Genomic DNA, 72,089 nt, shown 5'->3' with positions numbered 1-72,089 from the left:
TCCTGCAAGGTTCCTGAGTATATTTTCATTTTAATGGGTTCTTAAGCATCTCTGGCGAAGCTTCCTAAAAAATGAGTGAGAGCTCATGCAAGGGACAATGACATTCTTTAATATTTACCACACTAAAAATAGCTTTTAAAAACAATACACGGCATTCAGAATGTTCTCCTTGTTCCAAAATGGTTGTTTTTAACAGCATTTGATGGATTCAGAGAGCTCTTGGTAAGTACTGTTAAGATATTTTCTCTATATATTCCTTCAGTACTAAAGAGCAAATTGCTTAATATGTAATCTTGAGTAAATGTTTCCCCAGTTACATTCACTCCCTCTCTCTGATATGCTTTATTCCTGCCTGAATGTTTCTCTCTTTTTAATATTTTCACCAGGCTGGATTTATGAAAGCAAAGAATAGAAATCATCTTCTTCTGAAGCCAGCTGCACTAGTGAACTTAGTGAATATCTGACCAAGTCCTGAATGGTGACCATATAAAGGGTCATGAGAAACACGACATGTTTCTCATGAGAAACAAAATGAGACAAAGCCACCTTCATTTCCAAAAAACTTAGGAAGTACCAACTCTGCACAAAAGGGCAGAAGAAGAAAATTAGGGAGAGTGAACCCACAGTTTGTTTCATTTTCCATTCTAAAATCACTCCAGCTATAAAGAATGACAGTACAAATGATCCAACAACTGTTTGCTAATGCATTATAGATAGTCATACACAATATGGCAGCTTTATCCTTGTATATTTACCCACCATGAATACAAAATATACTAAGAGTGACAGGTAATGTAGCCAAAGCTTCTACTCTCTGTAAGCATCTGTGTACCATGAATTATAAATGAGAGTCTTGTGTCCAAAGGTAGCAAGTAATGTAGATAATGCCATCTGAGTAAATGAATAAATGTGAAACAGATGCTTTTTGCATTCAGGGCACACAGGTACAGCCAGAAAGCCACCAGTACAGATTATGGATGCTGGTGAGACAGCTGTTGTCTGCATCCAGTGCCAGGTGCATTCCTACCTGGGCTGCATGGAGACAGTTAAAAAGGCCTTTCTCTCAGTCCTTTTTAACAAGTTTCTAGATGGATGGGGTATCTTCTTATGTAGATTCTTGTAGATTCTTCTGGCATTTGAATTTCCTCCAAAAAAAAAAAATCAGCAACATTATTAAGAGAGTCCTGTGTAAGAGGTGGTGAAATTAATAATTTAACTTAAAACAGCCATAAAATAGTTTTTCTTTGCTTTTTATGCAAGTCTCTTTCAATCTGCCATTATTTTTCATATCAACAAATATTTTACCTCAAAATGAGATTGCCTGTCTTAAAAAATTACTACTAGAAAGCCATTAAGAACTTTTTTTTTTCCCTTACATGTAAATTTACTTATTTTATAAGCAAAGAGACAAGAGCTTGGACTCCAGCTAGGGAATTAGAGCATTCTTCTTGTCAGTACAGACAGCTCCCTTGATACCTAAAAGTCAGGTTGAACTCCCCAGGTAAAATATTAAACCTAACAGTCCTGACAGTTTTCACTTGTGAGATACAGCTACTGCTATTCTTCAAGTTCAGAGAAGTTCATAAGTTTATATTGCTTTAGCATCTGCTCCTTTTGTGCCTAACACTAGAGCTGTGCTTTGTCCATTTTCATGTGGGCCAAAGAAAAACTTCTGTCCTTTTCACTTGGAAGCAAAAAAGGGTCTCAGACCCATTTCCCTGCAGATTTGTCATTCATGAGTTAATTGTGTCATGTAGGGTTGGTAAAACAGTGGTCACCAAGTGTGGAATGAAATTCTATCCTGATGCAATTTTAAGAAGAAAATGAGCAATTGCAGTAATAAATATGTTTCTTGTTTAGCCTGTGTACCTTGAATTATACAAAACTCTCAAAAGGAAACATTTCCAGTTCCAGTAAATATCTGTGCCTATTTTACAATGTAATTTCACTGTCTCTCTTGCATAACTGAGAATTTCAGAGATTAGAAAGTATAATCAGAGATTCATGTAAAGTTTTGGAAGAGCCTGACAGATAACATACAGCTTCTCAGAACTTACTGAAATGGTATTTCAACCCTTAAGAGTATTTATGCAAAATTACCAAGGCAGTCATTGCAGTAATTTTACAGCATTCCCTCAGAAATAAGTTAGTTTTCTTGCACACCAACTAACCCTAATTCTTCAAAATTTTTGACATACGTGTGGTCAGTCAGGAAGGGGGTTTGCCTGCCATTGCCAGATTTGTAATTAATTTTGAGACCAATCCAGATTAATATAGATAATATCCTAAGAGGAATTCTGCATTTATACAGCTGTAATAGACAATTGAGCTTTGTAAGGCAAAAACAAAGACTGAAACCAGAAATACAGGTCCCACTCCCTGCTTTCTTTTTTTTTTTGTTTCATTTGCTCCTGTGCAAAGTCAGCATAAGACACAACTATTGTTCCAATTTGATATGTCTACATCCCAGTTTTTCACTCTGTTTGCAGAAGTGGAAATGACAGTACACCTCCTTTGGGTGAGAAACAGTAAAATAGATGCAATCCAAGAGGGACAGCCACACCATTCACTGTCCCTTAAATACCTATTGCTGCCATTGAGATATCCCAATATTTTTAACCTTGTAAATAAAGCAACTCCTTACAAGTTACAGGTTTTGACTCAAAAAGCAAGCAAAAATCAAACCATGCAACTGCGGAAGCCATAATTTTGCTTTCCAAACAGCATGATTTTATTTAGAGTTATGGAATTTTAACCACAGAAATGTCAATAATCCACAAGTGGCTTGTTCCTATTTTCCTCATGTCCTTTCTTTCAGCAAGTTGCCCTTGCATTTATTTCAGTGTAAAAGTTGAGGGGAAAAAAAAGAGACTGTGGAGATTTTTAAAAAGTTTGAGGAGTAATTTACAAAAGTGATAGTTTCTTGTAATGAAGGTTGCTACCTTTGCCCAGGTCTCTCAGTATGATAAAATTGTTTCAGAATGTTAATTACTGAATAATCAGATTCCCTTGAAAATGAAACCTAAAATATTATATTTCGAAATTATGTCAGACCTGTAGTACAGTCAAATCAACAATTACACTAAAAGAACTCATGCAGTCTTCTCTTTAGAATGATACTCTATTATCTCAAGAGAATTAGAAAAATATCTATGATGCATAACCAATATGGAAATACTCATCCCATTGGCCTCTATTATCCAAAAGGAAATGAGAAAACACTTCCATTACATTTTGCAGTGATCCATGCCTTTCTCTTTTGAAGTCAATAAACTATATCTTTCACTGTAGCAATTTTGTGCATGTGTGCAAAAATGGCCTTTTGCAGTTTGGCTGCTGAGATGTGCTGGGAGAAGTGACACAGGAATTGTAAAAAAAGATGCAAACCAGTTTGTACTGCCAGACGTGTCTGTCCTGGGTTGACTATATGATGCTTTTATCCCCAGTTGTCTTGTTCTGTTTATGCTGAATAATAAGTTTTGCACCTTTAAGCCTTGTTCCAGAGAGTGAAGGGGGGAGAGAAGAAGCAGCAGTTTGTTTCAGACACTGCACTCACTCCTCCGCATTCCTGCTCCTGGCCTGTGCTGTCTGCAGATGGACAGACAGCGGGACAGAGCTCTCCTCTGCTTTTAGTTAGTTTAGCTAGCTGAGGCAAAGAAGTTCCCTGACCTGTGTTTTTTGCCTTTTCTTTGGCCCTGTTTAACCTGCTCTGGACTGAACACGCAGGGGAGCACCGGCAGCTCCACCTGCGGCCCACCGGGCCGGGCCTGGCCTGTGACATTTCCAGCACTGAGGGACTGATCAGAGACTGAGTGAGCCAAGCTGCAACCCGGGGAGGGAATTTCTCAGTTTGTCATCTCTTTTGGAGCGGCAAGGGGTTTTATTGTTTAATATTGTTTAGGTTTTATTGTTTAATAAACAGGTCTTTTTCCACTTTTCTCCAAGGAGGTATTTTCTCCCGGACCAGCTGGGGGAGGGCCCGATTGAATCTGCTTTCCTAGAGGAGCCTCTTTGGGGGTTCTTTCCCGAATTTTCTCTGAACAAGGATAGTGTCCTGCCACAGAGCCATCAAGTGAGGCCTGCAAAGCCTCAGTCACCCCTAATCGGTTTAATTGAGGCTGATGCTCAAAGTGTAGAAAAATGTTGTGAAGAGCAGGTCCCTGAAGTGATTCCTGGCCTCTATGGGAGCAGGGTCCCCTCTATCCCATCATATCACTGCACACAGCCTGTTGGAAAAATGCCTCAAAATGAACACGGATCCATGGAAGAGAGGGCATCTGGGGGGCACTCAACACTCACTGCCTCTTCAAAGGCAAAAAAAGAGACTTCAGAAAAAAGTACTTTGAAACTGGTGAAATAATCTTCTGAATAAAGCACCAGTGGGGAATACCCACAGTCACTGAGGGCGGCATGCTGCTCGGTGTATCAACAAAAATACATTTGGCCTGCGGCAATGCTGAGGGCAAACATATCCCAGATGGACTGGAGAGGCCCAAATACCTTCAGAGATGAAAATTTAATTAGAGGAAATGTCACTGCAGTGAACAAAAGATTGCTTTAGTGATTTTTCATCATTGTTTACTACAAGTGAAGTATAGTTTTAAGTGGTAGGACAGGCTAAGTACAGGAATGTTCTTAAGCGCTGGAATGGATATGAAAGGAATGGATGTTGAAGGTCAGAGAATCATCTGCACTTGAGCAGTGATCAAAAGGAGTTACACCATCAAATATTGGCAGAGAGCAATTTTTAATTGCTTCAGTGATAGTAAAAGGTGATGAAGGTGGTGCTTTCAAGCCCCTAAGGTGGAAAAAACTGACCTTATTCTGTTGATTGGGTGAGGAGTTTTGCTGCTTTGCTGTTGTTATTCTGGCTTTTGTGAGATTTCAAGGATGATAAAAGCTTGGATCTCTCTGAAACAGTCATCTCTGAAAGCTGAGATTGCTCACTGCCTCCTTCCCTCTTTGATAATCCACTGTACATTATTAATTCTGATTCTTGCACAAGACAGGGAAAAACAATAGAGGACTTGTTGCAGCACAATCACAGGGAATCAGCCCCCTTAAGTGAAAATATCTGAGTTCTCACATGTGTTCTGAAAGCTGGGATAAATTAAGAGAAAGTAAGACAGAGCACATCATAATATACAATGTAAGACAATATAGAAAGTCTGTCAAACTATAGCATTTTCTGCATTTGGATTCTACATCTTCAGAACACAGGGTTGAGGTTTTAGTGTGTCAATTTTCAGATCTTTTTTTCCCATTCATCCTTCATTCTACAGTTGCTGTTACCCCTTTATCAAAACAATCACCTTAATTGAAAGAATGTACATCATGATTTTTCTCATCATAGTACTAAAATGGTGCTACTTATGGAACTCTTTTTGTTTGCTGTTATGTAATAGGAATTACTTACTATTATATGTTATAAAAATAAGAACCGAAATAGTAATTATCATCAAATATCTTTCACAGAGGTCATACCAGTTTCAGTCAATCTTAAGGAGGTCTCTACATGTAGACAACTGGCGGGGAGATTAATTAAATTGGGACACAATCTAAGTAAAAAATGAAGAAAGCATGACACAAGTGTAATTACATACAATTACATATTGATCAGTATGCTTACTTAGTTAATAAAGTCAATAAAGACAATTAATTAAGTTAATAGGACTTTTTTTTTAGATTAAAGGTCTCCTATTATTTATATTTTTGGTCTTTTCTAGATCCCTCAGATTATGCTCATGTTGTTGTGAGTTTGTTCTCCTGACTCAGGTACAGCTATGCATCGATGGATTATTTTTGTGTAGCAGATACTGTGGAACTTGAGGTCTGCTGAAGAACCATCACGCTGATTTTAGCAAAGTTTGGATCAGGCATCTGGAGTACCTAATTTACTTACTAAGTTTACTGGGAGACATGTGCCTTAATTTCAGTTGATTGATTTTGGTCTCTCTTTGTGGTTGTTATCACCTGTTACTCACACTTCTATATTTAAACCCAAATAATCTCCCTAGATTTTCACTGCCTAGAGGCTCTGTAGTTTTTCTGGCCGTAAGAACTGGCTTTGTTCTCCCACACTGTCTTGTTAGTTCTTCCTCTTTTCCTCATCTACTTCCTTATTTTAACCTTTCCTTTCCTTTCCTTTCCTTTCCTTTCCTTTCCTTTCCTTTCCTTTCCTTTCCTTTCCTTTCCTTTCCTTTCCTTTCCTTTCCTTTCCTTTCCTTTCCTTTCCTTTCCTTTCCTTTCCTTTCCTTTCCTTTCCTTTCCTTTCCTTTCCTTTCCTTTCCTTTCCTTTCCTTTCCTTTCCTTTCCTTTCCTTTCCTTTCCTTTCCTTTCCTTTTCCTGCCTTTCTCTCTTTTTCTCTTTAGCAAATACAGCTCTACACAAAGTTTAATCATGTGCAGAAATTTGTTAGATTGATGCCAAAAGACCTGCCCAAAGGCAGGCTCTAAACACATTATTGTTTGAAACCTGCAGCAGAGAGTCCAACCAGCCTCTGATTAGGCAATGTGCCATACTAAGCAGATATTAATGAATCTTGGCAACCAAGTATGAGAAATCAGTTTGCTTGCCATCGTTTCTCTGTTACAGATGGTTATCTGGAAAACAGTCCAAACAACAGAAATAGACCATATGTAAAAAAAGAAAAAAAACCAACTCCCTTTTTTATTTGCAGGTTCACGGACTACCAGCTTAAGATTGCACAGTATATATTATTTTTATAATTCAAGATGAGCAAGTACATCAATATCCAAATGCATCCAAATTGTGAGACACTGAAGAAACCAATACTTTGCTTTATGGGACTCTGATTGTATTACTGGAATTATGGACTTCTGGGTGATCAACACAGATTCCATCTAGAAGCTGAAATGACAAATTTCTTCTGTATCTGTCTATCAACACCCATAAAATGGAAATACTGAGATCAGTAACGCTGGGAGAAGCAAATAAATAGATGTTTAAAGAAATATACCACTAAACTAGGTTAAAACTGGATTACATTACAGAGATTTTGAAGAGGTATTAAAAACACAGTAATTAATAGACATGTATTTTGCTATTCTAGCCTTACCAAAAGACTAGATAATAATTTTATCTTCATCTGATCAATTGCTAATAAATCCATCATCAGCTAAAAGACAAATCTGAAGGGAAACTAAGTCTCAGTATGCCACCTTTTTCCTCCACTGATTATCAACAGAGGAGATCATCCACTAACTACACAGTGATTATAAACTGAGGTCAGTGGAGCACCTGAGACAAGCTGTGAGGCAAACAAACCTCCTTAATCAGATGTGGGTGACACCCTCTGCAGAGACACAAGAAATGTAAACATGGGTAGAAAATATCTCTGTGTATCCCATATGTAATTTCCTAATGCATTTCTTACTAATTATTTTTCTGTAGAAAAACCTTTATGGAGTTATTTCCCAAACAACTGGACTAGAACAGATTAAAAAAAAAAAAAAAGAAAAGCCTGAGAACAAAACAAAAATTCATATAAAGTTAAAGGGTGACTCCTTAGTAAGAAAAAGTAATTCAGAGATGCAAAATATTTGTATGTTTTTTTATGTAACTGTGGAGCTATTTGCATCATTTTTCAAAATATTCTAATGACTTATGCACCACACGAACCATTTTGTGATGCTCCTACTCACAGTGAGCAGCACCTCACTTCAAAATATTTGATCTGAATTCATTAAGAGCACAAATGGTGGTAGGTAAACAGGAAATCTCTGCAAAATATCACTGAATGAGTGAAATTTCTCACATTATGTACAAAGCAGGAAAGAGGTGAAAGCCTGGTGCAATAGTTTGCAATGCAACATGATCGAGAATTTTATAATCCTGCCATAAGGGCAGTATCCTAAAAAACCTTGTGAGTGCCAAAACCAGGATGTTTGAGAACTTTTGGCATGTAGGTCTTCACTCTGAATTAAACCCACTCACCATCTGCATAAGTCTGAAGGTAGTAAAGTTCACTAGGTGCTCTCATCTACATTTTTCACAGACCAAAATCTATCTTTTCTAAAAAAAAAATACATGAATGACATCTTACCATCTCATTCTTAGAGAGGAAGCATTTTGAGAGTCCTAGCAGAAACTACAATGTGTTCTACCTGGTGTACAATTCCTTCAGCATTGTAGAATTTTTATTTTGTTCTTAATTTTTCTTCTTTTCATTACTGGGCATATCATCCCAGGTATATTTTTACTACATTGACTTTATCAGCTTTACATGAAAAAAAAAGAGTTAAAAGAAGAATGCACACATTAATCTGCAATGAATGTCTGCAATGTATTATTTTGGCTTTATGGACTTTCAACTGGATAATTTAAACATTCAAGAAGTAAAAGCTTTTCATCATGAGAAGACACTCAAGAACAGGGTTATGGACTCAGGAAGGTTTCCTTGTATTTTTTATCTGCCACTTCAGAGGAGCAGAGCCTTCTGTGGTGATAGAGAGGAGGGGAATATTACATGCAGCAGACAATTTGCTTATTTGATATTATATACAGAATTCCATATGTTTTCCATATCATCTTCCTTGGTTTTTAGATTGGTTTCTAGATTCTAACCATGAGGTGAAGATTTTTCCTTGATGTATTTACAGCTGAAATCTGTACATCCAGAGACCTTGGAAAACTCCAGTTCTGGTACTGTTTCCTAGGAGTAAGAACAAAACCATCTGATAAAGACAGAAGTGCTTAAATATGAATAGTGAATAAATCTGATCCTAAGAGAAAGTTTTTAACAAATCCTACTGGAATAATTTACTCATAAATCTTTAGTATGAAATTCACCTGTAACCCAAGCACTGACGCTGGTCTGGACTGGAGGAACATAAACCCAGCTATGCCAAATTAAACCAGAGACCAAATAACTTCTAACAGCTAAATCAGAGGACTAAGCTTTAGAAGCAGCTCTTCTATGGCTTCTCTGTATCTGTTTTAACCCACATGTTAACTTAAAAAAATTACCTTTTGCTATCAAAAATACCTTTGGGAAGCTTAAAATTTGTATAGCAAGTTGACTAGCTCAAGCAGAGCATACTACCAAAGAGCAAAGTCTTGTTTGATACCAAATAAACATAGTTTGGCACAGCTTGAATCAAAATGCAGTCCATAATTTGTAAATGAACACTAACAGAAACCATTGGATAATTCTTATTACACTGAAAGGAAGAAAGTTTGTTAAAAATGTCTTGGCAGAAGTCATACAGGAAATCATATCACCTGCTCCAAAGAGCTTGACAGAAGAAATGAACATAACTGTGGGCTGGAGAAACTGGAGTCTATTTTTCACACTGACAAAGCTATGCCCCCTCCCCTAAATTCCTGGTTTTTTTTTACCTTTGCCGTAGAAAATGGCATATATGTCATCACTGAAAGTTAGAAAACACATTCTTTATGAAACAGAGAGAGAAAAACTGTCAAAATATAAACAAATGTTTGTATAGAAATTCCAGGTATCTAGGGAGCAAAATGATGAAACAGAATTAATGCTGAAATGCATCAGGCTGAAAGTAAGAGAGTTACAGTGCCAGAGATATGTTGGAGGATGAGTTTTAATGAAGTGGAGCAATGAACTGTGTGCCCTGAACAGAAGAATTAAAGCACAAAGTGATGGTGCAGAATATACTGAAGGCTAATGGTGTGAAGGACTGTAAGAGGCAAAGAGGGATAACATATAAAAGTGGACCTTCCACTGTCAGGATCTGTGCAGAGAGATTTGTGTACTCTTAAAAGGAATGAATGCATTCCTTGTGGACAACTGAGCTAGGGAAGAGAGCATGAGAGACATGGGGAACAATAGTGTGGAAATGGAAATTACCATGATAAAAAGAATCATATTCTAAGTAGCTGTATGTACTGAGGTAAAGGAATGGGAAAATCTCAAGCCAACAATTCTGGGAGAACTGGATTGAAGGTCCAGTGATAAGTATCCCAAGCAAACCTGTCAAGGCATTGAAGAATCTCAGTAGTACTGACAATGTTCAGAAAGAGAACTGAAGATCATAGTATTACAGCCTAAAAACTGAACATCCATTAAAAAAAAAAAAAAAGTAAAGTATTAGAGGAGATTGAGAAATAATTTATCATTGCAAACATACAAAAAAAAAAAAAACAACTGAAACTGAAAAAACGGCAAAACCACAAAAAAACATGAGAATGCAGAAATTCTGCATTAACAGAACACAGAAACTGTCATGCATTTGGGTACTATTAGTGTCTCATACAATGGTATGTGACAAAAATTAATTAAAACAAGGATGAGATTTAGCTGAAGATAGCAAGGTGAACAAGCTGTTATTTAAATGATAGCATATTAGTATATATTAGCACACATATTAGCATATTAGTATATATTATTAATAGAGTGTCTGTCTGTAAACCCAAAGTAAATGTGGTTACTTTTAATTAAGGCTGGCTTATCCCACCTAAGGTAGCTAATACAGCTCTGAATTGCTTCTGGTTGCTATAGCTCTCTGATTTTAGCCTGTGATGATCTTGGTTCTAGCAGCCTCCTTTCCCATATCTAACACTATTCTGCTCACTGCTTTTTCCACTTGTACAGCTAAAGCTAAACTGAATGAAAACTAGCTTGACTTCTTACTAGAGCTCTGGTATTTTCTTACATATATTCTTATCTTAATTTCTTTTTATATAATTTAACACTGTGTAATACACTAAGGTTTCCTAGAAGAGGTAAAATCAAAATAAAATTGAAGTGCTGTTCAGCTGAACATGTCAAGTAAATTAATTTTTTCTTGGACTGTGCATATAAATCAAGTGTCCATTGCCAAATTTCAATAGTCAGAAACAACCTTTTCCCTCACTCAAGAAATATCACTAGTGCCTTACTTGGACTTGCTGCCTTTCTGTGGTTTTAGCTTTTAATGTTGAGTGGAGATGCTCTAGGTTTACTGGAGATAGTTCTCTACTATATTTTGAACAGATATCTTCTAGAAGAGTTTTTTTTTTATTTTTTCATGTGCTTCACCAAATTCTTTCATCTCCCTGGCACTTGCTTTTCTGCATGTCAGGATCTCAGCCTTTTTTTTGGCATCAGTGACATCAAACATCCTTTTTCAGTCTTTGTTGTTGTCTTCTAATTTCTCTATTCAGCCACTCTGTTGCACTCACTCATGGCTTGATAAGCTTTGGGTTGGGGTTGTTAGTGAAGGAATGAAATAAATCAATTCTTTGCATCTCAGCAATGGTTTGAAGGTCCCCCTGGTTGACTGTATGTGTTGATTTACACCATCTCCCAAGCAGCACTTAGATCTTCCTTTTCCTACAGTAGCAACAGAATTTAAACCAGTTATTCACATCAGAAATTTATTGCTCTTTTAGTAGGTTAATGTCAAGATTTCTGCAACTCTATTTTTCAGACCACAAGTCTCAAGAATTCAGCAATCTAAATCAATGTAGCACTTGGACAAGTGTCCAGCCCATGGTCAAGCTGACTCCAAAGAACCAGGATGCCCATGGGAGCCACCTCCACTCTCAAGAGAGACAGACAGCATGACCCCATGGACAACCCAGTTCTACTTTCAGCTTACTGCCTTTCCCTCACTCTGAAGGGATGTGGCATCCTTTAATTTCTTGGGCTTTTTTCGTCCCTACTTTATGGCAAGTCACGAGGAATTAGAAGCCTTTTGTGAGAACCAGAGTATTTGACTGAGTAATCCCTCATAAATATCTTCACTTCCTCTAGTGAAACAAGAGTATAAATAACCACACCATGGTGCTTTTTGTCACAATTTGATCACCATCCCATGTTAGCTTGCTGTGGAGTCATTCATGGCAAAGAGTTGCATTAGCTCCAGAGAGCAGTGAGTGCATTGCCAAAGTGAGAAAATGACCCTCAACAAACCCCCTCCAGTCTGCTGTACCAAGCAGGATACTTCACAGCCTTTTTACCTGGTCTTTTTTTCAGTTGTGGCTTTCTCACCTTGTTTAGATGTCCCAGCTCCCTTTTCTTTCTCAGCGTTTAAATTCAGTAGTCAGGACAGAGCCTTAAAAACAACTTAAATGGAATGATTTTCTGGAAATATATTCCTTTGCTTCTCCAGCGATGCACACATTCTTGGCTAATTAATGTCAGAATTATTTTTCTCTTCATGCTGTTGCCAATAAAATGTGCAGCAAACATCCAAGGAATGTGGTGCACCAATGACAGCAACCTTAGCAGAGCAAAGAGGCAAACTGAAATTGCACAGGAGGAGCAGCAACCCAAAACCTCAGTGGCAGAAGCAAAGAGAAGAAAGGCACATGCTTGGCAATATTACATTTATGCTTTCTATGAGTCTCTCGTGGTCTTTTAAAGAGAGCTAAAAGATAGCTCCACCAGGTGAAAGATAAAAAAGCATTTTCTCTGCAGAATAAGACTTTTCTCTAGACGAACTCACAAATAAGACACCTGTCCTATTAAATTTTGTAACTATTTGAGCACTGCCATTTGCAAATGAGTGATAGAGAAAACTTCAAGCATGTTTCCTCTGCCAGAAAATAATTTACATTGACATTTTCTTTTGGTTTTAAAAAAGAAAAATCACTCTGATCGTATTACTTGGGTCCTAGAACACATAGCAAAGAATCTGAGGCCTTTGCTTTCCATTTACCTTGCCCTCAGGTATTTAAAACCTTTTTATCTTCATTTCAATTTCCCCTCTTTCATTTTTACTTCACATTTATATAACTTTCCATCAAAGCTCCCCAGTGTCTCCATGTCATCTCAGGTGTTTATCTTGCCAGTTCCATCACATAAATTGCTTCCAAATTCCATTGCAAAAGCTGCCCACCTAGTAACAGGGAATTCATTTTAAGTGCTTTTTCTAATTTTGAAGAAATTAAATGGAAATACATATTTCAAAGCATTTATGACAGGCAGACTATCAGTCTCTACATGCATTCCTTGCAACTTATTTTATGTTTTCAGTGTGTGCTTCCAACATCAGATCAAGCTTTGACAAATATATCTTCAACAGTTTATTTCTCCTAAAAAAAGAGGATAGGAAAAAGTTGGATTATTTTTTTAACAGCATAGAGGCTATATACTGAAACCATATGTCCTGTTTCTACTGGGGAATATGTAAAGTTTCCTTGGTTTTAACTGACATCATATACACCATAAAACATTTGTTTTCCTCTCTGAATATTGACTCGAGCTAGTTGCCTGCACAGACTCACTTTTATTTTTTCATATTCTATTTGTTTTGTAAGGAAATAATGGAAAAGCAAGCATATCTTCGTTGTGAAAATAAATTATTTTTCCCTTTGCATCAAGACAAAAAGATACTTTGAACAAATCTGCTTTTTGCTGATTTTTAACATTTTCTCTGTTGAATATACAAATTTTAAACATTCCTCACTTGAGTAGCCACTTGCAGGAAAAACAATGAAATTTAACAATTAACCTCAAAATTGTAATATTCATGAGAAGGAATAAGAGTGTGGGTTACAAATACGGCTGCTATACCCTATACCAGTGAATGGCAAAGCATCCTTTGGGGCCAATGAAGGATTAATAAAGGGATATTGAGAAAATTAAAGGGCTCTGATCTGTTACATTTGTGAGTCCAAGCTGCTCCTTTAGGTTGTTGAGATTCATCCAGCCATTGAATCCTTGGTTTTTACATCCCAGGTGCAATCCCTAAGCTCCATAACTCCTGTGGTTTGAGGCACAGAGAGGCTGGGAGGGAAAGAAGCAACTGAGAACACTTACAGGAATTTCTCTATTTTACAAGAACTTTAAATCTGAACACTCACACTCAGCACCAACTTTTATGGCTTTGATCACTTCCTTTGGATTCAATTCAGGATTTATATTTTGGAGGTTAAGTGCTAGAGGTCAGAACCTGGGGTAGTTCAAGGCTATGTGAAAGGTGTAAAATAGTCTTTGAATATGAACATTTAACCCTGAATCTCCCTGCCTATGAAATCCTCCTTCCTCAGGTAACGTGAAAAAAGATCTCCACTCATTCTCCATTCTTCCACATTGGAAGAGTGAATCACGTGACAAACAGAAATCAACAGAAAATCCTGGGGAAATGAACAACTTTTCAAAACATTGATGACAGCTTCAGTTTGAAGGCACTGAAACAGTAAATATTAAGTAGAGGAAGTTAATATCTATTCACAGCATTCCCACAAATTAAAGGTTAAAAACAGGCAGTGAAAACTTACCAGCAGTTGCCGGCTCATATTTAAAACACTGTCACATCAGCTTATTCTTTTAAGATAATGTTGCCACGCTCACCCTATAAAAAACTCTTACTTATTTCCCCTTGCCACTTATTCACCTTTGTGGCAGTAATTAGCAAAGGTCTCTGATTAACTCAGAGAAAACTGGAGACATAAAACAGGAGCATGAAGTGAAATGAAATTTCTATTGTTATATTTTACCTTCCTCTTACATTTCACTATACAAATAGGAATCAGGAAAAAAAAAAAAGTGAAGTTTTTTAGATTCTTATTAAACCTTTCCACTTTGTTTTAATTTTGTATTTTCCATCTGAAGTTTTTTTCTACCTTTTGTCCTTTTTCCACTCAGTTGCCTCTGTTCACGGCAGTTTTGTTCTGTCTAAATATTAGACTATGAGTTTCCAAAGCTAGGTAAAAAGCTCTGAAACATCACTTGAAGCCCCTTCTGCTGTGGATTTCTGCATCTAATAGTTGTCCTGATACAACTATTTTTAGAGCATTAGTGAAAGGATCAAACTCAGAAAAATAATTTCAAGAGATATTATAGTTATTTGTTTTGGTCCAGGTTTAGCCATATAAGCACAGCAAAAGTAATCGACCCAGCATGTTTTAGGAAGGCATTCAGGAGATCAAACAAGAAGGAACATGAAATCAGAGATGGCAGAAGCCAAAAACCTCCAAAAGCAGCTTTATTCTCAGAGATTTAACAGGGAATCTCACTTTCCAATTTAACTGCTTCAAGTATGTACTTACCTCTCCTGCTGCTTTTTCTGCCATCCCTGGGGCTTCCATGAAATGAAGCATTAAAAAAAAAAAAAGCCCAACAAACTATGCAATTTAGGGGAAACAAATGGCTTGTGATTCATAGCCTGATATCCTGCCTCACACTTAATTGATTCCAGTTAGGCATAGCAGGACAGTAGTATTCTGCATTTTATGGCCTTACAGAAATGTCAGCCATCTGTTTGCACCTGCTGAAGTTGCTGGGGATAAGCACTACAAATCCTGTGAGCGTCTGGGCGTGGATTTCCAGAGCAAGAAAAGTGGTTTTTCTTGGTGATTGTCAACATGAAGGCATTAATAACAAATGTTAGAGACAGGTTTGAGAGGGAATGTTCCCTCCAATCCAAACAACCTGATGATTCTCATCTAAACCTAACCTTCAGAAGGACTGAACAGACATTTATTTCTTGCAATTTTGCTTTTAAGCTATGGGGAATGAACTAAAGTGTGGAGTCTGTATTACTTGGGACAGATGGGAAATTAGCATGTCATAAAATTCATAAAAAAGTGGTTGATGATGCTGTCTGCCTCAAGAAAATAATTACATAATGATTGCCTCCTTTGAGAATACCAACAGACTAGTTAAAGAACAGCCAGTTCTCTGATTTACCCATTAGTAATATATTTAGGTGTTTGATATCCTTCAGGTAAGACGTTTTGTACTGTTGTAATTTATTCCTTTAAGAGTTCTAACCCTTAGCTTTAAATTTTTAGATGCTCTGTGTAATGGAGCCATAGTAAAATCCAACTTAGGAACCTTGTTTCAAATATTTGTTCTAATTTAGAAGCTGATTGTTTTCTTTCAGTATTTCTTAAAGTGGTTAGAAAGCTGTTCAAAAACATCTTTTCCTGATAGATCTCATTGTTTCTATACAGCCTAAAAGATGGCGTGTTCAACAAATTCATTAAGACTTTTGCCGTTGTCTTTAGCAAGTGAGATACTGAGTGCTAGAAGGCAATCAGTTATGTATTTTCTGGCCTAAATAAAAACAAAACAAAACAAAACAAAACAAAACAAAACAAAACAAACAAACAAACAAAAATCCAAACAAACAAACAAAAAAAAAACCAAAACCAAAACAAAAAAACAAAACAAAACAAAAAAAACCAGTTAGGTACAGGCTCCTAGGTACAAGAAATATAAACAACTAAAGGCAACTGAAATTCTTGGAAAATATTAGTGTTCCTAATTATTTTTAAAACATACCTTCAGAATGAAAATTTAACATGGAAAAATAATCCCTTTTTGGAAACTATATACAATGACATTTTGATTTACTTTGTGCTTCAGTGCATGTCTCAGGTTTTTGGAGGCAGGTCTAACATGATGCAGCTGATTCTGGAGTGCAAGGGCCCACAAATTAACTCATCCCCTGGAAGAGAGATCTTGGTCCTGTCCTGTGGGACAGTTTAGATCCAACCATTTTATTGAACTAGACCAATTCCAGAGGAGCTATTCCTTCTCCCCTGCCCTCTTTTCACAGATGAGCTTTAAAGTAGTAGAGATGAAAGCACTTAATTTGCTTCACTGCAAACTTTATCTGGTTGGTTCAAATCAATCTCATCTGCAATTTAAACTAAAGAAGTGAGCTTTGCAATGAAATAAATGATCAATGTTTATGGAGTTCTGCCTGGGTTTGCTGTCTACCAGCTGTGGGAAACTATCCAGGACCTGAGGGACAGTGGAAGTTGTTGAATTGAGACATAGTGAATGAATCAGGCTTTTTCTCTAGAATCCACAAGTGTTCTGTCCTTGTGCTAACGTTCAGGTATTAAACTGCAGTCTGGTAATCCTTTGATGTGCTCTGGAATTATAGATACCTGCAAACCTGAAGTTTAAGGACACTGCTTCATGTGAGGGTTGTCATTAATATATTATGAACTGTTAACAATGGCAAAAAAAATTCTATTTCTTTTTCTGAGAGCTCTTCTGTTCTAGGACACCAAAGATGATCATTATACCTTTTGACTAATTCATAAAGTTAAATAACACAACGCAGAAAAGACAATGCATTAGGCATCTCCTTTGTTTTAGAAATTCAATGTTAAAAGCTGCAAAGAATTAAGTAATTCTCTTGGGAGTGATAAACCACAATTACAGAGAAATGCCACTGCAAAATAAACCTGGAGAAAAAAAGATTATGTTAACAGTATAAAATCTATTTCTTTGCAGTTTTAAGACTTTTATTTGGGAAAAGAGGAAGTTTCCCTTCAAATATTCTCCTTTTGGGAGGAGGGAACTCCTTCATCAGTTCTCAGAGAAGCCTTTGCAGTGGCTCCAGTGAAGCTTGCAGTAGGCTGTCCTTGGATGCTGGCTGTGAAAGCAGTAACAAATATCCACCTGCTTCTCATCTGCCTACAACTATCCATCATTCCAACAGAATATAATCCATTACTAGATGAACTCAAATAGCAACAAGTCACCAGAAAGGCAGGGATAAGGAGAGCTGGCTGGCTCAGCTCAGATAGCACAGCTGAGGATTAGAGAGAGACAAAAGGAGCTAAAGTAGGCAAGGAGGAAACGAAGTGTTTTGATCAGGTAAGCAGGTTATAAACCACGAAACTCAGCTGGCAAAGGGGACAGTCAGAAGTGCTTCTCTGCTCCAGCGCAGTCAAATTAAGTCAAAAAGGTATAAGGAAAAAGAAAACTTGGCAAATGGGCATTGCAGTTCATGAAGACACACCCAAGTCACAAGTTTATGAAAGCAAATAATTTCTGCATGGGAGTAGAGGCTCTCAAGGCATTAAAACTGCTGCAGCTCTTTTCAAAAGGAGCATGTGGCTATTCCCTGAAATCTGACAGGCATCATCAGAATGAGGGGTCAGATGAATGATTCAAATAAGCTGTCACTGAAGCTGAGGACTGTCCCAGCACAGTCACCTTATATACACAGGTATATAAACACACCCACCTCAAAGCTTTCCTGAAGATTGACAGATTCCGTCAACTTTGCATACACAGATGACATTCAATCCATTATTCCAACCACTTTCCAAAGCTCTCAGTCATTCAAGATTTATATCTTAGCTTGCTGATGGAATCCACTTTATTTCTAGCAAAGAAACACTGAACAAGGAAATTGGAGTTAGGCAGTTCACAGAAGTATGAACCTAACTCTGAGAAAAAGATTTTGTGCCATATTTGCATTTGTCTGACAAAGTTCAAGAAAAGCTATTTCTTTGCCCATTTACTGGTACAATCAATGCAATGGGGGGCTGAAATAAGGACTACAGGATGTCTGTATGAAACTTTTCCCATCATATCTAGGCAATGATTACTCAAAGACTATCCTCTTTTTCAACAATTAGTTTTTTTCAGGAAAAACAGTTTACTATTCAGGGAACTTTTATGTGAGTTACAACCACATACAGTTTTCTTCAGGAAAATTCTCACTGAGTCGTGTCAGCTCCAAACAGTGAAACAGAAGATTTTCAGGACCCATGGCTTTTCAAAGCTCAAATATTTAAATGTTCTATATACACTGGAAGCCCATAAAATAAGTAATCCTGACTTAATTATAGGTTCTTAATTTAATTGTTACCGAAAAACATCAAAGTGGGGTTTTTTATTTATATTATTAAAAATATTTATTTGCCTCTTCTAAAAAGGCTTTAAAAACAAGATTGAAGCTCCTATGTTTTTTTGGGGTTTTTTAAGCCTTTTTTTTTTTTAACTTCCATGCAGGATGACACCTCTCAGCCTTTTTGTTTTCTGACAAGACTGTGCAGCAAGGTCACTTTTTTTTCTGTGGGGAGCACACAGATGTTCCACCTGGCATGGCATTGCTTGGTGACCTCTGATCACATCAAGAGGCCAGCAAGCTGCTCCACTGCCAGTCTCTCTCTGAACATAACCCATGGCCATGGTGATGAACATCATGAGAAATGCACAACTCACTAAACTGGAAACCAAGAAGTCACAGAATCACTGATCCTTACGCAGGGGAACGGATATCAGAATTTTTATGCTGGCTTTAATGCTCATGACAAATTCAGCTATTTCCCATTACTCTGGAGATACAAAGGGGAGAGTCTAAATAAAGTTTAGCCCTTTGTAGGACCCAACAGTAAAATCCTTCAGCTTATTAAAAAATTAATTCAGTTTGGCATATACTGTCTGTGTTTAACCCTTCTAAAGAATTCTTATGTAAAGGTCATTTTTAATTTCTTAACAATATCTCCCAGAACAGACTGTTTAAGAATGACAGAATCTCCAATACTTAAAGCCAATGAATATATGCAATATATGCATGCCACTAAATTTAAGCATTTGTATTAGATTTAAAACAAACAGGCAGCTTACTAACCAGATCAGTACAAAAGCAGTTTCTATAATCGAGTTGGCACCAGTTCACAGAAAATATAATTTGAAAAGGTTCACATTTAAATGAAACTTGCTTTTCATGCTCAAATGTCATTCCAAACTCCAAAGATGAGGTATTAACCCTTCATTCCCTTTGATTTAATGAAACTCAGCACTGAGCTTGAATAACCTTGACTGTACTTCCTCATCACAATACAAAAATTAAACAAAAGACCCTGTATTGCAATCACTTAATTCTAACAAATAACCACCAAAAGAGTATGGATAAACCTACAATTTGCAGTTAAACCTGTGCCTTTAGCCTTCATCATGGGTGGAGCAACATAATCCCAGACTTTATCTTCAATGAACCACTCTCCCTTTTCCAGCATTTTCTCCCCACATTTGGGGAGCCAGACAGCTGGGGACTCTCTTTCTCCCCCCAAAAAAGGAGCCAAAACCTCCCAGCAAGGGCAGTTAGAAGCTCTACTTCTAGCTCCCCTCCTTCTGGGTCTGAATGGAGGACAGGATTAAGCTTCAGACAATGCTGACAGAACTATTCCAAATACAGAGCTTTTCTAGCTCCCTGCCATCCAGAGGGACTTGGCTAGTCCAAGGGAAAATGACCCCAAATGGGAGCACACAGGGAACTCACCTGTTAATCCTCTTTTCCTTACAATCAGTCAGACCACTGGAAAACATGCAGATGTAAGCAGGCACATAAAATGTGTGTAGGTGAGTGCAGAGTACATATACACAGAGATCTATCTACACACATAGGCATACATGCATATATATATATATATATATATATATATATATGTAGATAGACACAAACTCATGCCCATTTGTGCCAGTCTCTGATTTGCCTCAAATTCTGTCTTTCTGTAAAAACTAGTGAAGGAAATGGAAAGCAGCTTCTGGTATATATATTTACATCCACACACACACCAAAAAATATATATACACATATATACACAGCATATTCATGCCAGCAGGAATATTAGAAACCTAGCATGATTTGTATCTTTACTTTCCACTTTGCCACATAGGCACCTGTTTTTATCATGATCCCTGAACCCAAAATCTGTCAGGAAGAGTGGTCTGATACATGTCTGCTGCTCACAGTCAAAAGCAGCAGGTATCAAAGGACACAGAGATTTATCTGTGCAAATTTGTTTGCAGAGTTAGAGGTAGATGGGTTTTCCATGACCCCTATCCTACATAATTTCCAAAAATGGAGCTGAAGAGATCTCACCGTTTCCTCAACACTTTGATTTCTTTTACGGGATGCAGAGCTTGAATATTTCTAAAACCACCACCAAATAGTCTCACTGGGTGCTGTCCCAATGGCAGAGAGAGGTCACACTGACCTGCTGGGAGCCACTTTGGTTTCACTCAGTGCCCTTTGCTTCCACAGTCTCCCTTCATTCTTCAGAACTCTCTGCCTGATTTTTTTTTTTTTTTTTTTTTAACAGGATGGTACTTCTCATTAGTGGAGCTTTTGAATTACTGAAAGGCTGTGTAACATTTAATTAGTCTTTATCTTTACAAGTAATAAAATGAGTACCTTTAGGTAAAAGAAGGCAGTCTCCAGCGTGCCGCTGGATAACAGCAAGTTTTTGATTTTTTATTCAAACAGCTATCAAACAGATTATAATTTTAGCTTCATTATTTGGCTAATTCACATTTCCTTAAAAGACACATGAGAGCAGGTTTATAAATATTACAACAAAGAAATTTGGAATCAACAGTAAGAGAGGTTTTGAAGCTGACAGATCAGAACAATACTTGTAAAAATACAGTTTGTATTACCTGTAAACTGTTTGGTGTTAGCTAGTTTCATCTAAATAGAAATATTCAAAAACTTCTGGTACTTTTGCAATTTATCTGTTGATTATTGACATACCACATCTTTGTTTTGATTCCTCTTCAGCATGGTCATGTAATTTTCAATAATTAGAGGCCTCTTTTCAAAATTTATCAATGTTTTAGACTTTGTCAACCAATCAGACTGCAAAAAAACCCAAAAAACCCCACAAAGAATAACATCAATTTTAGAGTTTCGAATTCAATTCAAATATAGTGTCGAGACTGGCTTCTCCCGAAGACATATTGCTAATTATTTCTCAAACCATCAGTGTAAAATTTTCTCTCTGAAAATCTATCTCAGATATAATATAAACTAGAGTGGTGCCTTTTACCATGAGAGGTATTTGTGATTTGCATCAGTAAGCAAATGATCAGGAGTAACTTCTTGTTTAGTACATTCATAGAAGTAGTGAAGAGCTACTGTGCTACTTGGCAGGTTTGGGGGTTTTTAGGGAGAGACACCCATGATAGATATCCTGGTGCACTTGCTGGATGTTCTGAGTGCATAATAAAGAAGAATTTCACTGGACAAAATGTAAACAGTTGTGTGAATCAACACAGGCAGGTGACCCGGACAACCACAAAACCATGGCTGAAATGCAACAAGCAAAGAGCAAAGAGCAAATTTATTTCATAACCTCACTAACTGGAGGATCCCAAAGCAAAGGTGAAGACCCAGGAGTGGGAACATCCTCTGTGGTTTCCTCTGTGTGTTCTGTGACCTCTGAGCTTTCATCTCTCTCCCAGAACAGGGAGCTCAGCTGTGTCCATCAAGCGCCTCCAAGTGTCTCCAAGCACTGATGTTGTCTTTACGTCGAGATTTTACTTCTCAAAACAGAGGACAAAGAGCAGTAGGTGCAACGTGTGGGGTTTCCCACATGGATATTTTTCAGACCTTGGCATTGCCAGCTGCAAGGTCACCTGAGGAAATCTACCCCCTCCTCACCAGTCGTCTTCTTTTGACCCTTTCCTCCCAACACCAATCTATGTGGTGCTTGAGTTTAAAACTGTGACAAAACTATGCAAAATGTACATAATCTAAAGTAGATTGAGGTAATTTCCCTTTTTGGGACATTTCCCTAGAGGCACACCATAGATCACAAAGACAAAAACCAAAAGTACATTTCAAGACACAGATAAATACGCATGTTACTTGTCCCTTGGACTCAGCCATGCTAATTCATAATTCTGACTGCAGGATTCTCCATTCATCCACATAAAGTGGATGTTAAAAAATTTGATCTTCTCTAATTCCAGTTTTTAATCTATACACTGTTTATCAAACTGCAAATTTACTTCATTCACCTAGTTGGTGCAGAATAAATGCTACTTTTTAAAGTAATGTGACATGAATATTTTGTGAGTGGCTAAAGCAATAACAGATCACTTGTATTTTCAATATACTAAGATGCCACATGGAAAACAAAAGGATTTCCAGAAACCCTTTCTGGTGACATGTTGAGGTCACTGCGAATCTGTTTCTGGCAGCACCAGGATAACATCTGCAAATTCCTAACTTATGGGTGTTGAGGAGAACAAAAATGACTGATCATATTAAATAATTCTTGCGGCCAGTCAAGCTCATCTAAGTACTCCTAGTAATGCACATCACTGCTTATCATTGCTGCTCATTTTGGACTGCTTAGATGATAAACACTTCCTCCACCCTCCTGCTCACTGAAGAACAGTTAATCTGCTTGAGTTCAATCTCTAGTATCATTTTTGGGTTTTAAAAGTGACCTTTTGTTGCCTTTTTCACCACTCTTCTGATCTGTCCACTTCACTGTTCCCCTCAACTTTCAGTGCAGTCCTTAAGGTTAATGTTCCTCAGGACAGTAAAAGCAGAGTGTGTCATTTCAGTTTCTTCAGGAAAAAAGAAAAAATTGAACTACAAGCATAGAAATCTTAATTATGTTGCTTTCTGTTTGACGTTGGACAGCTTGTTCATGTACACAGAAAATATCTCCAGCCTCAACACCATTCAAAAATATTAAATGGGAATAAATCCCTGATGTCAGTATTTGTAAAAATTTAAAACATGAAAGACAGCTCTGTAGTACAAAACAGGACTTAAATCAGTATTTTGTGTAATAAGAAATTATGTCAGCCTGGTACATAATAAATAAAACACGTGTTAAGTAAAAAATTAGTTAGTAGTTAGTAGTATGGCATTTCTTGATCTAATTGCAGAAACATTATAAATTATACAATTTAATTTCATTTCTCAAAAATCTCTAATTGCGATAGTTCTAAATGGAGAGACTTGAGTAAGCAAAACAAATAATTAGTCTGTAATGCATACATGACCTGGAATAAACAAATAATGGTAATGACAAGTGGAAAGACACAAATTATCCTGCAGTGTTGACAGCTATCTCCTCACCTTTGGTTTTAATTTGTTTTAAAACAACGAGTTTACATTCTAAATGAAAGCAGCAAACTTTGGTTTTGGGTTTTTTTAAATTTTTATTTCTTTTATTTTTTTTTCTGAGAGTGGAGTGACTCTTAAAATGCAACAATGTATGCCAAGAAAGAGGCCATCAGGATGAAAAGGAATTAATTTTCCCTGTCTCACTGTATTCACTGGAGCAGCCTCAACAATTTATTCTGCTGGGTTTTTGTCCCTTCTCTGGGCTTTACATTTGCACATGAGTTCAGCATCTCTCTAGCTGATGAAAAAAGAACTTATAAAGGGAACACTTTATTTCTGTTTGAACATGAAAGATCTGTGATACATGGCTGCTTTTCCTAGCATTTGGTCAATATCTGCAATAAACAACAGCTGGCAGTTTTTTGAGAGGGTCCAGCAGGCTCTGTGTAACCAGGATTTGATTCCCTTTAAATTACACCTATAATAAACTAGTTTTTAATCAATAGACATGCCAAATAGACTTGGTTTTTGCTTTTTTCCTTTTCTAGGCAGTCAGGAGAGAGGAGGAAATACTTTAATATTAATAACATTCAGTGTATATAAATACAATTTGACCTAGGTAAATGCCAAAATAAATTTGAAAGCAGAAGCAGCACACAACTTCTACGAAGATATATTGCAGCCAGTGTTGTATCAATTCTTTTAGATATTTTAAATTACTCCTTTTGTGAGAGCAAGGGGTGTGGAGGGAGAAACAGGTCAGTTATTCCTTCTTTGATCAACGTTTGTTACTTTTCCAGCGTCTTTGTTCTCATAATTGGTTAAAGCTTTAAAAACAAGGCCAGTATTTCAAATTTTATATTGCATAGAGCAGAATAACATGGAAAACTCTAATGAAAATGGAAATTGGTAAAGCAATTTGCAGCTGGAAAAGGTGTGAGAACATCAGCTTCAGACTTGTTGAACAAGTATTAACCACAAGGATCTCAAGAAATCTGCCTTTTTAGCAGAAAACTGCCTTTTTAGTTTAAATATGGCTCAGTGTAGTGCAGAAGATGAGAGAAAAGTTCTCATGAACAGAGAAGGCACAACATAACTTCACAGCTAATTATTAAAAAGAAGACACAGTTAGAAATACAATTACTTGGTACCTTCACCTTAGGATCATTACTGCCAAGGTAGACTAATAACACAATTACTTTCATAAGAAGTTCTTATTTTGCTGAATTAACAGAAACTGGTAGATGTACAATTTAATATGCAAATTGAAAAAGGGAGTTGTAGAATTCTGGCAAGATTTCCCCTCTTATTTGTGTGTGCTCATTATTTTAAAAGGAATCCAGATACATATCTTGAACTTAACTAACTATTCTTTCTTCCTTTGTTTCTTTCTTTCTATCAAGTAATGGCTTCTCATCGTAATTGCTACAAATTGAGATTTCCAAAATTGCTGGAGGGACTCAAGAGTTCAATTCACTGTGAAAGCCAGAGGGAGAAAAGTGTGCTACACCAAGTCTGAAATTCAAATGTTCACCCTCACACTGTGACATAAATGCCACCTGGATTTTAATTAACCCTTTTTATTAAAGGACCAGAAAGTATTTATGAAATCTTTCATATGAAAAAAAAAAATATTTGGATTTTTTGGTAAAAAGACATTGCCATCTAAGAGGTTCACATTCTTTTGGTAGTTCTTGTATATTAATCTGTCTGTTGAAGACTTCCAGTATTAAAACATTACTTTAGGATATTTTTAAAGATATATACATATAAAAAAACCCTGAGGTATAGCATATAGTTTTTAATTTTATATGACACTAGAACCATATTGTGTTTCAAAACAGATTTCAGGTTCACTGTAAGCTACTTCTTCCCTTTAAAATGTCTTAAAAGTGTATTTTTATTGTGCATTAGTGAGCAAATTAAAGAACAATAAATAGGTTTATAAACATGTAATTGTGCCAAGGGACAACTTTGCATATGTGAGGATCCAGTGTTACTTCAAGCTTAGAGGATAAATTGTTACGTGAAATATGGCAGTCAGAATTTAGCTCTTGCTTTCCCGATTGGAAATTTTTCATTTCAGCATTTAATTTAATTTTGTTCATTTAAAATTGGAGCACATGCTGAAAGCTGATTTTCCTATATTCCAGCTTGAATTATTCAGCTACCAAGCAGAAGTAGTCATTTCTTTTTTTCCATTAGGAGAATACCTAAGTTTGATAATACCTGAAGGAAGAGGTCTTCTCTATTTTTTTCTATTTTTCTAAGTGAGGCCCAGGACTGAGTTCCTGAAGAGATTTTTTATTTTTTAGTCACCACCCTTTTAAGACCATGCCTGCACAAATATGTGGAAGCACATACAGCAGACTTGATGTTCTGGTTCTTCCTTATGTCCTTACATGAAAATAGTCACTATTACTGCATTTGTGGTGAAGCTCAGCCTTGGGTAAGGCATCTTTTAAAAGATGCAGCCAGGTGCTGTAAATCTGCTCAATCTTCTCTGAAGTTTTAATTAGATATGCTTAAAAGTCAACCTATCCATACCTGGAGATTCTTCAGAATAAAAAGGAGTTAAGGTGTCTACAGACTTTGGCAGTAGCTGAGCTAGATTTTAGGATTAGAGTTATATGTCTAAAATTCCTCTTCAAGAATCAAGTTGCTTCTTTTCTAGAATGACTACATAGTCTAACTGGCCCTACTTACACTAACAGAAACAATTTTGTGGAATATGCCCTCAACAATGTTTTGAGATTGATGAATTTGCCCAGCTGGCATTGGTAAAGGTTAGAACCAGTCCAATCAAATGGGATAGATATTCGATCTTACTCTGCCAGATAAAAGTGCAGGCCACTGAGATTTGTGCTTCCAAAACTTTGGAGAAGTACTTCACTTATGAAAAGTGTGGCACTGTAGCTTCCCCACCCCTCTCCAGGTGTGTAACATGTACTGCCTTTCTGCAGACTCATCATCAGGCAGGTAGATAAAAAGGTGACAAAGTAATGAGAATTAAAGAATGGAAGTGCTAATAATCCTAGGTAGACACAGAGTCCTAGCAGTGCTAGCTGATAATTTATTTCATTATATTAGGAAAACCAGTGGATGGCAAATTTAAGATTAACTATCTGTTGTGAAAAAAAATTACCAGGCTTGCAGCTTTTCAATAGCTACTATGCTCAGATATTTTTCCTTTTTCTCATTTTTGGTATATATTTTACTTCTTCACTTCACTATGACCTGATCCTGCTGGATACTGCTAGAATTTTCACAGCTGTAGGATATTTTCAGGCCAAAATGACAACAGGTGCAAAACTCCTATTGAATTTTCTCCTAGCGTTTTCAGTTGTTATGGGATCAGGCCTTGGGAGACTAATATTATTGGACCATGTATCCTTAGGTGCCAAAAGGCTAGATCCTGGAAAAACGATCCTAAAAAAATTAAAAAAAATCCTAGATCTCATTAATTAAGGTCAAAAAATCTGAATTTCTGAAAATAATTCATGTTGCTGAAACTTCCATCAGGTTAGCAGGCTACAAGGATACCTACAAAGAGACTTCATCTCCCTCTCTGGCCATTTTTCATTCAATTGACCATAAAATAGCTCAGAATTGGAAGTTTTGGGGATTCATTAGTGGTAGTAGGACTGTATTAATGCACTACTTCTCTTCAAGCTAATTAGCCCTGCTACACACCTTGAGTACTGTCCAGGCATAAATAACTGCAAATACTTATTCCATATGAAAATACTAGTAAGTATGGTAAAAAAAAAAAAATCACTTCATCATGCCCCAGAGTCTTCTTTTATATAAAATCCTGTGTCTTTATCATCGAGTTCAGGCAACTCTCGCTGAGATCATATCTGTTACTTAAGAACAACCAGGGAGTGCCAGCTACCTCATGTATTACCAATCTAAGAAGTAATGCTCTTGTCAGGAGGAACAGCTGCTCAATTCATCTTACTATGCCCAATCACAACCTTGTATAATAATGCAGTGCTCCTCCAGAGAGGAACAGAATGTTTCCTTTTGTCTTCATTTAGTGTTTGCCATCCCCCCACCCCTTTATAAAGAACATGCTGCAGTTAGGAACCCTCATGCTGGTAAAATTAAAAAATTGTTTTCTAGTTTGGCATCCAAGGACCTGCAAGGCAACATGAAGAACTGGAGCATGTGACCCTTTCCTACAAGAAAAAGTTGAAAGCCTGCAGTTTAGGCTTGGCCACTAATTTGCCTTTTAAGAAATGACACATTTGTCTTCTACCACACATGCACGGTTCCTTGCTCTGGTGGTGTCCCTGCAATGCCCGTGGGGAACCTACAGCCAGGGAAGAGGGGATTTTGTGATAATATATCTTACTCTGAGTATGCAAAGCTGCAAAGGAGGCTGCTACAACCCTGGCAGCCTCCAAGGAAATATTATTCATTATGTATTTACAGTTATTGGATTAAAACTCTGTAATGTGCTCTGTTCAATTAATAATAATACAGAGCAGAATGAGCTATGAGATGCATTGTGCCTTTTAAAAGATCTAATATAAGAAAAGACAAGCAGTTTGTCCTAATGAATGCATCTAATTGGTGCACTTTATTATAAAACACTGGAACAGCATTTTTCACGAGGCAGTTCTATTTGTAACAGGCTGTCTTCAGCACGTCAGGGCGTAATAAATGTGCTACAGACTAGAACTGCTGATTAGTATTTCTGGAAGCCCAGGAAGTTAGTAGAGATTGTTTGCCACTGCAGAAAGACCTTCCAAATCCTTTTGGAGGGACCTGCAGTGCTGCGATCCATCAGGGATCACCTCTGTGATTGTCCTTTTGGAGCCAGCCCACGGGGTGTGCGTGTGAAGCCGTGGTACCTGAACAGCCAAAACAGCAACAAAAAAATTGCTGGTGCTTTGCTGTACCCCTAGTGACTTCCACAGTGCTGATATATGAAAGGGGCTTTCAGTAAATACTGCCTTCAACACAACTCTCACAGCAGCAGCTGCAGACAGAGGTATGGTTTATGTATGACTGTAACTCACTGTCCACACCATCCTTTGTTCATTTTTGATGAATGTAAAGGGGAAGAAAGAAAGGATGCACATGCAAGATTTCTTTTGAGGTGTAAGAAACAAAAAAAGCCCTAGAGGCACTTCTAAAAACACACCTTAAAGCCTTAGAGGAAAACAGTCAACAGTGAATATTCCTTTGGCAGGACCCGTATTCAGAGTGACATGACAGCGTTCAAGCAAAGCAGTTTAGATAATACCAAATCTATGCAGAAATCAAATCTATGCTGAAGAAATAAAAGACTATGAAAGGAGTGAGCTTTGACTCAGAGTTCTTTTGTTTTCACTCTCAATAAATAACAAGAAGTTTTTCAGGCCTTTAAATCCCAGAAAACTCTACCACTAAATGCAGTTCATTTTATTTTCATGTTTTTGAAATAAAGGATACACAAAAAAGCTTCCATTGGAAAAATAAACATGTTTTCAGGTGCAGGAGGCACTTCAGTCTTTCTAGGATGCCTTTTGGTCTCATCAGTAGCTTCATTTCCCTCGGTATTCACTGCTGAAAGACACACCCTGCATTTCTAGCTGGGGCTGGCAGTCCATTAGCCTGAACCTGGGAATGTCTCCCAGCTTTATGGTGTTATTCAGCCTAACAGCATTAATCTGCCTTAATACAGCTTCCTATAATAAGATGGATCCACCCCATTACTTTTACTGATTTATCTGAAAGAACAGAGGCTTCCACCCCGGCTGCTTGGGCATTGTCCTGGTATGTGTAGTGTTCAAATCCTGCTGATTCTGTGTAATGTAAAAGAATAAATTACACAGCCATGCAGGGAGAGTGTGACTGTTGTATTTACCTTCATTAATACTCCTGTCCCTGAGAAAGGCAACTTTATGATGAGGGAGTAGTACAAATGAGGTCACGGGTTATAAGTAAACACACTTTTTATATCTGTTACTCTTAGGAGTCTAAGACAGAAATGCTCAAATAAGGTAAAAGGAGAAAGTAGGCTTAAGGCTACTGCATCCCTTTTCCTGTCACACAATACAGACACTGATTGGCCTCAATTATCCTGTTACATTTCCACACCAGCCAGTGCTGACAGACTAAGCCACAGGTGTGGGAATTCAGGACATCCCTCTGGCTGAACCCCTGTCAGGGGGCTCAGAGACCTTGGCACAGAGTCCAAGACATCTGTGACTTTGATTATGACCCATGGAAAAATTAACAACCTTATATGAGGATCTGCAAGCCACAAAAGTCTAAGTAGAATAATAATTAGTTTGTCACGGGGTAAAAAACAGATTTTCTGGGGTTTTTAGAATAGGGGTTCAGGGAGCAAGATGGAGGGATCTGGGTGTGTCCAGCCTTTCTCCTTCTTCTTCTTGGCCTCCATCTTCTGCTGTGATGGTGGCACTTTTGGATTGGTTTAGAGCAGAAGCTCAGTGTCTAACATAGGTGATGGGTATTGGGAAGTTATGGCAAATAATGTACATGTAGGTTTTAGAATAAAAGATAACACCACCCTGAGGGCGGCCAGTGTGCCTCTGTCTGTCCTGCTGAACAGACCTCGGCAGGCCAGGAGAAAGAATTTTATAGATAAGAAACAATAAACAACCTTGAGAACGAGAACTGAAGAGTTCTGACTCCTTCTTCGACCGCCGGGCTGGGAAAAGAGACTTTGAGACACATCTCGGGGTCACTGTGAGCAGCAGAAGTCCCAAGACACAGGGAAGCAGGGAGGCAGCTCTGAATGGCACACACAGCCCAGGAGCAGGCTCTGCTGGCACTGCCAGGGCTATGATGTGGCGTGTATGATGTAAAATTTGCCCAGGGTGTGGCTGTTTGCTCATCTCCAGTTTAGATTTTGGCTAAACCAGCTCGTGCTAGACTTCACTTTATGCTGAGAGCAGCAGCATTAGGTCAAAGGGAGAGCACCAGGCAGGCAGAACAGGCGGCCAGAAAGAGCTGAAAGGCCACCATGCCTCCAGCAGCCACTGTGCTTTGTCCCCAGAATCCACCAACTTGCAGAAATGGGATAGACTAAGCCTCCAAGCCTGAGAGTATGAAACATCTGTCTGAAGGCGTCCCTGCTCATTACAGAGGGTTGGGCTGCAAAGGTCTCTTTCAACCCAAGCGATTCTTTGGCTCTATGATCTTACCCAAAAAGCTTTTGAAGTGGATTCAGCTGCAGCTGGGTGCTGAGGTTTTGCTGCTTCCTGGTGCGATACAGGGGATGCCTGCACCGTGATGGAAGAGGAAGGGTCAGCACTTTCTCTGTTAGCTAGGCAACCAAGTTTTTCTTTTTTCTCATAGGCATATGATATCAAGAGTTCTATCAAGCAATGAAACCTTACGAATTCTTCACTTGAATAAGTTGACTAACGTGATAGATGAGTCTGGGTAAAAGGTGATGGAGCCTCAGTTTGTCATGTTCGTTATATTCCTTAATAAGCTAAGGAAATAAAGTTGAAATCACACAGTGCATTGTCTTGTAAATTTGAAAGAACTGGAAGGACCATGACACAGGGAAAGCTGCATGCAAATCCTGCTTTGGTGCCACTCAGTCCTGGCTGCCCATCCTGATCTCAGGATAAATCAAAGTGTAATTGATGGAGAAAAATGGCAAAGAGACATATATGTCACAGCATCTTTGCTGTATTCCTGCTACCCCTTTCTGCCCAAGGGTGGGTATAATTGTGGGAATAATTATGTTGATTTCACAGGTCCAAGTAACTCTGAAGCAGTGAGCTATGCTGGCTTTGAGGCACACTCTACAGTACATGGACAACTCTGGTTTTCTGTATCTTCTACCTCATTACCTATTACCTACTTTTCAGTCTATACCTGTTCTTCCTCCTCCATCCCTGTTTAGGGGCAGCAGCCAGGACATGGTATGCCAGAAGGGTGAATGGGAATGAGTTTGGAAGGCTTTATCTTCATGCCATTGTCTATTCATGAGACCATGGGGCATACATGAAACTCCCAAACATTATTTAATGCTGTGCCCCCCCCATGCTCAGAATAAAACAACAGCCCTTGCAGAAATGGTTTGGCTTCCCAGGTCCCTCAGGAATCTTGATTTCATGGGGGAAAGAAGTGTTTGAAGAAATAAACTCTTCAGGAGAATTCTGAAATTCTTTGGGGACTTCAAAGACCTGACTGTGCAATAGCTGGCATATGGCCTCTTGACATTCAACAGACAGCAAGGAGAAAAGCAAACCAAACCCAAGAAAAACAAGAACAAAAGCTTTCTCCTTGGTGCCTTTGATGACAGGATATGAAAGAAATTGTGAGTTTCCTTTTTAAAAACAGTGGTCTTAATTAGGATTTCTTACACGCTGGAAACAATCTCCTTAATAGGTCATAAATAAATTATAGCTATTCTACATACACAGTCAAAACACAAACTTGAATTAGCTCAGCCTGATGTAAAATATCTGTAAAGCTCAGCCTGATGTAAAGTATCTTGTAAATCCAACTCTGTCATCTAAAGGCAGTTTATTTTGCCCTGCGTTTTCAATTGATTGAGCCTGAACTTAAATGTTCCCTTTTGGGTCAGAGGCTGGGATTGGCCTTTTAACTTGCTTTGCAAGAGCTTCCAGGCCTGAACTTTCTCAAGCATAAATGTCAATACAGTAGTCAAAGTGTCTGGCTTATTCCAGTTAAAACATATAAGTATTTCCATATATGGGAAAACATAAATGAAAAAAAAATGATCCCCAAGTTCTGTCTATTATTAGAATATATACCAACATGCAAAATAAACTAAAACATATGGGGGAGATTCCTCTTCATGTTATCTCTGGAATACACACTGTACTGCAATTTCTTGGAACAAGCACATAATGCATAAATATTTCTGATGGTAGCTTATGAAAAGGACATGCATGGTATATGATTATTACAAACTAATTTTTCTGCCTCTGAAAGGTTCATGATAATTTTGTTTTCCTCAGTGTTTCTGAAGAAAAATACAGGATGTAAAAAGATATCTGGAATATGTGCAGAAAGGTCAAAAATAAAATGGAAAATTATACACTGAAAATAGATGAGAATTTTTAGTAAAGGAACTATTATTTGCATTTCAAATATTTTATTATTCCTTTGGTTTGAGCTAAAATTCAGGTTGTTTTTGCCGCAGAAGGTCTTTCAGAGCCTGCACAAATCTTCTCTAGCTGAACAAAGGAAGAAATGAGTAACAGAGGTGAGCATGTGCTCAAATTTCCAAGTCTCCTGCAGTCATCACTTTATCCCAAAACACCTTAGTGAACCAACTATACTCTTAAATTACTTCTCCTTAAACCAGCACTGTGAGTTTAAAATGTACCAGTGCTGTACATCAAAGTGCTAAAATAACCACTTTGAATGATTTGCCTTTCCCTAAGAAAGAGACACAGGTTCCCTTGTGTTCTGGGATGTGACTCCTTCATCCCAAGTTTCTTGTTTACTGAAATGGAGTTAATACATTTTAAAAGGACTGTCAGATATATTTCCTGGTAAATTATAGGTCTTGATTATTTGAAACTTCATGGGCCTTGATGTTAATTTTTTATAACATCTTTGCCTTAATTAGAATTTTTTCCCCCGTGATCCAAACATGGTCATTTTCTTCTATGTAGGTGAATAAAAATGAACGTTTTTATTTCAGAATATAATAATTTAAATTCAACAGTTCCAATACAGTCTCCTCAAAGGAGTAGTGAAAGTGCCAAATATTAAATATATTTCATAGCTAAAGTATTTTGCTTTCAAAAATTGAAAGCTTCATGACTATATCATCACACTGTATGGATTATTAATAGAATTTTACAATTTTGGGCTGGCTGAAGTGCAGGGCTACCCTCTGTTCAGGATACTAGATAAAGTTAAGTCCCATGTGACCGACAGAATGCATTTGCCAATATACTTTACATAATTAATTTCCATATAAATTGCTGTGCATAATAAAAATCAAATTCTAAACTTACCTATTAATTTGTTGGTACAATTTGAAGAGACGGAAAGCATTCACTTTAAATTGCATGACTGTAGATGCAGGGAGAGAGCTTGATGTCTTTGAATCTGCAAACAGAAAAGCAAAGGATTTCTGAGAATTTAAGGGTGTTTAATAAATATTTGTCTAACACCATCCCAGAAATAGTCAAGCTTCTCACTACAGTTTTCATTAGGCGTTTTTCACCTTACAGCATTTCTGATTGTAAAATGTCTCTGTAAAAACCCAAGCCCAAATTCCAAGTGTTCAAATGGGGAATAACAGGTTATTTTTGTCAGTTGTAGCTTCATTTGGATTCCTCAGAAAAGCATCAAAATCCAAACAGTCCAGGAGTGGGCAAGCTGAGGAAGTAAAGAGAGAAAACAGCCAGTATTGGTTCATGCTGCCAGTTGTTCATACGTCATAATGGAATCCAAAGGTCCCTAAATGTCCCTAAATACTGGCTCAGGGCTGGTTGATCCATGGCGCTGATGTCATTTTTGCCCATAAAGAAGCCTGGATTTGTGTTCCTGAGCAGATGAATGGCACCACAGCAGAGCCAACCTTTGTGCTGGGCTTCCAAGTACACCTGGTGCACCTTTCACAGCCTGAAGGATCAGCTTCCCCAGGCCCTCGTGGTGCCACATTCATATTTTCTGAAAAATCCCTTCACCCAGGATTTTTATTCTGGGAAACCGAGAAGTCTCAGAGAAAAAGGAAAACAATATCATCTCATTTGCTTCTCCTGTGTTTTGCTGCTTTGGAATGTGTTTGGAGATTGTTCATCCACAGGTGATTGTTTCATTGGTTTCATGTGAGTTGTTTCCACTCATTGGCCAATCAGGGTCAAGCTGTGTTGAGACTCTAGAAAGAGTTACGAGTTTTCATTATTACCTTTTTAGCCTTCTTTGCTGTTTCTACAATAATGCCTCCTTCCTGTTCCTGTCTTATTCTCAGCACAAGAGTGACATGTGGCAAAGCTCTGTATACACACAATATGAAAATATATGAGGCTATAAATAGATATAAAAATAGATGTCTGCCTTTCCTATAGCTCATGCAATCACTGAGAAGGTGATGCTATAGGTATGTGTGCTTCTGAATACAGCAGGTATACTCTCACGCCAGTGAAGCCTATATTTTTCTGAGCCAAAAAGCAGATGCCTGAGCCTGCTTTGAAGCCCGTGTCCCTTTAGAACTCAGACACTTTCAAAAAGAAATCTCTCCAACACCAACCATATCTGCATCCACATCAATGCATGTGTACACAGAAAGGTTGTGTGTGGCAGCCAGGCTCCTCTCAGGGGTGCCCAGCAACAGGGCAAGAGGCAAAGTGCAGAAACTGCTGAACAGCAAATTCCACCCAAATATGAAGAATAACTTTTCTGTTCAGTGACTGCACACTAAGATTTCCCAGAGTGCTGTGGTGTCTCACAGGGAGTATTCCAGAACTGTCTGGACACAATCCTGCACCATGTGCTCTGGGATGGCCCTGCTTAAGCAGAGAGCTGGGACCAGATGAGCCACTGTGGTCCCTTCCAACCTACCCCATCCTGTGGTTCTTTGAGCAAACCATAGAGCTCCTAGATCTCAAATGGAGAGCCCTAGAGTGTCTAAAACACTGTGGGTGTCACCTCACTTAAGCCATAGCTCCCAGTGGGTTGTGATGGCTGCGTCCAGCTTACTCCGGACTTTGAGGGGTGGATGGCAACAGAGTAGTCAAGGGCTGTCTGGAATGGTGACCAGACATCCTGCTGCTATGCAAATATGAGTAAAAGTCAATTATCTTACTCTGTAAATAGTGGACAGCCCCGGGCTTGCTGAGCTCTACAGCACAGCAGCAGGCTGCATGCCAGGATCTGCCCTCCAGCAGGAATGCCTCCCAAGGTTAGTCCTTGAGGCTGAGAGATGCTCTGCCACAACAGATTCTCTGCAAGTGATTAATAGCATGCTAAGCTTTGAAATCTTACCTAAGTGATATAAAGTATTGATTGTGCATATATAATCCTTCAGACATAAACCACTGGCCATGTCTGGGAATAAGAGTGATGCAGCCAGACTGCCCTCCAAGACGGAGTTTGGAAAACAAGGCTGCACTTTCTGAGCCTCATGGCTCAAGAAGAGGGTCTCAGATGGTTTTGTCTGACCCTGTACTCCATGCAGGAAATAGCAAAGCATATCTTGCCACTTAATCATCTCAGATCACTATCAGATTTATCTCTGAACTTGGTTAACTCCCTCCTTTCTACCAATAAAGTGTATTGTGACTTCTTCGTTGTGAGTGAAGTGCATGACTCCATCCATGACACTGTCACATTGTTCCACAGGAGTTCAGAAACTGAAATAACCAGGCTGTGTCTTCTCAATTATTTATTTCTCATCTACAATCACTTCTTCTCCAAGGATATGAATGTGATATTACTCAGCTGTTTATTCCTCATAAACCATTTTACTACACTTAGGTATGTCAAATCAACATAGAAATCTGTAATAGGCTTATTAAAACAGGTCATTACAGTCCTCTTATTGCTCAAGATTGATAACAGGACTGAAAGATAATAAAACATGATGTTTCAAAAGCAAGCAATAAAAAAGTCACAAAAGAACAGAATAAAAATTTTATTATGCAGTGTCAGGAACGTAAATAGTTTCAAAAGTGATATTGTCAGGCCTTTCGGCACCTATCTCTTGGGGCAGTCTCTTCTCAAAAAAGACAAAATAGGAATAACTTCACAGTGCTGACTGACAGTTCATAAGAAAAGTGCAGACAATATTCTGCTCAATAATCTATATTGAATTACACCAGCTTAAATATTGGACAGCAATTCAGAAAACATACTCCAGAACCAAAATCTGTTCTACCACAGGAATATATAAAATTTGTTTCTTTGGCAAGTAACATCCTGACGCAGCTAAAATTACTAGTACACCCATCTATACTCTGAAAATCTTTGTTTTGTGTTTGGGTTGGTTGTCAACACTTTGGAAACACTCCTTATCCATAAAAACAACATACCTCTTTTTTATTGCACAGTTACGTCCCAAGCTCTATTTACGGAAAAGTCTTTCCAGCACAAATATTTGTGCACGAGATGATGATGTTCTGTTTCAAGAATATCTTCACAGGGGGCTTGGAAATGCACTTCCTGGGAATATTTTGAAGAGCTGAATGCAGTTCACTTAGCTGCTGCAGGTCTGTGACCTTTCTGGTGCCTGCATGCATGTTTCAGCTGAAGTGAATCTGGAATTGAATGAAAATTCCTGTGGAAAGGAATTTTAGTGACCTTTTTTTTTAAAAAAATTGCATCTAAATTCCACTTGCATTGTGTTTTAGTCGTATGTGGAAGCCCCTTTACAAATCTGGCCCTTATGTAACAGTCAAGGCTGCCACTTTTTTTCTAATATTTTCCATTTTTTTCACGTTCAGTTATATGCAACAAATAGAAACTGAATTAGTTTTGGGGTTCAACACTTATCTTCACCATCATCAATAATAACAGAGCAATTGAACTATTTCTTTGTTTTGGCTGCTGAGATGAATAACTCAGATTTGAAAATTTTGCCATTGAAAATTTACTTTTAGAGAACAAGGCAGTTTAATTTAGGCAACATATAGCTTCTTGTTGCAAAATAAAAGCAATTTTGATCTTTGAAACTATTCCAAGGTTTTTGAAGAAAAGATGGAATTCTTTTGCAAAAGAATATTATTGCAAATAGTTTTTTTTAAATGTTTATTTGGCTATCTTTCTTTTCTACCTGTACATAAGTATTACTGGAGCCAAATGGTTGCCCAGCTTTCCCACCATAACAATTCCTACAAATGCTAAGCAATTTGAAAGCTGTCATTTCATAACCTCCACAAGTAAGACACTAAATTTTTTCCTGCTTTGTCTTTAAAGATTAAACTTCATCATTTCATAAATTGAAACAGGGACCAAACCATTCGCCTTCTCAAAACTGTATATGGTAGGGTACTAAATACATCCAAAAAAGTGAGCAGAGCTGCAATCTGATGCTGAGTGAGTTGCTTTAAAACGAATTTTGTCTTGCTGCTCTTTGGTTTATGATATCTTTGGTTGAAAGATGACATATTGTTGGAAGTAGTGATGCATAAGCTCCACATATGCATCGGGAAGTAATAATGATTGTGGAAAGTGGAGGTTGAGTGATGAGCCTTTGGCTTAAGATAGGAAGTTTTTTGATTAATTAAAAAGCATAAAAATATATTCTCTTACACACTGGGGATTTAGGGTGCATTTTATCACTCAGAGGAGCCAACACTTTGCAGGATTAGGCAAATACCAATTCTGCAGCTGTTATTCATCAATTTTTGCAGATACTAGATAAAGCTAAAGCAGAGCCTCGCCATCTTAATTTTTTTTCCCCTAACTCCTAGGCCTTCCATTTTTCATCTTGACAGTGTTTCTTTAGAGAAATGATACAGTATAAACACACCTTCTGAAGGAATTAAGAGAGACAAATACTGAGAAGTACCACAGGATCCCTACATTCTTGCCTGAACAGAGCATATCCCACAAATAAAAGGAGAGGGCAGCTTGAAATTCCAAGTGCCCCTTCTCTGAGAAGCAAAGGAGCCAACAACAAAAGCGATGGAGGTGAGCAAGTCACTGTCAATTAAAAGAAAAGGGAAATGGACCCACATCAAAATTTTTGGAGCAGATATTAGAATAATTTTCATATGTTGTCTGACTATGATTCAGGCACGCCTGATGTTTTATCAGAACGTAGCATCCTTTATCTGATAATTTCAGTGTGCTTTACACATTAAAAGTGCAATTAATAGAATATGTACCAAGCAATTAGATGACCTGTTGTGACCTTTCAATTTACACTGTGACAAAGACACACGCTTGGAATTCAGTAGTCGACCATTTTCTGGCATTCACACAGCCAGTTTAATGGAGCTTGGCAATATTTAAATCAAAAGGGGAGAGATGAAAGCTAATTAAGGCCAATATACTAATGCTCAAATAATTTGTTTTAATAGAAATTAAAAAGAAAGGGGCAAAAAGAATCCAATAATACAAGGAGTGAACATATTTTTTTCTCTACTAATTTAAATGCCACTATGGGATAATTTCAGTCTTGGCTTGTGCTCATATTGCATGACTTTTATTAACATGAATGAGAGTACTGAATCTATCCAGAGTAGACTGGAAAAACGTACCACATTATTTTTAATCACAATTGAACACGACATAGGCTCTCTCTTTGTATTTAAGTATCTTAACCACACAGTAAAAACCCTCCCAAATCTTTGCGTGGCTCCTTGGTGTGCTAAATACTGTATTTGAGGTTAAAATGCCCTTGAATAAGGAGCAAATGGTCATTTTCAGAGGAAGGTGCTCTTATGCAAAAAAGCCCTCCCTTTCCTAAACTCCATCAGCACTGCAGTCCCACAAGCACAGGCAGGGCAGGGACATCACTCTGTACTTCTCCTTTTCACCCACATCAAAACGAGGGAAAACTTCAAGAAGGTCAGTTTGTGCCCATGTTTCATCTTACCAGGAAATGGGAAGAAATTAGCAGTTTTGGTTCGTTAGAGAATGGCACTCTTTTTCAAAATTCTTATACCTGCTTAATGGTTGAAGTTTATTTTGAAGTTTTTAAATACATATTGAGGTATGCTGAGAACATCTGTGCTGTATCCCAGGTTCTGATGATGATACAAAGAAATATTTCTAATTCTGCTAATTAATTAATTTGAAATATGAATTCTTACAATGATAGCAGTGGTAGTGTAGTAGTGTGCCAATTATCACAGTTTCTTCCAGACAAGCCCCCATTCTGCCAAATACAGATGAAAATCATGAGTAACTCAAAAATTAGAATTTTTACTTTGAGAATTTGCCATCTAATGTTCAGCCTCAGAGATTCAATGGCATTTTCTTCTCTTTATGTAGTCTGTACACAAATCAGACTGGCTCTATGGATATACACTTTGCTAAAAAGTCATTTTCTTTCTTCCAACAAGTACCTATTACAAATGTATATGGTTCATTATTTGTAAAGAAACTCAGTAAAAAAAGTCACTGTATTATTCCACAAGTTTTTAATGATAATCTTCTGCCAAAATTATGATTTGAAAACAGATTTAGTACCATGTACAATTTATTATGGTCAGGAAAGTCTTAGAACACCAGCACTGAGCCATGTAGTGAAATGAAAAAAAGTTTCCTTTTCACCCATTCTGCCTGTCTTGAGTTCACTTAGGGCTCAGTTATGCAAGTCAGTGACAAAGCTGGCCCTTGACTGCTGTGTGACAAAATCCAGCCTTGCAGAATTTCCTGTTTATATTTGTGACCTCGTTGGTATTCCCGCCGTGTGCCCGCGAGCGCTCCCAGGGCCGCCTGCGCGCTTTCAGAAACAAGGTCATAGTTCTTTCAGGATCATCAAACCATCATGAGTGAACCATGAATCAAGATGGAAAACATGAGGGGAATGTCCTCCCGAAAGATAAGAAAACATACAATTCCCGCAGTGCAAGTCAAATGACTCATCTTGAAAAGGAGCATCATTTTTCTAACCCTGGAATGGCAGCCTGCAGATTTTTGTGGCAATTCTGGTCCTCGCTGAACTTTGATTAACTCAGGACAGCATGAAGTACTTTTGTTTTATGGCTAAGGTCAGGCCAAACATTTCTTGTCATCAGCTTAAATAAAAAGGTCTCTTTCCAGACAGATCATCTCACACTGCAAAATCTGATCCAGTGTGAATTTCACTGAACTGTACTCTGATATTTATATGGATCTGTTTATTAGTGTGTTTTGGAAGGTGAAACTCATGCCCTGAAAATTTAGGAAAAAGGTAGGATTGGGAGAAATCAAGGAACAAGCACTTACTATTTTCTTCTAGGATTTATATTTGCCATCTATGTCTTGAAAAGTTGCATACAGGGATATCTAACTGTGCTGTTTGAAATATAGTTTGTTCTTTATTGATCTGACTTCAGTTCCTATGGAATGCTTCAACTGAAGTTGTTCAAATAATTATTCTAGTGGTAAACTGCCACCAGATTAATTATTTGAACAACTTCAGTTGAAGCATTCAACTGAAGTTGAATTAAAAATTTATAACTAAAATAAATTATAAAAAAATTAAAATTAAAATTTTAAAAATTTAAAAATTCTAAATTTTTATATAAAATTATAAATTTTATATTAAAATTTATAAAGGTTAGAAACTCTATAGTCTTACAATATTGCATACCCACCCCTGGGGCAGAAAGAAATTTGCCCTATCTTGATGAAATATGCTATTTTTATTGCACTTAAACCCCTTAAATGCTTTAAAATTGTATCTATCTTTTCAATTCTCAAAGCAAAATCTGACATTAGATTAAGAATACTAGTATTGAAAATTTGACAGGTAAAGAAATGTTTTAACAATTTCCATTTTCCTTTTGGATAATATATAGAGCGGACTCCTAAAAGAATCCAAAAAATAAACAAACAAAAAAAAAATTGAAATTCTAAAAAGCCATGAGAAAAAGTACCAGCAAAAAGAATTCTATTTGCGACAGTAGCTGAGCTAGATGTTACAGGGACTTCTCCCTGATAAGACGTAGTAAGATGCTAGAGTAGATTCCAGGGGACTTATGCCTGGGGCATTTTGGGAATCTCTGACACTGGAAATTCATAGAAGGAAGTTAGACAAACATCTTCCAGTAGTCTGTATCTTCAGGTAATAATGGAATTATTAGAAGTAGAAGGAGCTGCAAGGGATCTTGAAGATCTTCCAGTTTCAACCTTCCAGTTATGGGCAGGCACACCTTCCACTAGGCTGAGAGCCACATCCAGCCTGGCCTTGAACAATTTCCAAGAAAGAGGCATCCTAAATGTCCCTTGGGCAACCTGTTCTAGTATCTCACTGTCTTCACAGTAAAGAATTTCTTCCTGACATCTGACCTAAACCAAATCTGTTTCAGTTTGAAGCCATTGCCCCTTGTCCTGATACTACAGGCTCCCTTCAGGTACTGGAAGGCCGCAATTAAGTCACCTCAAAGCTTCTCTTCTTCAGGCTGAAAAAAATCAATATTCTCAGTTTTTCCTCATAGGAGAGGTGCTCCATCCCTCTGGATTAGTTAACCCCATGGAGGCCCCTGCAGCTCTGTCTTGCACTAAGATTTTTATGAAGCAGAAAGAGCTGTCGCTAGCCAAAATAAGTTATTATCTAAAAACACTTCCAGGTCTTTAGAAATGCTTTAAACATTCTTTTTTTTTAGAGCATCTAAAAAGGTTTTGAGGGTTTTTGAAATACAACATCTGGCTTATTCTTGTCATTTTAATAATTGTTCCTAAGCTTTTGAAGGCAAGTGGAAAGATCAGTAGTTACTCTGGATGGTTTTTTCACCTGGTGCTTCTCTGCTGTTTCAAGTTTTACATTCTCCTTGTACTTTGCTGCAAAGTATACTTTTATTTAATACTCTGCTGTGCAGTTAATTGTATTTTGAAAACTTGAGGGCCTTTCAGACATTTGAATAAACTTTAAAAAGTCAAAATCATTTAAAAAAGTCTCTAAAAAAATCTCTTTCACTTATGAGGCACACTCATGTTTTCTCTAGTTTCACACAGGGTTAAGGAGATCTTTTTGCCTGTTCTTAAACTGTGTCATTGATGCTTGAAATATGCTCAGCAGAAGTCTCCCACTTGGCTCTTAAAACACTGTTTTTTAAAAAATGCTTTCAATGTACATTCCTGTTCTTTGATGGGAAAAAATTTTTATAGCATTTGAAAGAGACTCCTGAGGTAAGTACTATGTGCAATATGAATTATCAAGCATTTTTTGTGGTTCTGTAAATTTTTAATATTTTTGCATTTGGCGGTTGTTTGGGCAAGGTAACAAAGCCATTTCACCTCTCCTGCTTCTCATGAGGTGTCTGAAGAGCATCCCCAGAGCTCTGCAAAGCTGTGAAACCCCTTTGAGCCAGCACTTCAGCCATCCTTGTCCTGCGGCACTCGAAAACCTCAGGCAGAATGCTTCAGCACACGTGCAAGTCATCACAGAAAGAAGAAGGAATCAATTTTGTCTTTGTTTTTTTTTTTTTTTTTTTTAACTGGTCAGGTGGCAACCTTATTGTTCTGCCAATTTACAAAGCTGGATTGAGGAACCAGCTGTGATCTCTCAGCCAGAAATCCACATTGGCAGCTTTTGGCACCTGCTCCTGGCCAAGCACTAGCACAGGGAGCACTCTTGAACTTGTGAGAGGGTGGCCTGATTACAGCAAGCAGCTCTGACAAAAACTCCACGTTGCATCACAGGGTGTCTGGTCCAAGAAGCCCCCAAGGTCAGCTGAGGGGAAAAGATCACTTTTTCTCTCTGCAGGTTTAAATGTCTATTTTATTCTTTTTTCCAGAAAAACAAACAAACAAACAAACAAACAAACAAACAAACAAACAACCCATTGTTTAACTATTCATATTTATTTATTATGATTTCTAAAGTTCTTCCTTCATTTCTGAATGCACACATACATGTCACCTGGCTGTGTCCCCCCAAGTTTGACTTTAACCCACCTGCTGCCACATGAATATTGTTCTCAATGGCGTCCCATGGAAGTCACTGTTTCTACAGTCACCTTTCTAAAACACTGGTCATAATGGTGGAATTTACCAAGAGGAGAGCAGCAAGATAAATGGATTTCCTAGTTTTACAGCTGGATGAAAATAAAATCAGCGTTTAATTATAATTTTTACACATTTCCATCTCCCGCCACAGAAAGATTCTTCTGTTTTGCCTTTTGCAATTCCATACCTTCTCCTACTGATGCTACACACAAAGCATTTTACCATTAATTCCACTTTCACTCTCAATTCCTAAATGCAAGTAGCTTTAATTCAACTGAAGTTCTGTATTGTTTGATTTTCTCAGTTCAGTAGTTTACTGCAGTTATCCTATTCAGATCAGAAGCACTAATATTGTGAGGTTGAAAGCTGCCAATGATATTTCTGTTTGATGTATAAACTTTCAAAGCCTCCTTGAGGAAAGTGTGCAGTCTTTTAGTTCTGAAAATTAAATCTCTGATGGCCATGACAAATTTGATATACCGGTGGAAGGCATCATCTAAAGTATGGTTTAGATTTACATCTTTATTTATACTGATTAAAGTCGTGATATTCATTAACACTTGCCTTCATGTCTTCAAAAAAAAAAAATATATATGAGATGCACAGAATGATCTGATTTGTTTTGACCATCTTCAGAAGGCTGTGCACAACTCTGCATTTCTATTTAGATGAAAAGCCACAACCTTATGAAAGAATTGGTATCTCCTCTTTCCTCCTTTTCCTCAAATTCTTTAATATATAAGGGCTTGTATTCTTATATTGACTCCTTACAAATTTTTCATTTTGAGGTCCGTAAAATTTGTGTCTTTTTATCTCAGTGGAAGCAAGTTCAGATCTGTTTAATCATATTCATGACTTACACTACACTTCTTTAGCCCATCTGTTAGGTGGTTTGTAAGACTACACCTACCAAACACTGTTTGTGGCAAGCTACGTTGTTCTGGTTTACTCTCTCTGATTCTGTGGTGTATTAAAAGCCTTTCATTGCCCAAGGATAGTAACATCAGTGGCTCATATTAATTCTTCTTGGTCTTTAGCCAATCAACCAGCTAATTTTGTCACTTGGCTGATTTAGTGATGTGCCAGCAAAATCCATAATTACAGCTGGAAGTATTTGTACTTCTGTTGCTTGCTAAGCTAAGGTGACTCCATGAATACCGCGTGCTGCTTCTGCCCTTCAGTCCAGAAGAACATGTTTAATAAAAAAAAATGTGGAAGTGGAACCTATCTATCCATTTAAAACTTTTATTGCTTTTGTTTTGCTCTTAGCAGGACACCAGGCCATATCCTACACTGAGTTACTCAGGAAAGGATTTTTCCCCCCCAGTTAGGAAATACAGCTTGCAAGAAGACTGTTTTAGACAGAATTTGAAATCCAGATGAGTTAAAACTCTGTTAAATGTGGGAAGAGCATGCCTTTACATATGGTGACCTTACCAAGATGTCATACTTTGTGATTTTGATGTTCTTCACAGGAAAAGTAGGATTTGAGGGATGTTTTACTAAGCTTTTCCCTATTTTTAAATGAGTAAAAGTTTCCAATAAAATCTTCCATCAAAAAAAAAGAAATGTCATTTCCATACAGAACTTTTTTTGGAAGACAGGATTTAAAAGGCCACAGCCCATCTATGAACCTCATTAGGGTGCCTGTCGCACATCAGTTTCAACACCTGTTACTGCTGTATTTTCTGAAAAATCCCTTCACCGGCATTTCTTCTCCTGGGAAGCTGAGAAGCCTCGGAGAAAAATGAAAACAATAATTATCCGATTGCTTCTCCTGTGTTTTGCTGCTTTGGAATGTGGTTTGGAGATTGTTTATCCAACATGTGAATTGTTTTTACTTAATGGCCAAGCACGATCAGGCTGTGTCGGACTCTGAGGAGTCAGTCACAAATTTTTATTATTCATTAGTATCTTGTTAAACCTTCTGTCTGCATCCTTTCTCTATTCTTTAGTATAGCTTTAATATAGCATTTTTAATATAATATAACACCATAAAATAATAAATTAGCCTTCTAAGAACATGGAGTCACATTCTCAATTCCTCCTTCGTCCTGGGGACCCTGAAAATAGCACAACCACCCTCCCCGTGCAACCTCCCTCTTCACCAAAAATGGTTGCATTTAGGACAGAGATATTTCCCCAAACATTGTTATTGCAGGCTTTCCAATTGAAAATGTTTAATACAAACTTAGCAGCCAGTAAATTAAGAGCACGGCTGTTTTCTAGAATGCTCCATGGTTTCCTTATGACCTGATAGAACAGCTCAACACTTTGAGCTGGCACCTGCCAACTTCTAGTAATCAAAACCAAGCCTCCAAAAAACATTCAGCTGCTTAAAACAGAGAAAACGTGCCAATATTTGGTGGCTTTTTTTTTCTTTTCTTTGCTGCTCTGTGGATGATAATTCCTCTTTGCCCTTCTTAGTAAGTGCAAGCCTAAAAGAGGCAGGCAAAAAAAAAAAAAATAAAGAAGAGTGTCTGGGGAGGAAGGATTGGCAGAGAAGATCCCTCAGCATGAGCCAGGAAAGCAGAGCTCCTCAGGCTGGAGCCAGAAGCAGCAGGCTTGGTACAGAATTAATCCCTGAGTACCTTCTGCTGCCACTGGAAGTATTATGAAAATGCTAAGGGCTGCACATGTTCACAGGCTGCTTCCCCAGCTGCTTTGGGATTAAAACCCAGCTCCAAAACACGTGGGATGCTGAAGCATGCTATGTCCACATCTGCAAGGGCAGCCCCCAGCACTGGGGGGCTGGAAAGCATCCGGGGGAAGGGAGCAGGGAGAGCTGGGCACTCATCAGGGGTTTGGCAGCCTGTCATGGGCAGCGAGAGGGGTGAAAAAGGCCCCACAGAAGGGGGAAGCAGAAATAAGCACCAACAGAGGACAAGAGAGGAGGGCAGAAAAGCACCTAGAGTGCGGAAAGGAAGAGCTCCCACTTGTTAGCATTGCTGACTCCAACTCGGTTTGGAAGCTTAGCTGTCATTATGAGAATTGGATCAGAAACAATTTGGGAAGATGATGATATTTACTTGCCAAGCCAATCCCCATCGCTTTTTCTCAGTGCCAGCTCCCTCAGCTCTCACAAATAGCCTTCTCTAATTTTCTTTAGGCTGGAAGCAAATACCAATTCAATAGGAGTCGTGGGCTCTCAGCACTTGTCAGGAGTAAGTGTTAGACACATGCTGAACTTGAAAACCGACACATAAGTCAAGATGGTTTGTTTCAGTATTCTGCCTTCTCTGGAAAACAAATTGTTGTAATACAAAACCATGCATCTCACTTTGATAGTTTCTTTCATTTATCCATGCTGATGCTCCAGGTAGTTCTATTAGGCAGAATTTGACACAGGTTTTTATGGCCCATCATTCCTGGCTGAGCTGTGATTGAAGTGACGCAGCAGGCTTCCAGAGGACTCACTGAGCTACACAGACTCCACACAAACTGATTGTGAGCTCAGGTACAGGAGGGATTTTCAGTGGCACCAGAAGCATTCATCCTCTTTTAGCAAGCCTTGTGAACTTCCCCTTTCTGATTCTGCCAATTAGGGGTGCTCTCTGTGTGCCTTTGCATGCTCACCACCAGAGATTCACATTCTCATCACAATAACACCATCAGGTAAGTACATAAATAAACAAATCCAGTGAAGCCTTTATGATATGGTTTATGCTGCAAACAAACCTGCAGACTGAGTGGATATTCTCACTGTTTCCCACTAATTGCTTTTCTGTCTAGAAAGCTTTACATTATTCAAATAATCGGTTCATTACTGCAGCACGTGACTGTATCTACAGATGATCCCAACTCTGCCTGTGGTCAGTGGAATTTACAGGATTTTACTGGTAGGGAATCAGCATGAGATTTTATTACAGATTTGTTCACAAATGGCAGAAGTCCCATGCATTACAAGTCTCTGAAAGCAGAGGGATAGATAAAGTTCTATTAGGATCTTAGTGTATTGACTAAGGAATGTATTTTTGCCCTAAAAGATATTTCAGTCTTTAATCTTAAGCACATGTTTTAGTGCTTATCCTTACTGTCTTCTATAGCCCTGAGTCATGTATTTAAGAAAATATCTTGATTAGCACTGTCCTTTGCTATGTCAGGCAATTGAACTAATCACAGCTACTCCAATTAAATTAATGCACTAGGTAAATGGCACTTACCTTTATGAGCATAATGAATAGAAGAAGAAATGCGTACTGGAAATAAAAGCTGGCTAGCAAACACAGTCTGTGGGACAACTTGTGAATGAGGTCTCACAATTCTGTTGCTTTTTGGTTTCATTCGTGTTCTTCAAAGTACATTATGTTCTAGGTAGGATAAGCACACATCTGGAAATGGCATTTGTCAAGTCAGGAAGGACAGTAAGAAAAAAGGAAGGGGTGGGAAAATTCTACTGCCAGCTCAATGTTTCATGTAATAACTGTAAGCAAATCTAAATCACAGAAAGGGTGTAACAAAAACCAAGGGGGGGAATGAACTGCACACTAGCCATTTCTGCAAGGAAGAACAATGATTTTATCTCTTTCCCCACATTTTTCATATTGACATCAACACACCTTTTTCCAGATAGCAATGGTTTTCTTTTTTCTACATCAAAAATTTTCACTGGATTTCCATATTTGATATAACTTATGCAAATAACATTTCTCCAATAGTCAATACATTTTACCTCTCAGATAAGGAAATTATCTAAACGTGAGTATTTCAAACTACAATATAATCAATGAATATTCAGGCATAATATTTTAAGGAGTCTAATTAGGGACTTCTAATCATACTTTTCTGTTACCAGCCAAGCCCTGCCAACTAGCATTAATGAAACTCAGACTTCAGATGGTTTACTATCAACACTGGAGTATGCAGGAATTAATCACCACAAGCAGCCTACCCACACAAAGTGTCCTGAAATGCATCAGTAAACTCCTAGCCCAGCAGGATTCTGTATTTTCACTCTCCCAGTGGTGTCAATGGAAAGTAATCTTCAGGATGTTTACCTTAATTTTATCCCCCTTCCCTTTCTGGGTGAATTTTAACTTCATGTTTCCTTTCCCTCTGCTATATTCATTTGTATTCTATGAGATCTGTTCCCCCATCTATTTCCTTCCCAGCTCAGTATCTTGATGCTGCAGTAATAGCTCATGAAACCTGACACAAACCAAGAGAACTTTAGGAAACCAAAAGACAAACCTCTGTGGTCAAACCTCTGTGGTTCCAGTTTGGGATTTGGGTTGACAACATCAGTTGTACTTCAGGATTTTCTTTTCCAGCTCCCTTAATCACTCACTTTCTTTCTCTCCCCCACCCCACTTCACCTTTTTCAGTCTTGTTCTTCTGTCTCCCATCTTCTTGATTATTTCACTTTCCTCTTTTCTCTGCTCCAACGCCTTTCATCTCTCCTAAACCACCTTGCAGTTGCCCAGTCCAGTTCCACCCCTCACTGTACTAACCCTACTCCATCACTCTCCTTTTCCTTCATCTTGCTTTCACAGTCTCTTTGACTCTACCTGTGCACTCAGAATATTTCCCTGCCATCACTCTGTCAGCCTTCAGGCAGTGTGTGACACTCAGATAGCACCTCAGGTGGCTAATTTTGCAAAAGAGGATATATTTCCTACTCATATCCAAAATCCCCATAGCTGGGATGTTTTCCACTGCAAGAGTGACAGTAGAGGCTCCTTTAGAGACAGCGGAAAAATTTAGCGGTTTGTTTGGTTTCCTGAAAGAAACAATCTCATTTAATCGTTCTGATAAATCATGCAAAGGTAAAACGGGCAAGTTCTTTATGGGAATCAAAGACTTTACTTTCAGGTAAAAGACAGAGATGTGTACAGCTCTGGCCTCATTTTATTTATTTTGTAGCCTTTTTCTATTCTAATAAAGAACCAATACGAACACATATTCCACTGGAAAGATTGTGAGCAAAGATGAGAAGCAAAAAAGGAGAGGATGTAAATGTAAAATCAGTGAAACTATAAAATAATTTAAAAATGTCTGTTGCTTGTATGCAAAAGGATCCTCTAGATAGGAACATAGTAAAAGAGAACTATAGTGGCTCTTCAGAGGGGAACAAAAGCAAAAACCTGAGGAAAGACAAAATAAAGGTGCTGCACCTGCAGGAAGGAAAGTGGGAGGGCTGCCTTCCAGTAATTGAATGTTCACCGAATCAATTACCTGTAGCTGAAAGAGGCAAGGACCTGGGACTAAATTGATCCATCCAACCCCCAGATGGGGGCTGCAGCACCAGCTGTAACTGCCGGTGTGTCCAGAGAAACCAAAGCCATCCAAAGCAGCTAGTAGTTCAATTTCCCCTGCCTGTTCAAGAGGCTGTGTGTGTATTCTTTATTTTGTGTCTTAAACTGTTGGGTAGCAGGTGGTATGTGCTGTTAAGCTGTTGTCACATCTCATCTCAAAGCTGCTGGTATTTCACTGACTGATAAAGTGTGACCCTTTAATTCAAAACTTCAGGGACAAGTATTGATAGCACTTTATCCTATTAGGCAATCTACCACTCAGAAGAAGATGCTGTTCATTATAAATAAGGTTATCAGAATCTGGCCCACAGAGTAGTGAGGTAAAACACATTACTATACTAAAAGTGTTAGTTTTATTATCAGTTTTGCTATGCAGGTATTGACAGGTTGCTGTGATAACACAAGAAGTCCAGCACTTGACAAGAGCAAAGAAGAATTACAGAGCAGGTGCATGCTGCTATCACAGAGGTGAAGGGAACATGGCTGCAAAGAGTTCAGGTAGAATCTTTATGTTGTTGACAGAGATAAAGTCTTCAAAATGACAGAAAATAATTGCCTAATCAAGAGTTATAGTACTGCCCTAAGCTGCAGAATGAAACAATTACCTTTATGTAGCTGCTCGTCTTCAGAATCGAAAATCCTCTTTGTTGTTCTCTCATCTCTCCCTTGATCTTTGCAGACTTTTCCCTGTATATTTAACAAGTATTTTTGGTTTGTTTTCTCTCCCCCCAGTGCTTTCTCTCTCTCTCTCTCTCTCTGCCTCCCTGTGACAGGCTGCAGCAGTGTTGTTACCTTTCTGACTGCAGCATCTCGTCCTGGCCCAGATCATTGCAGGCATCGGTTACCCAGGGCAGCTGACACATTAACCTGCAGATGCCCCCGTGCTCTCCATTATTCCCACAGGTCAGCACAGTTCAGTGGTGTCCCGTGATAGATGATGCAAAAGGAGAGCAGATTAGAGCACCAGGAGACAGGAGAATGACTCTGAATCTGATTACTTTAGGCAGAAGGGATTGCATGTGATCCTAAGATGCAGCTGTAGTATGAAAGGAGAGCTACTTCTCCATGTCTGTCACAGTGACTGCAAATTCCCAAATGAGCAGAGACACTGTGGGCAGTTGCTCATTTAATTAACCTGCCCTGACTATCAGGTTCCAGGGTCTAATGTCATTTGATAGAGTTTTCACTGTGCTTCTTAGATGAGATCACCCACGGAGGCAGTGTATAGAATGTATCTAAACTGTATTTCACGTAAGAGCCCAAACTCAGCTCACTTCCAAAACCGCCTGTGTGTCTCTATTTATCCAGAGTGCAGCAGTGAAGAACTGAAAGCTCAAGTTTTTCTGTCTGCTGTTCAGTATCATGGCTGCAGTCTCGGGGGTCTCTGTGCTCAGGATGACCCTGAGATGCGTCAGAGTCTCTTTTCTTATCTCAGCAACTGAAGAAGGAGTCAGGATTCTTCTGTTCTGGTTTTCAAGGTTGTTTATTTTCTGTTATTATTCTGTTATTTTTCTTTTATTTTTCTTCTGTTATTATTCTGTTATTCTGTTTGTTTTTTTCTTTGACCGGCTGAGGTCTGTTCAGCAGGTCAGTCCGTGGCACACTGTGCACCTTCAGGGCAGTGTTGTCTTTTTATACTAAAAACTACGTGTACTTTATTTACAATTATTTTCTAATACCTATCACCTATGTTAGACAGTTTGTGTCTGCTTTAAACCAATCCAAAAGTGCCACCATCACCTAGAAGGTGGAGGCTAGGAAGAAGGAGAAAGAAGGACAAGGCACGCCCAAATCCCTCCATCTTGGGACCCCAAGCCCCCATTCTAAAAACCCCAAAATTCTGCTTTTCACCCTGTGACAAAATAACTATCATTCTACTTAAAATTTTGTGGCTTGCAGACCCTCATATAAAGTTGGTAATTTTTTTTCCATGGGTCAAAATCAAAGGCACAGGGGTCTTGAGCTCTGTACCAAGGTCGCCGAGCCACCCAGGACAGCCAGAGGGATGTCCTGGATTCCAACACTGCAGCACCTCTATTCCTCAAAATAACAAATATTTCCAGGTGTGCCCTAACAGGTTAAGGTGCCTCAAGCACACAGTGGTGAACACAGAGGCTGGACAAGCAGTGAAGCACTAGGGACGCAGCCATCAGTCTTACAGCCTAAGTTTAATGTTGGAGGGTTCAAATTCCTAACCTTTTTTTTCCTAAGGATTTTTAGAATGCCATGCTTTATAAAATTTTGAGGCTCTCACAAATATTCATCTGCCTCTAATATGAAATGGGAAGTTTCATATTCTGCCAAGTTAAATAAACTGTGAGTTTAAACTCCCTGGTGTTGGGAAATAAAGCATATTAGCCAGTTCAGTCCCTTCCCAATTGCTGCTTATGCACTTTTTAGTGGATGCAGCAGCAGAGAGTATTTCCTAAGGCTACACACCTATGGAAGTCTTAACATTTCTGATGTATATTGTGCTCATATTGTGTCTTTTAAAATTAAGAGCACTGCAAGTATATATATGTATATACTGCAAGTTACATATATATATATATTATATATATATATACACACTGCAAGTTTTTTATATATATATATATATATATATATATATATATATATAATTTGCAGTATAGATATTACTTGCCTTATCTCAGTGAGAAAGGTTTTTTTCCTCTATTTTCCTGATTAGAATAAAGAAAACAATGCAGCTGAATGAATAATACAAAAATAGACACTTGAGCCTACAAACTTTACCCTAAGTTACTCAATGTTTGTTCTCTGCTTTTAGAATACTGATAAGAAGATAACAATTTCCTGAGTATATTCGTTATCACCTTTCTGCGTAATTTCTTAGAGTATTTAAAATTCACTATTCACTCTGTACAGTTTGCCACTGGTCAGCCAAAGCACGCAGCACTTTGTCTATTCTCTGACTAAAAAAAAAGCAGATGGAAAAAAAAAGGAAATGTTCATGGACATGTCAAAAAATTTAGTTCTGCACATGGTAAAACCCACTTGGTAAATTCTTTCTACGGCTACTCGTGAAAATAACATTTCTATTAGAAAGATGATTGACAAGGAAAAAAGCTAATACAGTGAACCAAAATGCTTTAGTTTTTGAAGAAATATTCTCTGAAAGTGATATTCAATATTGCTCCAAATTAAGAAAAAAACTATCCATGATATTCAAGGGAGAGGTCTGGCTATGCCTAACAATGTTCTGTGGTAAAGGCAACCATTGTACCTGATTGCCAACCAAATACCAAATTTTCCCAAGGATTGGTTTGCGAACTAAATATGGATTACTGACTATTCAGAAGGTTTGAGGTGGCTTTTGCTGCCACACACAAAAAATATGAGAAAGATTACAATAGGCATTGGAAACTTTTCAGCCAGCCTTCTTGTGTCCCACTATGCTTTGTTAGGGATTAATACTTTAACCCTTGCAAAGAGAGGACAAAATGCCAAGTTATGTGAATACAGAAGCACAGTAAGGAGCAAGAAGGTCATAGATTCATAAAGGCTAAAGAGAAAATCTTTAAAATCTGAATAATACAATTCTGGGCTCATTGATTTTAATGGACTATGGATCAGGCCATTATTTCTGTTGTGATGACAATATCTGTATAGTAGATTCATTTTTACAATCATGACAATGAGTTACTGTTTAATAAGTGCTTTTAATTTTAAAGGAAAAAAAAATATGTCAGTAATTAAAGATTATCCCTTGGCATTAATTTTATAAAGTGTGCCATAAAACTCTTTTTCAAATTAAAAAAGAAAATCTAGACCAATGTAGTGCCAATGAAGAACTTGGGATGAGTTACAGCCCTGCTGAAAGACAAGGAGGAGACAGCTCAACTCCCTGTTTAGGTTTGACCCCACAGTGATCTACCTTCTCTTAACAGTGCCCTCTCAAAGTACATCATCCAAAAATACATTTCTGCTTCACTGCAATCCAGATTTCTGGCTCTAACAAATAATTTTTCTATGCCAGGCTGATAGCACAAAGGGCTAGTATAAAAGCATTTACCTCTTTGTCAGCCACTTTTGACTGATAACAATTGAAAGCCATGTTTCTTGGGATTTAAATTTTTTTGTCTTGTTACCTGAATTTGTAATGGATAGAATTTCAACTACCTGATTTATTTTTGTGAAGAAGGAGGAAAACATGAATCTCATTCCATAACTCCTCTAACCAAATAGGAGTGCCTCTTTCCTTCACCTAACAACCACTAAGTGAAAAGTTTAATGCAAGTCAATGCCATGTTGAATGAAAATCAAAATGGCAAAAAAACCAAGCAATAAATACATTAAAAAAAAAAAACGAAAACAAAAAAACAAGAAAAAACAAAGAACCTGAAGATCTTTGCTCTAAGAACTATTAATGCCAGAGAAATAATCAGCAAATTTTGAAGGCAACTTTGGAACTGTTGCTGGTCCTATTATATCTGTTTGGCAGAAGGAGAAAAGATTTGGACATAGAGTATTCACTGGTGCATGACCTTTCTGCGACAGCATCTCTCCAAGGCAGGATTCAGGTCAGTTGCCTCCAAAATTCATTGATCCTAGTTATGGGATTGCACGAAAAAGCATTAGCAAGTTACAATTTCAAATGAGATTTAAAATTTATGATGTCTTGGAGATCACTCTGGGATTTTTACATTGCCCTGCCTCCCAAAGCAAAACTCAGCCAAGGGATGGAGAAGCCACCAGCCTGGTTTGGGATATTGGTTGGAGGAAAGAGACATTCATCTGCTAGCAGGAAGCTCAGTGGTCTTTCCTAGTTAATTTAAAGAGTGCAAAACCTTCTGAGGAAGAAATCAAATCTAAATCAATTCAAAATTCTACATCTAGCTTACAGAAGCCAACACAGGGCTCTAAATCCAGATGTTTTCCATTGATGCAACCAAAGAACTCCATCTGCCAGCTGGATCTCAGTGAAAAAATGCCTATGAATATAAGTAATAGGAAGTTAATTGTGTTCATTTAAGTAATATGAAGTGTTGATTTAAGTAATAAGATGATAAAATCATTTGTGCTTGTTTTCAGGATGATTTCAAAGAAACAGGTACAAAGGAAAGCACCCTTTAGCCACAAATATAAGGGATTTTGCTGCTACTTTTTGTGCACATGAACAAAGATGCACATATCCATATATTTTTCTGCATAAACTTCTATTGCCAAGGATGGAGAACAAAATTAGCATGTAGGCTGTAAATCAATGGCCATTTGCCATTCTTTTAGTCTTGAGCAACTTTGCATGGATTTAATCACTGCTAACTTCAATGTCCACAATATACTGTGGAAAGTTATTTATTTTCTCTTTCTCAGACCTCAGAAATTAAGAATTCCACATCTGGTTTTTTTATGGTGATTTACATAGAAATTAGACAGTCAAAAGACAAAAAAAAAAAATACACAAAATAAAGCGCATGCAGTATAAAACATAGGATATCTTTTCTCAGCCTTAGGAAAAATAACAATTTTCCACCAGAACTAGTGAAGTAGAAATTCTGATTTATTGATCGTTGAGGTCAGATGTAAATATTTTGAGTTGGCTTGTTGATTTTCGTTGTTCTTGCTTTGTTTTCTGTTGCCCTTTTGAATTTATGGAAGGTAAGGTCAAAGTGTTAACGCATTAATTCAGTCACTACTAAAGAACCCATTTTACGTCTTTTTGAGCATCCTTGGAAGCCGACATTCCGTTTAATATCTGTATCAGTCATCTCTGGAAAACAATGTCATGGTGAAACTTTTAAACTGTCATATGATAGCAGACAGTTGTGGTCTTGTTTTTAACTTTAGCAGAGTTTCACCAGGAAAGAATAAGAGGAGAAAACCCTGAAGGGGAAAGAGATAAGTTTGCTTTCTTGGAAAAATGTCTTTCATTAAAGACTCAAGCTTCAACAAATCTGATGGAATTAAACTTGAGCAGTGTGAACACCACTGTTTTTTATGGCCAGCAGCAAGTTCCTACTGAAAAGCAGGTGACTAGTACAATTGGCTCATATCTGATATTCTGCTTTTTGCACACCAAGGACTTCATTATCAGAGAAGATGTAATTTTGAGGGCCCTTTTCCTGCAATTTTAGTCTTTTCATGCCCAAATCACTAAGTCCTTTCAAAATAGTTGCATGACATTGCTGTATTGTAATACTTAGGGACCATATTAAACAAAAGCAACATTATTACTTTTGTACAATTGGTAAAGTGAAATTATGCAGATATTTCCAAGATGCTTGTTTCTCTTAAGTGCTTGGATTTGCAGTTTCCCACAAAAAAAAAGAAGAAATACCTCCTGAGATATGACTGTTACTTCAGTAACACTTTCTTAAATACATTTTATTAAAATTAATACAAACTACTAAATTGTATAATACAAATTAATACAAAATATTAAATACATTAATACAAAAGATTAAATACATTAATAAATAAACAAAATATTAAATGCATTAAATACATTAATACAAAATATTAAAATGTATTTAATAAAGTGTTACTTCCGTAATGCTTTATTAAATACATTTTAATATTTTGTGTATTTCTATATACATGTATATTTAATTAAATTTCTATTTATGTAAGCCCTATACACATATAGATTTATAAATCAACTGTATTTTGACTCTATTGTGCTTCTCAGACCATTGATTCAGATTGAAAAGTACCTACTTGATATTTCTTAGAGTGAAATCCATCGTTGTGTGATGGTCTACAAACTACTCGAGGCTCACTTCTTTCAGGGTTTAAGTAGCACTTTGGTGCTGCATTGCCTTGTACAGATAGAATTTTACCTTTAAAGAACATCCCACGTCTTTTCTTGTGGTAGTTTAACTGTGCAGTAGGACTGTAAGAGTTTTGTGAGATAATACTGGAAAATTTGATGTTTCCCTCCTTCTCAGTTATACATACTTTTCTTCTGAGTGGACTCTTTTCCTATTTGAAAGAAGAAAAAGAAAAGATTTAAAAGCAAACACAGTCTTTTTTTTCTTTATATTGCCAATAGTGCTGATAATACAAATCTCATGAGAAGTGAGGTGCAATGTGATGTGTAAGGAAGAGAATCAACAAAGTTTTTCCTTAATTGTGCTATTGTGCATCCCTGATAGTAGAAATATCATGTCATTTTTCAGGAAACCAAATACAGGAACATTCCAAAAGGTGGCTGATGCACACAAATTTATTATCACCACAGCTGGGCATAGCACTAGATTTTCTTTTTTCCTCAGAAAAAACAAACCATCTTTTATCTACAGTCAGCCTCAAAAAATACTGAATAGATCCTGTAATTCCCAGGGTATAGGAAGTTGAAATAAGATTAAGATTAGAGAAATATGTGTGAAAAGGCACTAATTGAAGAACAGGAGCACTGAGAAGAAAGGATTAAACAGATTATAAATCTAATGTATAGGGAATTGCTTCATGTATGACTGTGAGTTACACTGAATGAACTGCTATGTCGTGCAGAGGGCTCTGTGATGGCCCAACAGCTCTCAAGACAAAGCAAGAAAGCTTTTTCCTTTTTTTTTTCAGTCCTGAATGTATCCAAGTATTGTGCTCCTAAGTGACGATATACGAGGAAGCCTGATAAAGTGAATTTTAGGTAACTGTCAGAATTTATTTCCATAAATATAAGGCAAATAGCTTCAAGTCCAGATGAGCAGTTTCATTACCTATGTAGCTCTCTGTCTAATAATCTGTAAAGCTCTATAGTTTTTCTACCCTGTGAACATTTAGATATCAATAAAATGTCTTGTACTAGTTCCAAAATTCGTGGACATATTAATAATTGTGGGCACAAGATCTTGATGAAAATAGGTTTCAGAATTTGACAGCTAGGGGTGTTTCTGAGAAAATGTCCAGGACATCTTTAAAACTTAAGACATTTCCTGAAGGAAGCAGATTTCATGAAAGTCTAGATGCATAATATCCTAGAAAATATCAACTGCCAAAAATAAATAAATGACCTGGCAAAGAGTGAGATATAAATGCTATGTGCATATACACACCTGCAGAGTAGATAAGCAATATTTATTCTCACTCATATATAAATTTTAGATAAACTGAAATAAACATCCCATGTCAATTACAGATTTACAGATACTGCACTTCTTTCTTTTAAAATATGATTTTTTTGCAAACCACGCAGAATGAGAACACAGAGTCACTCACAGAGAGAAAGCACTTGCAGAAAATACCCACACATAATTTATTTCAGCCTGTTTCACATAAGCCAGAGGGTAAAGTTTGTTTTCTCTCATGGCTACAGTGTTGCTGCTGGTATCAGATTATCGGACAGAGTAACAAAAATTCAGATCCTAATAATAAACCAAATCCATCCATGGCATTCCTATAATTTCCACACTGGGCAGTAATAAACAGACATTTACATTCAAATATTTCCCAGTTATTTATTGGTTTTGCTTGACAATTATTCCTTGATTTGGGCAAGCATGCAAAGAACCAAGAAAAGTAAGGAGCAAGTATCCAGGCTCTGGCTCAGGTTAAGGACACTGTGGTGGATAATGATGGTTCATATGTTATGAAAGACTAGAATAATTAATTAAACCATTAGAAAACAGACTCATGAACATACCATCTGGAAGTGTTATTACATTGTGTGCCCAAATTATTCCCCTACGCTTAGCGCAAATCTCCAAGAGTGGCAATTTAATTATAGAGAGGGTAAAAATTAAATTCCACCAACAATTGGAAGGCCTCCTCTCCACTACTGCAGTGACAAATCTTGGTAGTTGATGAGTCTATTTCTCATGCCATAAAGATGAAAGCAAGCAATGCCCCCAAGCAGCATTCACTGTGCTGCTTCCCTGTGAAAGCTGCCTGATGAGAAAAGACCTGGGGGTGCTGAATCTACTTCAATCTACTGAATGAATTAATATTTCTACCACAGTACTATTAAAAGTGCGGTGGTTGCTAAGTGAGGTTGCAGAGGGTAATGAAGAAGAACATGTCAAAACCTGCTGCTTCACAACTTTCATGCCTGCCCTCCAGAAGGGTTATGAAAGTCAGCCCACTCTCCACATCACAAAATGGATGAATGGACACCTCAACAATAAAAGACATCTCAGATTGCTTCCAGAATTCAAAACAACTTTAAACTTGCTTGGCATTTGGAGTGCTGCTGTTCCTCTTTTGGATTTATATTTGTTTGTTTGGTTGGTTGTGGTTTTTTTTTTTTTTTTTTTGTGTTTCAATACATTTGTGTCTTTGGCCTCTCTGTTAGAAGTCAAAATGAGAAGCAGAAATAACACAGGTAGGTGAGAAAAGTCATTCTATTGGCAGTTTCAACCTGATTTTTCAGATCAGAGATGCCAGGGAGGAACAGGCATTGGGTAAGTGCTGGAGTGTGTTCCAGAACTTTTCAGGTTTCTTTATCAAAATCCACAAAATGGAAGCAACCAAAGACTAAAGCTATTATAATAAGAACTGGAACACTCACATGTGTGCTGCTCTTGTAAAAGGGCTGTGATTTGGGCCTTTTTTTCATGTGTCAGTCTCATTTCAGTGGGGGTGACTTAAACAACAAAAAGAAAACCATCGTAAACAAATGTTGTTTCCAAATGGCATTTCCTGGATACAATTTTATTTGGCTGAGGTTATAGGTGGTACTTCAAGCCCATCCTGTGTTTTCTTTTTACTAGAAGGTACATTTTTTTACTAGGGAACAATGGGGAAACATGGTTTGATAGTACCCTTGCTTGAAAATATACTTCACTGTATTCCTCTATTATTTGCTGTTTCTGAAGATTTGGAAGAACTAATTCAGTGCTAAAAATTGCTCAGAAATAAGGAAGGAATTTCACCACTAGTGTAAAATTTTTAAAATATCAAACTTAGCTTTTGCAGGCCCACATTTTCTCTTATGCATATTATTAGTTGTTTCAGATTAAGTGTAAACTAAAAAAATGTTTTGGTTGAATGAAAAGGTATTGCACTACCTGATTTAAAATACAACCCACCAATAGACTTGAATACATTATAAAAAATTGTGTGAGCCACAAACATTTTTTGTGATAACTTTTCAAATTTTATGTTGGCAAGCCAAGTGTTAAGTGAGCATTCTGCAGAAATGAAGATATTGGTTTTTTTGAAATGGAGGGATTTAGCTTGATTCCCTAAATAATCCCAGTCCAACAAGTTCGTTAAAAAAAAATCTACAATAAAAAATTGTTGAGTGAAGAAATGGAAGAGTGCAGGAGAGCAGTGTGTGTGCAGACAGAGAACTGTTAGCCTCCCCACACTGTAGTGAACAGATTTCAGCAACCTAAAAAGTCCAATTCAATTAATGGTGTTCAAAAGCAGAACAGAGCAACAAAGACCCTCTTTCACAGACAAAAGTTTGTATAATTTCACCTTAGAATGGCTCCCCTGCAACTGCCCCTTAGAGCTGGGTCTGTTTGTTTACATTTGCTGCTTGTTTTTTTAGAAGGAGCTCTAAAAGACATAATCACAGCAGCAACACCAACCAATGCCATTAACTCTGCTTTGTAAACCCTTGATGCAGCTCTGACACTCAGCCTTACTAACTACACAGTAGAATTTAAGCTGGATCATTTAAATAATGATAAAGCTGTCAAGACTGATGTGATTTTCTTCTTGAGCAATTCACCTTCTATTAGGGGTTTTATTGTACTTTATAGTGGGCATCTGTAAATCTGAGGATCAGCTTAGCTCCCTAATTTACACCCCTTGCACGTACTACATGGTTTTAACTGACTTACTTTAGAGGGATTCACAGTAGTTGCTAGGAAACCTTTCTGTGTTCTTTTCACTTCTTATATAGCATTAGCTTTTCAATTGATAAGGCTGTACCTTTAGGTACAGAGGGATTTAAGCAGAATCAAACAATGACAGCAGGACTGCAGCATAGATAAGCCAAAAAAAAAAAAAAGGCGGGGAGGGGGCGTGCAAATCCTTGTTCTTTGTACAGGTAATACAGAGGATTAGAGCAAAAGAAAGGACACTGTACATTTTCCATGAATATTTTTTTTTTTTAAGATGTTCTGCATCATGTCAAGAAAAGCCGCAAAACAAAACTTCTTACTCTAGTTGAAAGTTTATGAATTTGCAAATGACTCAAACGGAGAAGCCGTTTCATTGCGTGGCACTTGTTATGTGGCATGTCTTCCCAGGGATAATTTCAAGGGGTGATATTGTAAAGCATTTTTCTCTGTGAGGGAAGGATAACTCCCATGCAGCTTTAAGGAAGCAAATGTTCTTGCCAGAAGCCTCTGTCTTGCAAACACATTTCCCCCAAGATAACACAGTTAAGTCATACTTTCTCCTGCTGAAACAGCCTGATAGATGTCCTCAGGTTAGCAGACATGCAAGCCTATGTGAGAACAACATAGAGACAGGCAGAGACTGGAGAGATAAAAGAAAACTTTACCCTTATCTACTGTAAACTGCATTATCTCACTGCTTCTCATCTCTACTGGGAGAAAAGAGTCTCTTTTTCATTAGAAACCTTTTCCCAATCAATTCAAGTATACAAATACATATCTGATGCGCAGCAGTAATTATAATACATTCAGATGCAGATTTTCCACTATGCCGTGTTTTTCTTCCCCAAAGAATCCCATCTCTTTTCAAAACTTTCAGATGTTATTTCAGTAGGAAAACTGTGAAGAGCCCACGACACTCCTCCACCTGCACACCTTCCTGTTCCCACCACATCCAGGTGCCTCATTGTCCTCAAAGCCCCTTGGTGGCATTCAGCCAGGATCCTGGTGCACTCAGGAGCCTGAACAGCACCACAATCATCTTTTAAGATGTAATAAATGTATAAATAGTGTATAAATAGTGGAAGATTTTTTTTTTGCCTTCACAATTGAAAGAGGAAACAGAATTAAAATTGTCTTCCCTATGTCTTTTTAATCTGGGACACATATAAAACTGTGTCTGTTTCTATAGGCATTTACTTTTTTTTTTCTTCAAATCCAAACAGCTTTTTGTTTATTTGTTTGTTTGTTTGTTTGTTTTTCTTATCCTATCTCATAGAGGTTAGAGAGTTTCATAAGTTTACAGACTCACTTCCAAAAAGAATCTAACTTATTTCTTCTGATACCCTTAACTCAAGTCTCTTGGGTTAACAAATCTGGGTTTGCATTAACACTGTCTTGGGTGGAGTGAGTTTTTTAAACACCTACTTTCTACCAATCAATATGAGAAAAGAGAGAAAAGTATTCCCCAGCACCTTGCTTTCAAAACAGCCAAATCCGAGAACATAAAATCATGTGAAATAAGAAGGCTAACATAACTTTGGTCCTAACATAGGCTGAAAAAATAAATATTTCAAACAATAAGACAAAACCATGAATAGTATTTCATGAGTGAGTCTAAAGTGAAGAGTGAAGTTTAAAGGCAAGCAGGGCAGTGAAAGAAATAGGGCTACACTCTATAGATCATTAACATCAACCAGTAATGCCTGTGCCAAATCCATGTCAACCTTTTTGAAAGGTGCATTTCAAAAGCAAACGTCATTTCAGAGGAATTTGAAACCACCCTGATATGAAAGAGAATCTGCCACCTCCAATCATAAAGAGTATCCTTTCCATTTTAAACATTCATCAATTCTAATTGTGGGTTGTGTGTTAATGTTTTAGTCCTTCTCTTATTATCCCTTTTCCCACTACTGCTGGAGAGTCATTAAAGACTCTTAGTACTCAATAGTGTCTTAGCATCAAAACATTCACATGCAACTAAATAATCTCTCAATGCTTTTGAGTCAGCCAAAGGGATGGACTTGTAAAAATCTGTTGTTGAAAGGCACTTGATACAGTCTTTCCTCTTCTTTTGCAACCATTCTCTAAAACACACTTTGTTTGTAACTATTTTCCAAAATACATTCCATCTTTTCACGACCTTTAGAGTAGCGACAATAGTTTTAGATGCAAAATGGTAATGTCAGCCTCTGAATAATGCAAGCTAAAATCCCCGCCTCACTTCCAAGACAAGCTCCTCATTTAAGCAGCACAGTGCTGCAAAACTCCTTTAGCCACAAGATGAGACAGAAACCTTCCTATTGCTATTGTGAAAGGAAGGCTGAGTTTTAGAAGAGCTTGCAGAAGTTGAATTATGTAAGACACCTTTCATTACTGTGTAGCTAAGTTTTAAAAGGCCTTACTCTGGTTATTACTTCTCATTGAGGTGTCTCTTTCCTCTTGAAACAGAAGAACCAACTGAAAAGACAAAAAAAAAAGCAACAGAAAGACCTCCAAAGCAAATAAACCAGCAATAAAAACCCCAAATCTTAAAAGAACAGCTCTCCATGCAGTATAAACCCTTCCCAACTCTCCTAAGGGTCATTCTGAAATGGCAGAAGAAACAGTTCCACACAGAGGCTGAATTCCTCCTGTATCATCACAACTGACTTTGCACTGGATGTTTTCTGTTATTCTTCCGTGTGTTTCCAAAATGTCACATTAATTATTTTACATATAGTTGATTGATGTTGCTAACAATAAAAGAGAAATGAGGAAGAGGATAAGTGGGCTGTAAACATGATTAGAAAGATTCAGAGCAACTCTTCACTTGAAAAGGAATTTTTATCATCCACAGATGGAAATTTAGAAAATAAAATAACTACTAAAGGCTACTTTCGTATTTTGGTTAAATAATTTTAATCACATTAAAATTTTTGCTGCAGAGAGACAGCAAAAATTCCCACCAGAACTGATGCAAAACAATATGGAAAATCCAAATCATAGCAAAAGGAGAAGTAGAAATCAATATACCTAGAATAAAATTAGCCTGTTTCTCTTTCTAAAACAGAGAGAAATTGTATTAGTTAAAAGCATACAGGAAAGATTTCTTTCACTCAGAACTGTGTAATGTTACGAAGCCCTCTGAAAATACACAGAACTAGACTAGACTAGCTCTTATCTGCTTTATTCCCATCTTCCTTAGAAGGAGATACACAAGGCTATGAAGTACCATATTCCTCCAAGAGGAAATGCCTGAGGAATGTTGCTGTACATCTTAAACCAGCAATGAAAGACAAGTTACTATGATTTTGTATGGAACTAGCTTAGGTAATCCAGGTAAACACAAGAAGAATCCAGCACCCTTGTTATAGAGCTGGTTGTTGTTTGATCTACTAAGTGTAAGTTAGTTTTAAAAGATCAGGGGTACAGGAGGAGTCTTAGTGTTCAATTTCTGCTTACCAAAACTACATCACACATTCCATACTTTGTTGTTTTTGGTTGATTTTTTTAATGCTGTGTAGAAAAGAACAGTTTAATTGAGCCTTAAAATTGTGCTTGAGGAGAATATGACTGCTGGACTAGCCTCGGTTCCACATTCTCCTCTTCACTCCCTACAGTATAACACACTAAAAAATGAAAGCAATACAGAAATCATAATCTTATGTATGATGATAGCTCTCACTTGAATGCTCTACTAAGAGCTCTCATTCAGCTAGCCACACTATTTCTATCAATACAAAGACATATTAGTGAATTAACTCTGTAAAAGATGCATTTGAAATGACCAGAGTCCAGCAATCCCTTCAACATTACAACATGCATGCTAGATGAGTTTACTAAACCATTAGTGGGATTCTTTCACTTCCAAATGCCTTTTATGACTCTTAGAATAAAAATTTATAATTTTTCTTTCATTATGAGTTTCTTTTATTACAATTCATTCCAATTTTTAAGAGCACAGATAAATGGGGAAGAGCATCACTTTGATATCGTAACTCTTACTTTTCCCTTTTGTAGTTTTTAAACACCTAGCAGCTGCTCAGCAGATTTCTCATCTTCCATAACTTCTGCTGCACCACCAATGAATTGGTGGTGAATAAATTGAATTAATGAATCAACAGAATTTGGAATTTTTTTTGGTGTTCTGCTAGAGTCTCGACAGGTAATACTGCATCCCCCTCGGTTCAAGGCTGTCAGATATTAAGTATTTTCACCCTTCAGAGAAAAGAAATAGAGAAAGAAAGGCTTCTTTAACAACCAGAGATTAAAAGCACCTAGAAAGAGACTGTTAGCATGTGTAAACTATGCTTACTCTGCAAGGGCAGTGGTGCTTGTACGCCTCGGTTCCCTCCGCTGCTGCCTCACACCAGGGCTGCTACGCATGACTGGTAAATCTCTCCACCACCAGTTACCTCATGGCTAAGGTGCAAACACCTTCTATCCACCCACAGCTCCAAATCAAGGCCAAACCAAGCCCTACTGAGAGGGCTGACAGATACTGAAAAAAAGAAATCCAGCTCCCATATCCTAACTTCCATTTGGGACCAAACTGCCCTTCACCTCGTGAGCGTTTCTTGTCAGTCCCTGCAACACAGCAATATTCTCATTCTCAAGGGATGCCAGGACCTCTTGAGTTTTCATTTCATCTCCCAACCACTACTGCCTCATCCATCATACTTTCATGATGTCCTTGTAACTATACCAAACTGGAGGTTTTCTCATCCTCAACAAGTCGAAAGACAGGTTATACAATATTTTGGCTTTTGTAACAAAAAGAGAACTCCAAAACTAAACGTAAATGCTCTTCCTTGTCTTCTTTCCATTTTTTCTTTCCTCCCTTCAATGATCAGCCTGCTTAAGCAATTCTTTCCAAAAAGACCCTCACAGTATGTTTGCCACTCTCCAACTCTGTGAAGGCTGGCAAACCCTCCACAGCAAGTCAGAAGCAATCTACCAGCACTGTTCAACAAATTATAAAAAAACCTCTATGGCCTTTAATTTTATAACAGCTGCAAAGACACCTCTGTAAAGGTGTTGCTGGTTCTTTCCTCTTTAGGCTGCTGGGCCTGACAGGGTATCCATGGAAATGCTTGTGTACTCAGAAATAACTTCTAAATACCTGGGAGGTTGTTGCAGGGGGGGAGAGCATCCTACAAAAATCTGTTGATGCACTTCCCCAGACAGTATCCCTTTCACTGATCTCAAACCTTGCATCAGGCTGTGGTGACATACATGGTAGGCATTTGAAAAGTGATGATTAAACAAGTTTGTTTTCCTATGCCAAATGTAGGCTTGAGAAGGAAAGAGCTCATATGGGTAATCAGGTTTGTTTTGGATCGATACGCAGTAAATTGCCCGGTGCTGATTATTTTGAACAAATGTGCAGCCCTATCCCATATAATAAAAATCTGGCTGCCTTTTCTTACTCGTGAAACTCATAAAGGTTAAACCTTTAGCCTGAAGGAAAAAAGATCCTTTTCATCCAATGAAAATTAATAGGACTGAACATCCCTCCCCTTGCAGGCAGCTGTAATTTTTCAGCTAAGAGGCAGAGAGGTCCAAGAGGAATTGATGATGGAAAGTTTTTGTCACCACCATAAACACATTTTAAAAGCAGCTAGCAGTAGGCTCACTCTGAGAATTGCACATCTGAGGCAGTGCCAGTGGTACTTAGCACAGCTGCTCGTGGCTGTGAGCCTAATTCAATGTTGTTTGTCTCAAGATTTTCCAGTGGACCAATTCAAGTGGCAGCACACAGCTGATGGGCCATATCACCATTAACACCTCACCTGCAAAATACATAATTACACTCAAATCTGCTGATTAGAAGCAAAATACAGATGCATACTAGTGGTTGCATTTCAGTGGTACCCATGCCTCTGAGAGAAGAAAAGGAATGGATTGTTATCTAGGAATAATGCCACATTCTGCCTCTCAAAAAAAGATTATTGGTAGCTTGTGTAGGTATTAAAATTTCATACAATCCTTTCTTGGATGATGGCTCTTTAAGGCTAGGTAAATCTAATTCTGTTTGTTTTCCACATATTTATTTTGCATCTCAATGTTTTTAAAATATATTTCTGTGACGCTAAGAAAAGGAAATATTCTGATTAATTATTTTCAAAATTATTTCATATATATATATATATATATATATATATATTTAAGTGTATCATTTATGGAATGAGCCAATAAATTATGTGATTAGAGGATGTTAATTTAATATAGCGTAGGTGCTACTCTCGTGCCAGTCTTCTTTACTGGAGCATGTTTGTTCCAGATTTATTTATTTTTAATAACCAGTGTTCACTTCAGAGTGAAGTTTATGTTTGTATTAAGCTAATTTACATTCATTTGAAAGTGCTAAATCCAAGCCATTCTCTTTTTTCAGCTGGGAATACAGTCAAGCACAGTCACTGCCAAATAACTATTGGGAAAATATGCTTTTATTATTGTTGTGTCTTTAGGTGATTATATGCAGTGACTGATCTGAGAGCTCACTGCAGCCATTGTTATTGCAATGAATAACTAAGTTTTGCTCTACCAGAGCAGGTAATAGCAAAAAAGCTCAAAAAAAGACCCCTAAGCTTTGAATTTAGGAATGTTTTCTAAAGTTTTACTTAAAACATGGCATCACAGAATAGGTAAGGTTGGAAGAGGCCACTGAAGGCCATCTAGCCCAACCTCCCTGCTTAAGCAGTGGAAATCTCCAGAGAGGAAGACTCTGCACCCTCTCTGGGCAATCTGTTCCCAGTAAAGGAGTTCTTCCTCATATTCAGGTGGAATTTCATCAGTGTGCATAATTTTCTGGCCATTGCCTCTTGTCCTGTTGACCAACAGCACAGAGCAGAGCCTGCCTTCATCCCCTTGACACCCTCCCTGCAGGCATGGATAGACACTGATAGGATAATTTGAGAGGTAAATATGCATCACACATATATGTCAAACTATGCATCCAATATAAAAATGTGATGAATCAATACACATTGATAAGAATTCACTGATAAAATAATGCCTTTATGTAGCATAATCCATCTCATTGCCATCCACAATGAGACATGAAACATAGTTTTGGTTTTCTAACCTTAAAAGTACAAGTAGATAGTCAAGGGCTATTTAATTTTGCTAAATTCCATGTTTTGAGGTTATCTTCTTGAAAATAATGAATTCTTACATGGATAAAACTATCACTGCTTCAGATATGCTACCCTAGAAAAGACACAACCAACATTGAAAACATATATTTTACTAAAATGATATCTACTGAACAAACCCAATCTCTTTAAAGAGATTTATTACAAAAGTAAAACTTATAAACATTTTTATAGAGACGTTGAGAATTTATGTATGACCCTTTGTGTCTTCACATTCCTTCTAGGAAGGAGCATTCCTCTGAGGAAAATGGTGGTCTGGATGTCTACGGAAGTCTGGATGTGTTGTATAAAATGGTCAAAATTAAGGTTGGATAGGCAGTCATATAGTCAGACTGCACAATCTAATTCTGCTCTAACATTCACAGAGACTCCTAAGCCTGAGATCCTTGCTGAGGGAAACATAAGGAACAGGCTTTTTTACCTATCTGTGTCACCATGATATTTCCTGAAAAATCCCTTCGCCAGGATTTCTTCTCCTGAGAAGCCTCAGAAAAGAAATGTAAACAATAATTATCTGATTGCTTGGGATGTGGTTTGGAGGTTGCTTACCAACAGGTGCATGTTTGATTGGTTCCATGTGAATTGTTTTTACTTAATGGCCAATCCCAGTCCAGCTGTGTCAGACTGTCTGGTCAGTCATGGGTTTTTTTATTATTCATTCTTGTATAACCTTCTGATGTCTCCTTTTTCTTTAGTATAGTTTTATTATATAATTTCTTTTAATATAAAAGAATATCATAAAATAATAAATCAGCCTTCTGAGAACTTGGAGCTAAATTCTCATCTCTCACCTCGTCCTGGGGAGCCTCACAACACCACAGCAATCTGCACTCCCTAACAGATCAGCTGAAATGTTTGAACCCCTTTTTCTCTCAGTCATTTTAAAACCTGCTGCTGTTACTGGGCTTGTCCGGCCAGCTGTGCTTGGGGAGCACACTGCTTGCTGCTGGCAGCACCTCAAAGGGGTTGGGTGGAAATCTTCTCCTACCCAGCTTCCCCACTGATGTCATCCCTGAGCCACAGGCTTTGGAGCTGGCCATGTATTCTGCAGGTGGGATGCTGCTAAGGGACAACAAAATGCTTTGGAGAGGCGCAAGATTTGGAAATGAAAGCCAGTTCGCTTCTCTGCTTTGTCTCTTGCAGATGTCCAATCCCCAAAGCTCCAGTAACTTCTTGGTGACCCCACTGCAAGGAGGAAGCTGCCATCAGTGCTTTGAGGTGTGTTCTCTACTCCACAAGCACGGGCTTATTCACTCCCTTTCTAATTTTTACAGCATTAATAGATCTCTTGGAGGTTTTTCACACTTAAATCTCTTACGTTGTCAAACTAATTAGTGGTGTTTTAATCGTTTTCACATCTCTGAGCACCCACGTTCTCACAGGTTGCTTAACAGAGTGAAAGAAATAAAAGAGCCATATTCCATAAAAGAATGGCTCCCTCCCTGACAAGCTTGAAGTTCAAGGAAGCAGCAGCTTTACAAAGTGTGCTATAAGAACTTGTAAATGACACACACTGAATTGGTAACCCTTACATTGCACCCACATCTTTTCTACATCAGCTCTTTCTTTGATAAACTGATCAACAATTCCTTCTTAATAAACTGTCTTCTTGAGAATGCCTCTTACCTTGATCAAATAATTGACAGCTCTTTTACACAATTTGTGTATTCCTGCAAAGTATGGTATCACAAGGAAAAACAGGATGTCTTAAAGCAACTTAGGTGAACAAACAAGAGAAAAAACTGCTCCAAGGAACTGATTTTACCAACAACATCCTCTTGTAAGGACACTAAATTCCACCAAGATTAAAGTGAAGTAAAGCACCATGATACACACTGATAACATGCAATGTTAAAGCCTTAGAGAACAAATTACTAAGCTAGCATGTTACTGCAATAAGATGAAATTAGAAAGGGTATTTTAAATTTCTTAATTAGAAATTAATTTTAAGAGAGAATCTGACCAAGGATTATGACTCAGACCTTTGAGAGAACCCTTTATTTAATCTCTTGAGTGAATTTCAAATTATGATTTATTGTCTGTCACACAAATTCTGTTAGCAAAGTAAATAAACTGCATATTTAAAAAAAAAAAAACCCTCATCTATTATTCTCAACTCTCAAAAGTCTTTTTAATTTTAAAATCAAATATTTAGGAACTGCAAAATACTGCCTTTAAAAATACATTTCAATGTACTAATAAGATAAGCTACTCATTACACTAGTCCAGGTGTTCAGAACTGCCTAGACATCTCCATGGAGCATGCTTCTGTGCTGTATCATCATATTCTCTCTTTTGTCAGGTTCATTTTGTTTAACAGAACATTTCAATAATGTACCAAAAAAAAAAAAAAAAAGCTTTTATGTTTCACTTTATTTCATTCACTGCTGTTCTAATCCTCACCAGAATTACAGTTTTTATCTGAAGTTGTTATGTGGGAGGTGATGAAGGGCCCAATGAAGCTGCTTTATTCCCTTTTCTTCCCACTTGTGGTAACAGGTCATGTTGGGGTTTGGCTGGAGGGAGAATCTGAGCAGCATTCCTTTATCAGGAAAATCACAGTGCCATAGCTGTGCTGATATAACTCCCCCGTGTGGATACTCTATTCTAAGGATAAAACATATTTTATTCTGGTGTAATTACTTTGCTTTTTAATTCTATCTGAGCAAATCCCTCCGAAGGGAAGCATATCAAGATATCTACAATGCTTTGTTCTTTCCTGCGGTCCGGCTCTCTCAGGGGAAGATGAGATGCTGGGACATCACCCAAAGGAAGAGCATCATCTGCCTCCTAGTCCAGACAAAGAGCCCTCTCCAGGGAGAAAAAAGGGGATTGAAAATGGGGCACCATGAAATATGTCAATAGGGCTGGGCAGGTAGAAGACACAGATAGATCTGTCTGCACGTGTTTGCCAGCGCAGAATTTCTGGACTTGGAAAGCATTTCTATAATTTCACTTTATGTATCAAAAAGATTTCATGCATCAAAAAATTACTCAAAGGGCTAATTAATAGGAGTGAAAAGAAATAGGAATGTTTTATTGCTTATTCAAGACTTTCTTCTCTCTCTTAGAAAGACTGAAACTCTTCAGTGGTGATACATATAAAAATCACTCTGATCTAGAAATAACATAAAAGGTTTTCTTCTGCTGCCATGATAAATAATAATAGTGTGGAAAATCCAGAACTGCCTGATCACACATCATTCACTGATCAAGGATACATTTTGCATTATCAGCATGGAAAGTAATGTTCTTTGTTAGTAGCAGAAGACCTACCACAGCCTGAGCACAAATAGTTATGTCCACAGCACCTGAACTTTCCAAATCACCAGGACAGAACTATTGTTTAGCTATAAAGCTATTTTGTAGCATTTGATTTTTCTTAGGAGTGCAATTTTTAAAAAGAAAGTGCCTTGGTAACTCTTTTGCAGCTTTACACTTCAGTTACTAAAGTGTCACAGATTTTAGAGACCATCTGAACTCCCCATTGAAAGGTATGAAAATACTCCTGGATGACTTCTAACAATCGACTTAAGGGCAGACACAGCTTGTGTAAATCAGTATCACTCCACTTAAGCTAATGGAACTATGCCAGGATACCAACTTTCATCTGGCATGGTCTATTTTTTTTTGCTTCCAACAATTCTTTTATGGAGTTAGAGAACGAAAGGGTTTCAGAAGAGATCTTTCTGGGTAGTGTCTGACCTCCTTGAGCCTGACTGATGCTCTAAAATAGAACTTCAGCTGATGAACCAAACACTGCATGGCATTTCCTCCCGCAACAACAATCTGAAATAATGATCTATAGGTGCTTACTGTTGCCAGCACTTTTTAAATGTTTCCCCTGGTGCCTCAACAGTTGAAATCCCAGGAAGTTAAATTAGCTTGCAAATTTGACTGAATCAACACCTGCTTATCCAAAACATATTTCAACTACAGGAAGGAATTCTTCACTCTCATTTGGAGCAGCAAAAAAAAAAAAAAAAAAAAAGAAAAATCCCACCCAAGAACACAGAAATCATGGCCAATTTCAAGGCTTTGCTGGAATACAGAACTAAGCCATAGCAAATTGTTGCTGCTCCATCCTGTTTTCTGTGGTTCCGGTACACAAGGCAAAGCTAGACTAGCAGTAAATTTAATATTTGCCATGAAAAACAGGCAAATCCAGCCAAATATTTTTTCTCAGGCAATGTGAAATTAATTGAGAAACAGAAATTAAAATCACAGTATCATTAATAATTTCCGCTTCACTTTTTTTTTTTCTTACATGCCTTTTCATTCATACACATAATACAATGTATTTTCATTAATACACATAGTAAGGCTGTGGGAAATGTTCGGATTTGCAGAGCTGGTGCTGTGCCTCTCTCCACATGCTCAGCTGTGGTTGTTCCATGAGAGTGGCAGCTGATAAGCCACAAGACCATGGCTGGGACCAAGGAGGGAAGGAACCAGCACTGTCTCCTATGCACCAAGGAAGTGCCACAGCAAATGGGATTGTGTTAGTTTTAATATCAATCTCTCCCTCATGAATACACAGTTTTAGCTGTAAACACCTAAAAAAAGAGATAAAAACAGAATTGCCAGCTAAAACACCCAGGAAACAGATGTTCTGTTTGCCAGGCAGCTCTAGCTGCCATCGTTTCAGAGAATACTTGGGCAGCTGCATTTGAAACACCTGAGTAAACTCCAGGGAAGAGACCACATATACAAAAAATATAGGTACAAGAGCCTTAAATGCATTGTGTATTCATTTGCCATGCGTGAGTACCCAATGTGTTCTCATTCCTAACTTAGGAAACTGCATGGAATTCCTTAAACCCACACTTAGGTGAGGGC

Source organism: Camarhynchus parvulus, chromosome 4 (assembly GCF_901933205.1).
Source record: "Camarhynchus parvulus chromosome 4, STF_HiC, whole genome shotgun sequence".
In the NCBI taxonomy this organism is placed as follows: domain Eukaryota; kingdom Metazoa; phylum Chordata; class Aves; order Passeriformes; family Thraupidae; genus Camarhynchus; species Camarhynchus parvulus.
The sequence above is the reverse complement of the archived record's forward strand: the minus strand, read 5'-3'. Positions refer to the sequence as shown.